Source organism: Mytilus edulis, chromosome 6 (assembly GCF_963676685.1).
Source record: "Mytilus edulis chromosome 6, xbMytEdul2.2, whole genome shotgun sequence".
In the NCBI taxonomy this organism is placed as follows: Eukaryota; Metazoa; Mollusca; class Bivalvia; order Mytilida; family Mytilidae; genus Mytilus; species Mytilus edulis.
In genome coordinates, this window is record NC_092349.1 from 66737520 (window position 1) to 66791754 (window position 54235).

The following is a 54235-nucleotide window of genomic DNA, read 5'->3' on the forward strand; positions in this document are numbered from 1 at the left end:
CCTAGGGGATTGATAGTCCACCCGCAGAAGTATCGACTCAGTGGTGTACAAAATGAAAACAACACGTTATAAAGTCCATGCATCCGAAGCGCTTTTCTGGTTTTGCCTTCATCAGGAACGATGAAAGCCGAATATTTGAAAGCCAAGGATGTAACTGTTTTCGCTTGTAACGATGCGTCTGATCGGATATATAGCATGCATGAACGAGCACGCATTTGCATTGTGTACATGTGAATAACTCAAATATGGCAAAGGGTTCATGTGAATTGCTGCTTAATTAAGATGTAAATGCATTTAAGAATGAGCCGTGCGTAGATTTACGGCGTCCATTACAGATTGACGATCTTAATGCAATTACGGTATACATAAAAATAAGAAGATGTGGTATGATTGCCAATGAGACAACTCTCCCCAAGAGACCAAATGACAAAGAAATTCACAACAATAAATTGCGGCCTTCAACAATTAGTAAAGCCCACACCGCACAGTCAGCTATAAAAGGTTCCAAAATGACAAATGTAAACAATTCAAACGAGAAAACTAAATGCCTACATTACTTATGTACAAAACAATGAACGAAAAACAAATCAAGTACGCAGCAACAAACGACAACTACTGAATTACAGGCTCCTGACGACAGGCACATACAGAATGTGGCGGATTTAAACTAGTTAGATGGCGCCAAACCCTCCTCCTAACCTTGGACAGTGGAGCAACAGCACAACACAAGAACATACTATACACAACAATAACTGGAACAAAAACATGATAAACAGCAACAAACAACCACCACCACGTGCACTCAATTACAAGCTCCTGACTTGGAACTGGCACATATAGTATGTGGGACAGTGGTGTAAAAGAGGGACGAAAGATACCAGAGGGACAGTCAAACTCATAAATCAAAAATAAACGGACAACAACATGGCTAAAAATGAAAAAGACGAACAGACAAACAATAGTACACGTGACACAACATAGAAAACTAAAGAATAAGCATCACGAATCCCGTCAAAAAATTAGGAGTGATTTCAGGTGCTCCGAAAGGGTAAGCAGATCCTGCTCTACATGTGGCACCCGCCGTTTTGCTCATGTAATAACAAAATAAATTATGTAACTGTACAACATAAGAACAAACAAACAAAAAATCAGTTGAAAAAGGTTTAACTCATCAGAAGAATACAAATAGAAATACATCTAACAAAAACACAGAGTGGACTTGGCAGGGTTCTTATACATCCCAACAACAAAAAGACATCAAGTACAGATCTGAGAGTACTCGAAGTTACTGACAGCTAGTTCTAAGCCATTTAAAATAACTAATAGAAAAAAAGCATGCACCTAAGACTAAAATATCAATCAGTAAACATAGTATATTTAAGCTAATCTTCTATACGTAGGTTAATGTATTTACGACTGTTAAGTATAATTAAGATCAATTAAACTATCATTTACCCAGTATATTCGCAATTTCTCAAAACGTCCAGAAATGGCTTTCCTATATTCACCTTCATTCAAAACACTCAAATCTTAACATTGAAATGCCAAAAATGTATGAATAAGTAGAAATATTGAGAGCTATAACAGTTTATTATGTGTTGCGTAATAGGATCATATTATCCAAAACCTATATTGGCGATTTAAGCAAAACAATTACAGGACGGTGATTTAGAAATCGTAGGCTTTCTCAATTAATAATGCAATAGAAGGACTGAAACAAAAAATAACATGAATAACAAGAAAGTATTTGCCGAATTATCCTTAAAATCAACTTCATTTCAAAATTGTTAAAGTGTTCTATCAAATGATGAATTTATTTACTTGAATAATTCTTTCCCTTTTGTTTTAAATCATTTCCTTATAATGGATTACAGAGTCTTGAAATTACAGTTAGTATAATCCTCGTTCTTACGTGACTGGTGGATAATTCTCCCTGGTAATTATACCACAACAGAAGAAAATCAATAGGTCTTTCCATCTTTCCATGGAAAGACTATTGATTTTCTCATGATTATTATTAGGTCTTTCCACCTTTCCGTGGAAAGACCTATTTATATTCTTCTGATTATGTTTTCCTTTTTTTTCCGCCTAATTATTTTCTTGCGCTTAGTTTCTTGTATATGATATCATACAATCTATACGTATTTGAAACTGACCCTATTGAACCGAACACTTTTTTTGTTGTTATGAGATCTCCTGCGCAACCATGTCAGAAAGCGACACAATTTATTTTTCCAAATTGCTCGTTATATCCTCAGAATGTTAGGTTTTTGACCGAATCTTTACAAGGACTCCATATGAGAGTTATTTCCATTTTTGTATTTGATATATATGTGAAATGTATTTGTAACTGGATAACCTTAAGTGATGAATGCCTAGGGTCTTTTGATTTGAGGTCCTTGGTCCATAAAAATGAGAATGAGGTCAAGGTCAAAGGTAAATGTCATGTTGACAATTTTCATTTTGGCTTGTAATCACTAATTTTCAGAAATCTTATACGATATCGACAAATCCTTTTACTGAAGTGTTAGTTGTGACATGTCGTAACTCGTAAATTTGAGTTGAAAGGGTACGGAGACATTAAATTGGAGTGTTCTCCCCTATTACATATAAAATTACACGTATGGGGATGTAACTCATTTATCATATATAATTAAGACCTAGGGTCTTTTGATTCGAGGCCCTTGTTTCATGACCTTGAAATTTGGGTCAATGTCAACGTTTGATTCGACGTTCTATATTTTGACCTTTACATTTAACTCATGTGTATACATGATAAAGTCATGGGACTATTTGCATTAGGTTGCAAGCCATTTGACCTTGAAAAAGCCAACCGGAAGTGACCCTTTCTAAACCAGAGGTCTGTTGTTCAACTTGTGATTAAACTAATCATATGATTAATTTAAATTAATCAGTCGTTAAAAGTTAATCGCATGATTAGTTAATGCAATGATTAAATTTTGTTGTTCAACTTATTTTAATCATTGTATTTACTAATCATGCGCTTAATTTCTAATCATTTGATACAAACTCCGAAACAGTGGTGACATCTGGCTACGCTTCTTTGTAGAGAAAGGGAAGTATGACCCGAACGATAACGCTGTATGGAGTTTGCATTTGATTAAGTTTGGGTAGTTAGCAAGTGTGTCCCACAATGCATTGTAAATCAGGGCCTATATAGTTCCTATATAACTTCCTTTTTTGCATCACATTATATATAACATTCTTCTTTTAAACAGTTTTGGGGTGCCAATAATTATTGAAAAAATATCTTATAACAAGTTCATATTTAAGTTTTGTTTCCAGTTCATAATTAAATGTTCTTAATTAAATGGAAAAATAATTTAAGTGAAAAGTAATGCCCTAACTCCTGAGAATACAAAATGTATGCCGATTTGTTTGGTCCCTGCATGTTTACCATGACATGGTTTAGGGTACATTTTGTTATAATAAAAATTTGCATTTCACTTGAATATTTTTATCATGTAACATGTTGTTGTTCTAACTCAGAAACAATGTCAGTGATTGTCTTCAATCCTCAATAAAAATGCATTATTAATGGCCATGCTTTTCATGTTTTTACTCTGGTTTTTCACATATCCAGATCATGATGATTCCTTTAAAAACCTGTAAGTTATATTGTGATCATTGTTAATTTAGTACAACCTTATTAACATGCTAAATGACGAAATAATTAGGAATAAATTCTCCATTGACGCGTAGATGAAGAGTGCTTTCTTTCACGTCCGCATTTCATCAAGTATGGCATGCCAAGTTAACATTTAAGATAATGTTTAATGGTGTAGATCGCTATATAACAGAACTGAGATCGATTGTAGTTGCTACGACATAAGGAGATACAGAGGGACAATCATAAATATTCAATTGTGTAATTGTAATGGCATAATGCACAATCCGTCAAAGTTGTAATTCCGTCAGGGTATCTAAAGTTTCAATGTTTTTTTTTAATTGATATAACGACTTGTTCGTGACATTATTTGACAATACCCTGTCAGAAAAATCCCAATAAAAATAATAATAAAGATCAAAGAAAACAATCCGACAGTAGGGTATATCTTGGGTATCTGATACTCATGTGGGATAAGGTGCATAATAATACATATAAAAACAAGGAGATGTAGTATGATTGCCAACGAGACAACTCTCTTAGTTTCAGAGACCAAACGGCGTGGTAGTTAACGAATATAAGTCACCGTACGGCTTCCAACAACGAACAAAACTCATATCGATGAATAAGCTATAAATTTATAAGACCTAGATATAAAAAATCACGGTAAAACAATTGAAACGAGAAATCTATAGGCTTTATTTATGTACAAAACTATGGACATAAAACAATGATATATAGCAACAATCGAAAACTACTGAATTACAGGCACATGCAAATAGTCGATTGTATACAAGAAGCAGATGCTTATTTGGTCCATTTTGTTTGGTCTCTTTTACCATTGGGTGAGATTGTGCAACTGCTTACCAATAAAGATGTCTACTCACTATGAATAAAATAACTATATGGATTAGGGAGAAGGTTTGGTACCATTAAAACGTTTAATCCCGCTGCAAATGTTTGCACCAGTCCTAAGTCAGGAATCTGATGTACAGTAGTTGTCGTTTGTTTATGTAATTTATACGTGTTTCTCGTTTCTGTTTTTTTTTATATAGATTAGACCGTTGGTTTTCCCGTTTGAATGGTTTTACGTTAGTAATTTTGGGGCCCTTTATAGCTTGTTGTTCGGTCTGAGCCAATGATCCGTGTTGAAGGCCGTACATTGACCTATAATGGTTTACTTTTTTAAATTGTTATTTGGATGGAGAGTTGTCTCATTGGCACTCACACCACATCTTCCTATATCTATGTTTCTATTTTTTCGGCAAAAATTGCAGCTTCTTGTTTGAAATACATTCTCTTAATTGCTGTCCGTTATATGTATGCATGAAGTGTTCGCAAGTAGACTTTCAGCAAATTCATATCTCCTCTAAAATAACAATATATTCTTTTAAACCTTAAAGAAGTTATAAACACCTCTTCTATATATTTATTTAACATGTTCAAATTTCAGCGGAAAAATACGAAAAAAAACCCAACAAATAATCATGATAATTAATATCAAACACATGAAATCACATTATGTCACTATGGAGAAATGGGGAAAATGTCAAATTGAACATAAAAACATAAAACAGCTGAAGTCCACCAATGCCGGGTCTTCAAAGCAGCGAGAATATCCAGCCCCCGGAGGCGGGATTCAGCTGACCCCTAAATAAAATTGTGTATACTAGTCCATGCATTGAAAATGGACGTCACACTCAACTCCAAAACATTTAAATGATCTAAAATTAATCTAGAAAAAGTGATGCTCACCACCCCCCCCCCCGGCCCCCCACAAACACTCCATTCTGAGGTAACTATATTATAACAAGGTAAATATGAGACTTTATTTGAGATATTATTGTGCCTCCGCAGATGAAAAAATTGTATAAGAAAAAAAAACATAAATCATAATTTCCTGTCGATATGCACATCAACATACTAGTATGTCCTTATAATCTAAAAGGTTCCATGAAATTCTGTTGTTGATGACAAACTGTTGCAGTAGTTCAAAGGGGCATAACTCCTAAAAAAATAACCTGAATCATAATTTCATGTCGATATGCACATCTTTACAGTATGTCCTTATTATTTACTATTCCACATGCGCACCTTCAGTATATGTGAAAAAAGTCAGAAAGTGAAGACTTCCTAGGATTCAAACTGCGGGAGGAGATGATATGCATCTTTTTTTTAAGCATATACTCCAATAATGACAAGTTCAATGCAACTATCTCCCAAAAGAGCAAATATTAATTAAAATCAAAACCCTGACCTCATGCACACCTTCGATATATATACAAACAGACAGCCAAGTAAAAACTTCCTAGGATTCAAACTGTATGAGGAGTTATGTGGAATAACTATATACCATAATGGTACGAACAGACGGATGGACGGAAAGATAAATGGACAGGAGTAATACAAAACCAATCCCCCAATACAAAACATTTAAGATTAACAAAGGCCAGAGGCTCCTGACTTGAGACAGGCGCAAAAATGCGTTGGGGTTAAATAAGTTTTGAGAGATCTCAACCCTTCCCTATACCTCTAGCCAATGTAAAATAAAGAACAACATAAATTACGCATAGTAAAACTCAGCTTAAAAGAAGTCCTAGTCCGATGTCAGATAAGGTAACAAATTAAACTAAGCAAAGTGACAATGATACGCTCGGGGCACCCTCTCCGTGTTCAAAATATACATGAAATATTTGTCACTGTACCTTGTCTGTTCTAGGAATTCTAACCCTGAACTTTTTATCCGCTGCATGTCATGAAATCCTCGCTAAAACTCTGATGAACCTCCTACTGAATCCATTTGTAGATAAAGATTTGATTCAATTAAATGAAATTAATTTATGACCTACATGTACGTGTCGCTAAAAACACGATCATATAACATAACAAATGGTCAATGTATAAAATTCTCCATGTAATTTTCTCTATTGGATGTTTGCATGCCCTTTATTGTTGATATTGACGCAATTTATATTTTAACATGTCTAACTCGGACTAACCGGAGAAGCATATAGTTGAGTCAAATAAATCAAACATAATATTATGTTTTGTAATGATCCAAATTATTTGAATGACCGGCACTAGTAACTGAAATTCTCCCTTTTTCCCAACGGGGGTTAGTTGCTTCTATTGAAGTATATCTGACACTCGGAGATCTTCCAGATTCTTGAAAACAGGTGCTTGATTTTGTATATTATACGTCAGTTGAGAAATATGAGACATATCATTGTCTCAGTCTTTTTTTTTTTTTTTACTAAATCAGTATTATCACTAACATAAAACACTTACGGTAGAAACATTTTCATGATAAATAATTGGAGTGGAGGTTTAGTGGCGGTTTGGGGGTCTGAACCCCTTTATATTTGACAATCAAAGCCTTTGAAAGGCGATAAATTGTTGGAACAACCCTTTTAACTTGAGCACTGTTGGAACCCCCCCCCCCCAAAAAAAAAATGGCTGGATCCGCCCATGATTTGGGTCCTCGTCAAATTCATAAGTTTTAATACTAAATGGGAACAGATATATAATGTATAAAAACATCCATGCAAAGATAAAAACCGTAAGGTCCGAGCTATCTGTGGGACGAATTGACCCATTATAATTTACCTGCGTAAACTGTTATAATATAGGTCAAGGGCGCTACTGAATGTGCTAATATTTGAACTTCGAAAAATGAGGAAATCAGCAAAGACTTGCTTCCAAAATCACCTATGGCCTGTACATTAAAGCTATGGTAACATTTATTATTTATAAAGCTGTTTTTCATAATATTTATTGAATGATTCCGCAAAATAATAATGTGGCCCGTCTTTACGTTAAGTCCTTGAAATCAACACTGTCACTGAGCGGTAAAATACAAACGAAAAACTGCCAAAATGTGCAGTTTCATTCTGTTATCAAATGACCATTGAATGAATGCGTCCGATCCTTCGCCTCATCTTCTCAAATATCTTTCTAATTTATGTTTTAACTCAACTCCTAGCAAATATATTGTGTTTTTTTCAAATATTAAATCTCTTTCATGGCTGAAATCTCTTTCCAGAAGCTAAATATCTCTTAAACATTTCATATTTAGAGGACAAGCTCATTTTTGCATTGGTACAGCAGCCATCATGGATGCTTTAATCATATGATTAAAATTAAATACACCTCAAAGAGGTGGATTAAGTTTGACGACAGTTTTAGCCTTTTGAACGCAGCGTTAAAATTAACGACAAGTTGAACAACACGCTAATCATATGATTAATTTTTATCGAATGATTAAGAAATTTTAACGACGCGTTAGCATTAACGACAAGTTGAACAACAGACCCCAGAAGTAGTTATTTTTTTGTACTTAATTAATGTTAAAGTATAGAGAACCATATATGTTTGGAATCAGTGTCAAGTGAACTATCAAACAATATCGGAAGTGACATTTTTCAAACCAATTATCTCCCTTATTTATATTTTTTGTATAGAAACCTTATATTTTTGGAATCAGTGTACAATAAGCTGTCACCTGACGCTGGAGTTGACATTCAAAATCAAATTTTAATATTTTCATATTGAAAAAGATCCTTACTGGTGGAAAGACCTTCAGTTGTTCTCTGAACAATTGGTTTTAAATTACATTTTGTTTTTATATGATGACGAAATTACACTAAGTTGTTAAATTCTTTTTTTTTATCAATATGGATGTACTCGTCAACCTTTAATTAATAATTAAAGTTTGACGAGTACATCCATATTGATAAAAAAAAAAGATATGGATATACTCGTCAAACTTTAATTAATAATTAAAGTTTGACGAGTACATCCATATTGATAAAAAAAGAGCAAATCACGCATCGTTATGAAAAGATATTTCAGCAGGGAATGTAAAATTATCTAATCGCTAGTTAAAAAAAAATATCTGGGTAATGAGTAATATGCTTAATGTTGATTGGGTTAAAATGTGTCAAAAATATAATATGATAAAAACACAAATCAATACATTTTCAAAAGTCAGGTATTTAAAAAAAAAAATAGTGTTTTATGGTATAATCGTAACAAACAAATGTTCATTTTTCGTAAATTTACAGAGGAACATAAGCTACAGGACGTACCCTGTCATCTTGACAATGAATGAGCTGTAAATTAATATATATTATTTATTTACCTTAATGATAATCAAAGTAAATAAGACTGACTGTCTAAAACAAATGTCAGATAGTCACACTATTTATCTGTTAACATTTCCTGACGATTTAAGCTTTCAACCCCACATGATTATCCAAGCAAATGGACATCTTTCGTCGATTACGAGCCTCTTAATGTGACCTCTGAAAGCTACTCCCGTGCCACATGCTATGATACTAACTAATGAGGCTCCTTTTGATGCTCCTGAATGATCTACATTGAAAAATATGTCTTTTGCTTTTCGAAAAAAAAAATTATAATTTCCTTGCACGGTCACTTTTGTTTTCAATATCTGTTTAGCTGTTGATGACTTCATGACCGGATGATTCTTGTCCACACTTGTAACTAACAGGTTTCTTCCATGTTTTCTTTATAGCGTTTGTCCTCCAGTGACACGCATCATATGCTTGTCACGGCCATATATGGGGTTATAAGATACAACAATCCAATCCCTCCAGAAGTACTTTCCAGCCAGCAGATTGTAAAGTTCAGTGGCAAATTGTTTATTCGGCTTACCATAGTTTTTTGCGGAAAATTCGTCAATATCCTTTTTGGATTTTGCCAAATATGCTTCTATACACTGATCGTCAATTTGTTTAAACTTCGTTCGAACCTCATCTGTTCTATTTATCCATTGCAACTTCATAAAATTCGCATTATGATTATATTTGTAGGAAAAAAGATAGGCCAACTCTATTTTAATAGCCTGTAAGAGAAGTTGCATAACTCCGCGTAGAAATAAATGTGTCTTTTTACGGTCACTGTCAGTATAACGCAAAACAGAAGTACCAAGATCTTCTTGAAACATGCCTTGTTTATTGACAATGGATTGGTACAATTTCGTGCCGCTATTCTGATAATCACTTTCATAAATTGAAACATAAATTTTCTTTCTATTTTTTACAGCAATAGGTGGAACAATATACAGATACCTATATTCCCGTGCCATTGCCTTTATCCTTTGTTCAATCTGACCGAAATTGACTTGCACGACGTTCCATTTAATCAACTGTTCGATACTATCGAATCGCTTATCCATTTCGTCAAAACGTGAGTCAATATATTTCATAACTTTTTTCATGTAAGCCAACTCTGCAGATTCGGTTTGTAACACTGCAGATACGAAACCTATGAAAGGACCTATTGCACTAAGATAAGGACCAACATTTGTTCCTATCTTTTTTAAAACATCAGCAAACTCCTTCTTTTCGAGAAATTCGGCTATACCTTTGCCAGCTTCAAGAGCTTTAGTCGTCGTTTCTATGTCATCCAGAGATATGCTGTTGACAGGCGGACAAACAATTAACAAATCAGTCACCATAAAGAACCATATTGATGTTAACACTAGAAAAAAATATTGATATTGGTACATAAATTAAGTAATTTTACTGAAACAATTTAAAATAAAAATGCGTTTCAATATTTTGACAGTTCCAAATGACTTGAAAATGAAAACAGATCGAGCAAAGATTGCAGTGATTCGAAAATACACGTTGGTTTATTGTAATGTAATAAAGAAAGAAAAATAATTTCTGAATTATTCATAGCAACATCTTGTCTACTAAGATAAAATTTAAAAAAAAAAATATTTTAATGGTAATTTGTGGAAAAAAAGAAACGGAAGATGGATAACTAAGGTGAAACACGATAGCTTACTTTACACAGGGTTCAAAATTCAACATATGCTTTCATCAAAAGGTACCTATCTAAGAGATTACGGTTGCATGGTTACTGTTAGACTTTCAATTGAAAATAACCTTAAAAAATTCATCGGAATTCATCTTTGTTTGTTTACAATCATTTTGGGTTGAACCTTGTTACCGAAGTAGAGTATAAAACTATTTGGTTTTAACTGTTGGTATACTTTAGCATCAATGTTATTGACAAATGCTAAAGAGGTAATTTTAAAGTGCCCTGATAAAACATCAACATTGCCAGTATAGCAATTTTGCATGCAAAATATTCCTTGTTGTTGTACTCTACAACCCCATACAATAATATATCATCCTCGTTTATTAAATTGCCATGAAAAGCTACAAGAAAGTAGAGGACTGTATCGAATAAACTTAGCATTATTTAGGTTTGACAAGGTAAAATCGTATTTTTGCAATACATATTTGAAAGCTACAGTAAATATGTCAATTTCAAACTTTAGATTTTACAAACAGTCCATTTGAAGCTTCAGATATCAAAGACCATTTAAATATAAAGAAGATTGCTAAATCAGCTGCTAAAGATGAGATTTAGCATTACCTTTTCTTGGAGGTCAATTCACACTTCATTCGAACTATCCAGCAGACACTTACTGTTATCTAGGAATTGCTTCAATAACTATAGGAGGAATTACTTTTCTATGATTTGTTTACATGGTTTTAAAAAATTTAAGAACTTCATTACAACAAGTTAATAATGTACATTCAAAGTCATCGTTTCTTTTTGAAACGGCCACACAAACAACAACAAGTAAACTCATCATAGATACCAGGATCAAAATTTCATCTATTTTAAAAGATTTTACTTGGATACATGGATGTTTGATAACAGAAGTTTTTTTTATTTTTATACTTTTAATTTTTATTTTAGTTTGCTTATCAAACGTACATCTCATAACACAACTATGATGTAGAAATAACTTTAGGAGGATCGTGTGCTACAATTCCAGTTACACTTTTCCATTGTGTCCATTGAATTATCAACCAACCATACTGTGCAAATATATTGATTATGTACATCAAGGATTAACTACACCTTTATAGGACAATCAAGAACCTTTAATTCCCAAAACCACGCATTATCATAAATAACAAAAACGATCTATAAACAAGTTTTGAATCTTATTTATAGGCAATCGAAATCAGCATCACGTCCAAAGAAATCAAACAGGATCTATTGATATCTATGGATATAATTGTGTTCAACTATTTTGTGTGTGCATTTCTAATATCTTATGGTTTTATGTTGTTATCCCGTGTTTTAATAGCATGCTTATCGTTGCCAAATGAATGTTACCTAACAATTTACGATGTTTCATCATCAAAGTCCAGTTAATATTATGTGCGGACATTAAATAATCATTTCAGAAGTGATTACAAACCAGTTCGAACCTTTAAATATTTGGATAATTATCATAGTGATACTTACACAATTATTCTACCGAAAGTGAACAATAATTCCTGCATATGTTTATTTTTGTATATATCATTATGTATTGTATATTTCATTATAAAACTTCGGTGTTGAGGCAAGTTAAATCACTTCTAAACTTCGTGTCTATTGTTTATAGCCAAGACAGTCCCAAACTACGATAAAGATTAACAGGTCCGTTTAAGAACTTACAAAACAAATAAGTCCTGATAATATGTGCAGAAAACTAATAAGCGGGGTTAAAATATAAAGTAAATCAAGGTACAGTAGTATACCGCTGTCCGTATTCATAAATCGATTGAGAAAAAATACCAAATCCAGGTCACAAACTAAAGCTGAGAGGAACACATCAAATTTAAGAAGAAAACAACGACACAACAAAAACACTAAACTGCAATAACACAGAAACGAACTATAATATAACAATGGCCATTTTCTTGACTTCGTACAGGACGTTTTGAGAAAAAATGGTGGGTTGAACGTGATTTTGTGGCTAGCCAAACCTCCCGCTTTTATGGCAATGTTAAATATAACATTAAAATGACAACATTACATGACAGGAATAAACTACATTACAAAATGGGAGAACATACAGGACAGATAAACACACAGATAATAGCTATAAAAAAATACCAGGCTTATAATTTAATACGCCAGACGCGCGTTTTGTCTACGTAAGACTCCCAAGTGACGCTTGGATAAAAAAAAAGTTCGAAATCCAAAACAAGTACAAAGTTGAAGAATATTGAGGAACAACAATTCCAAAAAATTGTGCCAAATACGGCTAAGGTTATCTGCCTGGTGTAAGATTGGTACCATAAACGTTATTTTAATCTGTTACAGTATAAGTAGATTTGAGAACTGCTTGAAAAGTACACATTACAAATAATATCTAGACATCTATTGTATTTCTCTATTTTGAAGAGGAATTTATGGAAATGTTGGAGAATCATGATTTCTTTTTATATAAAACATTTGTTCCTATGTGACGTATAAGTTTTCTCACGTCAGACACGCGAAGCAATGGATGTAATTTTAATTTTGCAGATGCTTTTGTGAGTTATTCGTTGTTTTTCTGTGGTAAACGTGTTTAAATGTTCTATTATATGATTTATTTATGTATTTCTATGTCTATGGTGTTTTTGCATTTATTTGTACTGACAGTGTGTTCCCGTCATGTCTTGGTGACATTTTAGTTGTGTATTTAACATTGGTATAAAGCGTGGAGGTTTGGCTAGCCACAAAACCAGGTTCATCCTATCCTTTTTTCTTAAATGCCCTGTATCAAGTCAGTAATATGCAAATTGTTATCTACTAGTTCGCTTCTATGAATGTTGCATTGTTGTTGTTTTTTTTTGTTTTTGTTTTTGTGTTGTTTTTTTGTTGTTGCTGTCCTTTCATCTAATTTCAAAATAAAATCATCGGTGATTTTTTTTATAAAATATTGTATAAATTTTCTTTAAATATAAAAAAAATTAATATCTAAATAAGAAGAAAACGAATTTTCCAAAACAAAAAAACTACAGCTGCTTGCAACGATTGAGGAAAACATAGCTGCATTACCCTAAGAACAACGGGAACAGATGGAAATAAAAAAAAGCAAATAAAACAACCCTGAAATATGCCAAGAAATCAATACTCGTAGATTTAGTTAACATTTTCAGACAAGAATTAAGAAATGTCTTGGGCAGTTTTTGTTGACCGAAGGATGGTGATCCGGCGGCGTCGGCGGCGTCATTAACTAACTTCTTTAAAATTTAATATTTTAGAAGATGAAAGACCTGAATGTTTCATAATTTGTATATAGATGCCTTTTGTTACGAAGTTTCCGTCTGTTACACGCCAATTGTCCTGGACCTAATTTTCATGGTTCAATGACTACTTAAAAAAAAACATTTTTCTAAATTGTGAATTTCTCTCTTATAATGACTCATATGATAACTATATTTGGTATGTGCATGCCTTGCTAGGTTCTCGTCAGACAGCTTTCACTTGACCTAGGCCTCATTTCATTGATCATTGAACAAGGTTAAGTTTTGATGGTCAAGTCTATATCTCAGATACTATAAGCAATAAGTCTAGTATATTTGCTGTATGGAATGATTGTTAGGTGTATATGTCCAACTGGCAGGTGTTATCTGACCTTGACCCCATTTTAATGGTTCAGTGGTCAAAGTTAAGCTTTTCGGTTTGTGTATTTTTTTCTTATAATATATGCAATAGGTCTACTCTATTTTATGTATGGAAACATTCTATGATTTACATGTCAGTTTTGCATGTTTTATTTTACCTTGACCTCAATTTCATTGTTCATTGATCAGTGTAAAGGTTTTCTGTTTTTGTCTGTTTTTCTGAAACTATAAGCAATAGGTCATCTATATATGTTGTATTGAAGAATTGTTAGTTGTACACGCCTGCCTGGCATTCTTCATCTGACCTTGACCTCATTTCCATGGTCCATTGGTCAATGTTTAGTTTTCTTGGTTAATGTTAAGTTTATGTGACAGTTGTAATAAAGCTTTATATTTAGGACTATCAACATAATATCAATGATTAGTAAAGAAGGCGAGACATTTCAGCGTGTGCACTCTTGTCTAGTTATGGTCTGATTTTCTTAAACTATAAGCAATAGGTTAACTATATTTGCTGCACGGAAGAATTGTAAGCTGTACACTTCTGAAGCCATGGTTCAGATCCCTGACCTTAATTTCACGGTTCATAAGTCAGTGTTTAGTTTTTTGGTTTAGTCCGTTTCTTAAGAACTATTAGCAATAGGTCAAATATACTTAGTGATTTATTGTAAGGTGTACATGTATTTCTTGTTTTGTTTATATGACCTTGATCTAATTTCTTGGACCATGTTAAGTTTATGTGATAGTTGTAGTTAAGCTTTATATTTAGGACTATCAACATAGGGGGTGGGCAAGACCTTTTTCTGGACGTCGGGATCGGGTATTTTTAAGCTCGGAATTTCGGGGTTGACCCTTTCGGGTTCCGGGATTTCTTAATTCAAATCCCGGGATGTCGGGATTTCATTTTTAAGCCCGGGATTTCGGAATAAGGACCCCTTCGACCCCCTCAACATAATATCAATGATTAGTAAAGAAGGCGAGACATTTCAGCGTATGCACTCTTGTTGCAATTTAAGAAATTCTAGATAGTTTGATTAAAACATTTATCGATATTGCCTCTTTTTTGATGCTATTAAATTTTTTGTAGTTCGTCCGCTCCCATTTTACATTCGTTATGTAAACAGAAAGTCACAACTGTTTTGTTTTTTTACAGGGATTACGAAACTTTGATCCTGTTCCATATCAGGCTGATAAATGTGGGCATCAAATCCATCTTGATCAAAATGAATTTGGCAAGTAGACCTCGGTGTAGAATATAGAGAGGGGGTGATGTTGAGGTTACAAAAAGGGGATGTTGGATAAAGGATTATAAAAATTGGGGTAATTAAAATCAAGGGGACAACAAAGGTGGGATCTGGAGAACAACAAAAAGAGGAATTTAGGAAAAGGCGCACACCGAGTCACTCCGACCTCATTCACGTGAATGAAATAAAATTCCATCTGTAATGTCGGATGAGATTTTAGTGTTGTTTACTTTTTTTGTAAGGGGGAGGGGCGGGCATTATAGGAAGATCTCCCATCTCCCAAAATATCGATAATTTTGTGTCAAGGGTTTTATAATTCTCCCTGACAGCTTCAGGCATAATAATTTTGTACTTTCTATTTTTTTTAAAAAGACAATATATAAAAAAGAAGATGTGGTATGATTGCCAATGAGACCACTTTCCACAATAGACCAAAATTACACAGACATTTACAAATATAGGTCACCGTACGGCCTTCAACAATGAGCAAAGCCCATACCACATAGTCAGCTATAAAAGGCTCCGATAAGACAATGTAAAACAATTCAAACGAGAAATCTAACGCCCTTATTTATGTAAAAATTATAACGAAAAACAAATATGTAACACATAAACAAACGAAAACCACTGAATTACAGGTTCCTACCCTTTTCTAAAATTAAGAATGGAAATGGAGAATGTGTCAAAGAGACAACAACCCGATCATAGAACAGACAACAACAGAAGGTCACCAATAGGTCTTCAATGCAGCGAGAAACTCCCGCACCCGGAGGCGTCCTTCAGCTTGCCCTTAAACAAATATATATATACTAGTTCAGTGATAATGAACGTCATACCTAACAAATTAAACACAAAAAAATAAAATAAAAAATAATACAAGACTAACAATGGCCAGAGGCTCCTGACTTAGGAGAGGCGCAAAAATGCGGTGGGGTGTAACATGTTCTTGAGATCTCAATCCTCCCCTACGCATAATCATGAGCACGGTAAAATTCAGTTCAATAGAAGTCCGAGTCCGATGTCCGAGGAAGTAACAAAAGAAAATAAACAAAATGACAATAATTCATAAATAACAACAGACTACTAGCAATTACTGACATGCCAGCTCCAGACCTCAATTAAACTGATTGAAAAATTATGTCTTCATCATAGGAATATCAGGCAACTCCCGGTAGTGGTCATTATCATACAATCATAAAATATATAAGAGAAGAACTTTACACGTGTCATGCCAACAACTGGTTTTTAAATAAATGTGTTTAATTCCGATGTAAAGACCCTATAAGTGAATCAATATTAAAACCAAAATATGTAAACTTTAATGACATGGCAACTGTATCTTTACTTTATCCCTTCTTAATACATGTAATAAGTCTGTTTAAAGGTTTTATCTTCTAATGTTGCTTGTTGTCGTGTGTTGATGTGATTCATAAGTGTTTCTCGTTCTGTATATATATATTAGACCGTTGTTTTTCCCGTTTGAATAGTTTTACACTAGTTATTTTGGGGACAATTTATAGCTTTATGTTTTGTATGAACCAAGAATCTGTTTTGAACACAGTACTTTGACCTATAATGCTTTTTATTTTAAAAAAATGTGACTTAGAAGGCGAGCTGTCTCATTGGTATTCATACCACATCTTCTTATATCCAGAGAAACGTAAACTAGCTTCACATTTGAAGTTCATTTTTAACTGAAATGCCACCTCACATTCATTCCAAATAATAAAAAATCTGTGTCAAAATGAACAAAGTAATCAGCGATATCAGTGTAAACAACGTCCAACCTATTTTAACTATATATTTACCAAGTAAACCATACTATAAAAATAAAAATAAAAAACACAGAAACAATTATACACAAACAAACGAAAACCACTGAATTACAGGCTCCTACCCTTTTCTAAAATTGAGAATGGAAATGGGGAATGTGTCAAAGAGACAACAACCGGATCATAGAACAGACAACAACAGAAGATCACCAATAGGTCTTCAATGCAGCGAGAAACTCCCGCACCCGGAGGCGTCCTTCAGCTTGCCCTTAAACAAATATATATATATACTAGTTCAGTGATAATGGACGTCATACCTAACAAATTAAACACACAAAAAAAAAAAATAATACAAGACTAACAATGACCAGAGGCTCCTGACTTGGGAGAGGCGCAAAAATGCGGTGGGGTGTTACATGTTCTTGAGATCTCAACCCTCCCCTATACCTCTGGCCAATGTAGAAAAGTAAACGCATAATCATGAGCACGGTAAAATTCAGTTCAATAGAAGTCCGAGTCCGATGTCAGAGGAAGTAACAAAAGAAAAATAAACAAAATGACAATAATTCATAAATAACAACAGACTACTAGCAGTTACTGACATGCCAGCCACAGACCTCAATTAAACTGATTGAAAGATTATGTTTTCATCATAGGAATATTAGGCAACTCCCGTTAGGGGTCATTATCATACAATCATAAAATATATAAGAGAAGAACTTTACACGTGTCATGCCAACAACTGGTTTTTAAATAAATGTGTTTAATTCCGATGTAAAGACCCTATAAGTGAATCAATATTAAAACCAAAATATGTTAACTTTAATGACATGGCAACTGTATTGTTACTTTATCCCTTCTTAATACATGTAATAAGTCTGTTTAAAGGTTTTATCTTCTAATGTTCCTTGTTGTCGTGTGTTGATGTGATTCATAAGTGTTTCTCGTTCTCTATATATATATTAGACCGTTGTTTTTCCCGTTTGAATAGTTTTACACTAGTCATTTTGGGGACAATTTATAGCTTTATGTTTTGTATGAACCAAGAATCTGTGTTGAACACAGTACTTTGACCTATAATTCTTTTTATTTAAAAAAAAATGTGACTTAGAAGGCGAGCTGTCTCATTGGTATTCATACCACATCTTCTTATATCCAGATAAACGTAAACTAGCTTCACATTTGAAGTTCATTTTTAACTGAAATGCCACCTCACATTCATTCCAAATAATAGAAAATCTGTGTCAAAATGAACAAAGTAATCAGCGATATCAATGTTAACAACGTCCAACCTATTTTTACTATACATTTACCAAATAAACCATACTATAAAAATTGAAAAAAAAACCCACAGGAACAATTATACACCTAAATTTTCAAAACTTGTCACAGTCGTATCTAATTCCACCAAGCACTGACTCAAATGTCTGCTTCATTTCTGATTAGTTTTCCCAAAATAATGTTTTTCAGTAAAAAAAAATGCTGTAAAATTAATCATCAACCTCGCGGGATCAAAATTTAACATGAGTAATCTGATTGAGATTCGGAGATAGACCACTGCTTGTTCTAGTTGTAAACAGAGACGATGGGTGCAAATATTGAAGCACTTTTGGTACCTTAATTAATAGCTAAGTAAAATAAAACCAAAAACAGTGAAAAAATTATATAATTCATTTTATCTAGTTAAGAAATGGAGCATTCAATGACTTCAAAAATAAGCCGTATTTAAAAGAAATATGGCATATTCATCAACCTTATACAGGGAGACTTGGAAAAGAACAGCTTTCCTAGGTGTTGTTTTTTTCTTTACACCTTTTGTATGTTGTCAACGAGGATATCACCAAACCCGTAGCCAGTGCATGAAAGTAAGAAATTTCCTGTTACATAATTTTTTATTTATTTTGCAATCACGAATAACTCTTTTGGCTTCGGTTAATCTATTCTGTCGTTGAGTGCTTTATATGGCATATAGTTATTGCTTTCAGCTATCATCGGCATATTACTTCAAAAGGCCACAATTGATACGTGTTTTGGAGAGCAGGCTTTATTATGCTTTGATCAAAGAGAGGAAAATTGCTCAGATGTTATATTAAATGTACATTAACTTGTTTTACAAATGTCTTGCAATGATGCAAATACTTGGGAGTAAAAATAAATATCTATATTAATGAACTCAACATACCAATATCTATTTGATTTAACAGATATATAGAGAATACTTAGTTAACCTGAATGTAAATAACAAAATATGGAAATATAAAATTCATGGTTTTAAACAAGGGAAATAACAATTGCATAGTAATCCTGCGCCACATCACACAATTTTGCTGGTGCGTTGTTGTTCTATCTTTTCGCGGTAAGGTAATAATTGTGTACATACGGGTTCACACATACACATATGTGCATTATATTTAAAGCATAAAAACAAAACTTCAAAAGTGTAAACAATGAAACGGGACATTTTTCATTTTTTCAATATTTCAAGGTAAATTGAAAAATGCTCCTCGTTGGAGCATTTTTAATTTTTTAATTTTTAAAGGCAAATTGAAAAATGCTCCACGTTGGAGCCTTTTTAATTTTTCCATTTTTTAAGGCTAATTGAAAAATGCTCCACGTTGGAGTATTTTTCATTTTTCAATTTTTTAAGGCAAATTGAAAAATGCTCCACGTTCGAGTATTTTTCCTTTTTTCAATTTTTTAAGGCAAATTGTAAAATGCTCCACGTTCAAGCATTTTTCATTTTTTCAATTTTTTAAGGCAAATTGAAAAATGCTTAAGGTTAGCAATTTCAATTTTTTGTTCTTTAGAAGGAGATTGAAATTTGTTTTTTTCTAAAACAATCAAATTCAAATGTTTTAATCTATTCAAACTGTTGATAAGATGAAATCTTTTAAAGGGGCACTAGCTGTCAAATTCATTGTAACCGATTTGACTCACATTCTCATATTTGGTTTACAACAATGTAAAACATTTATCCAAACTATCAAAAGTCTAAAATAAACAGTTTACAGAGCATGGGGTAGATAATATATAGGTTCGTTTCGTGTGTATTTTAGTCCAGACGCCATCTAATTAACTATCGATTTGACCTCAGATTACCATGTAAGCGATGTAAACAAAAATAAAGATACGAATAGATTAAACCAACACGTGCAATTGCATTTTTATAGGTCTGTTTGCTTTTATTTTATAGATTAAAAATGATGTTTCTCATTGTTTTTAACCATATAAGAATGATTTTATGTGCATCGAATTAGTAATCAAATGATTTACCGTAGTTTCACTTTCATTGTTGACATTCTTTTTCTTAAAATAACCAGTACCCGTACAATGCATGCGTTGTCAATCTCTAGCTAGGGGTTTACTTGAAGTTCATCTGAATACCGGTTAGAATGATGATGACGTTTTCACTTGCAAGTGAATCAGTCAAAAATTATGTTTAATCGCTTATTTCAACAAAATTAAAGGAAATTGATTGCTAAAAGCAAATTATTATTTCATTATTCCAATTTGATTAATGATTGATCTAAAAAAAATCATACTTTATTTTTTTATATATATCGTAGCTAGTGCCCCTTTAAAGACAAACTTATCATTACTTTTTATATTATCCTCGTGAAATCAAATAATATAATCTCATGAAAATTACAAATTTCAAATCTCATAACGAAAATGATTTTTCAGAAGTGACTTCAACAGATGTTTGTTACATTTATCAAACCAATTAATTTTAAAATTTGTAGAGAATTTTGCAAAATCTATTTTTTTCAGCCTATGTAAAATATGAAATATGTTTGGCGTAAATATACACGGTCGGTCTTTGTCGACACTGATCATGGTTGGGTCATATATGACCAAAATAATAGCCAAATCCATTTAATTCCACAGAAACATTAATCTGTTTGACTGCTGTATGCCATATAGATGATGAATTAAGGCCTTTTAAGTTGTAAAAAGTTATCAGGTACCAGGATTATAATTTTATACGCCAGACGCGCGTTTCGTCCTATTCCTCGTTTGTAACTTATTATTGGATTTTACGCCTTCAGTGATCTTTGAATTGCAGTATTTACGATTTCAATACGAGGGACATATTCGATCAATTTAATACTATATTTAAATTAGACCTGTACACGCCCTCTAAAGAAAGGCATGCGTTAAATAAGTTAGATAAATTATTGTACAGATTTTTTAAATAGAATACTGAGGTATCACAATTAGGTTTTATGACATATAATTACTGGTATTATTTGCGATAGGTTAAACATCCTGGATTTTTAAAGGTTTAAATTTGAGTGTCTTTTATGAAGGTAAATCCAGAAAAATGGTTGGAAGAACGATATTTAATATGTGTGCATATTTTCTATGTGGAAATTTTCACGCACCCATATTACTTTTACTTGTCATGAGTTTGTCTACAACGCGTGGTTTTTTAAAATATTAATCAATATCATGAATTCGAACTATAACATGTATAACATGCTATGAAAAACGTTTGTATTCGTTTGATGAGTGATAAATCAGTTAATGTAACAATATAATGGAAAAATAAAATTATTTCATCTTTTAATTCGGGTAGGGTTTGAACACACAGCGTAATCCATTCATCAATTATTAAAAACAATTTTTTTTAATCGGATATCGAATATTGAAATTTTCGTCTACAACTTTTTTTACCAACATATTGGCAAATATTTACCACGAACCAAATACTTTTGAGGTCAACATATCTGGCGTACTAAATTATAATCCTGGTACAATTGATAACTATTGACTTCTAGATGAGTAGCTGCGATAATAAAATTCGTATCCAATAAATTTATTGAGTCCGAACAAACAGGTCAAGGTTGAGTTACTTATGATAATTGTGAACTTATATATGAGACCTGTACACGCCCTAGGCCTTTCAAGAATAAGACAGATTAAAAATGACACTCCGTAAATTTTACGGACACAATCACGAACTGATTGATCCATACGATGTGTCTTTGTCAAAACTAACTAAGGACATTTTTACCACGTGTTAGATTGTGGTTTGTCGTTACGTCGTCTGGTATTTTAATTTCCGAACGTGACTTATTCCCGAGTGTGACTGAGTGGGAATTCGCATTGCTATAAGACTTGTCATGGTACTTTTCTATCCCAAATTCATATATGTAGTTCTGATGTTATATTTGTTATTGTAGTCGGATTTTGTCAAATGTCTTAACGTTTGTAGTAGTAAATCTTTTTTTTTCTGTTGTATACGTGTGTTCTGGTAAAGATTATTAATCATCCAGTTCATTTATTAGAATTCATTTTGGATCAACGAAATTTATAAGATATATCAGAAGAAACACCGACACAGCTAGATAATACAATTAATTATCTACTTACTACCACAATTTGATATTAATTAGTCTTATAATTTTCTTTCTTATTTCTTATTAATAAATCTTTTATCAGCCTTACAAATCTAATCTTGAATTCCATCCAAATTCTATCTTATTTTTGGTAATTCTTTTTTTATAAAATCAAATGTTATGTCACTTTGTGCGTTGATGGGTTTGGCTGTGTATTTTTATGTGATGGTTTAGGTTGTTTTATGTAATGTATCCGTTTTTATTCTGAGTGTGTTACCACTTTGGTTGTTATAATGTATAGCAGTTATTGCATGCAGGTATAGTAGGAGAAACTATTCACAATTAATATAACAGGTATGAATGGTGGTAAATGTATATGACTGACAATGGATGAATGGTGGTAAATTTATATCACTGACAATGGATGAATGGGAAACAATGATATGTTTGAAAGAGGCAACGGACATAGAATTTGTCATTCTTATTTCGATCGGATTTATATATACCGGAAGTTAAATAGACGTGAAAATGTACTTGTGAATGAAAACACACTGACAAATCAAGACATCTAGAGTCCACATACGTTTATAATAGTCAGATATCTTAACAGAATGTCAAGCACGGATGCGTCCAATCCCCAATAAAATGTACTTTACTATATATGATACAGGAACGGCATAATAGTAGACCAAAATTACCAGTACAAGCACAATAACAGTTTCATACAAGGTATTTTGTTAAAAATATGTGCTACCTTCCAGCATGTTCTATTTTGACCGGGCCGGGATTTATAGTTAAATCTTGCAGAGTTTAATCAAATTTTTTTCAGAAAAAATTCCGTTAAAACTGGAGCTAGACGCCGTCTTTAAATTGAATAAAAATACATTGTAAGAGTTTTTTTTGGGAACTTTGAGATGAAGAACAATAATTAAAGTAACGTTCCATTGCTTTTTTTATGTTTGCTGTGCACCTACTGATTTTGTGTCAGATCCTCTGTTTTCTATCATCATAGATACAAGGCTTAAAATTTTGTACGGCAGAAGGGCATTTTATTTACAAAATGCTCATCAGTTACCATTGCATAAAATAGAACAAATTTGAAGAGCATTGACCAAATGAAATTGAGAATCGAAATGGGGAATATGTCAAAGAGACCACACTCCGACGTTTGGGTTAGATTTATTTGTGGCGTATTTATAATACATGGTTTAGCTCTATGTTAGTGCTGTCCTGTACGAAAACGTGTCCGACTTATTGCGGGTAATGTTAATTGTCCTCTTTAGAAGGAAATACTGCGAGTGTAGCTGAGGAAATCTTATTTTTTATAAAAAAAAAAGTATACATTTTGATCATTAGTTTCTTTTGTAAAATACAATTTAAAACCAAAAGAACTCACCAATGTTGTGCATAATGTTTCTCTTCCACATAAATGCTGCCACGTCGTTCAATGTGCACGAAATGCTTCAAGATAACATCTGCTCCTTATCATGGTTGTTTAAATGTTTTTTACCTTGTCAGAGAGATGAAATTTCAAAAAAAAAAAACAAACTTGAAACATCAATACGTTATTTGTTGCATATACATTTCATTTTAAATGTCAGTACTAATCAATGTAAAATAAAAAGTGGTAAAAATATTAATATTGCATGTTGATTTTTTTGGGGAAAAAAATCGAAGCTTCATCTCCAAATTAACCACTATCCATTATTTCAAACAAAAAAAGTACACATGAATGAAAACGTAAAGGATCAATTAAAGATTCTGAATCAACTAACTTAAGGCGTAGACCAACTGGATATTTTCTTTATTTTTCTATATAGTGTATACAGTTTTTTTAAGTCCTACCCTACAATGTTCTTCGTTTGATACAACACCATTAAGAATATCATATTTACAAAGTCATCCTCACAGTTCGGAAAAATAAAGAGCCATGGCCATTTTCCCCTGGATTCCTTTCATTTGATAAGATAGTCAAATCATGTTTTAAATAGCCCAATAGATGCTGCATGAAAATACGTCACATTATCTATTTTCATACCTTGAACAGGTATTCATGCAAAAAACAAGGCCAAGACTATTGATTTTTTTATATTGATTTTGTTTACACCTTTAATGCGCATAAGGTACCATACCACGTAACTTGTCAAGAAGCCAAATAATATCGATTAAATTCAAATGGGATGTTGTTTTTCTCATTTTGAATACATGTATATCTGTATTTGTCTTGGTATTTTAAGGCTTTATTGTCAATAAGATAAGATAAGATAATATATATTTTAACCGGAGAACATCTTACATCAGTTGGTCATAGAACACATGTTATATGGCCTTTTCTGGCATTTAAACAAGTCGGCCTTTCGTTGCGATAAAGATGCAACATATTCTTGATGTTTTACCTACAATCACAATGTGTTGTGTAATTGATGTATTCTGTGGATTTGTCTTATTTTCTAATGACTTAGGTACCGGTGCAGGGACAGTGGTAAAACTTTTAGTACTAGTATCTACACAGTTAGTGAATTGGCGACAAAACTGATTACTTTTGACTGCATTTGTTACATATTATACCATGTTCATAAAAGGTTTCGAAAAATTGTTTGTGTTGTTTTGAAACTTGTATACAATGGCCTTATTTTATGTTATGTGTATATTACCCACGCATTAGTTGGGATTTATTGCTATAGAATCAATGTGTATTTATCAAAACTATTTAAAATACTCCAGAGCTCTCATAGATGACCGTCAGATGCAATGTGCATGTATTTCTCTGCCCTAAACTAATTCATTAAAAGCCTTGCCAATTGAACTATTATAAACCTAACCCGATACTTCAAACCATCTCTAGATGCATCTGTTTTAAAATAATGTTTCTGCTTTGCCTAGTGAAATTCAGGTCTCTTATCATACCAGAGTTGAAATAGTCGGATGGTTAAAACGAACTACCTTATCATCTAAACATTTATGCGATGAATCAATAGAATTGCTTTTAAAGAATTAAACAAAATTGTCAAGATTTGTTTGAAACGTGTCACTTTCAACATTCAATTTGCTGAACAAATTTTAGGAAATATAAAATCTCTACCTTTGCTGCATCTGGCATAAACAAGATAAACATCAGCAATGAGGGCAACATAATTCAACAGATTCTTACATTGATACGAGTGGATTATGAAGGAATAATCTTGAAATCTGATTGGTTAACTACCCGGGTGTAAATAATACCCCACCCTTGTTCACCCGGGGATAAAAAAAAATAATATTTAACTACGCGCTGCAGTAATAAATAATAGAGTTACATAAATTTCCGTTGAAAAACATTATAAAATGTGTTATTTATTACCTTTTCTATTCGAAAAAGTAATCACAATTGTTATTCCGAATTAATTTCAATGCACTGTTTCGCTTGCGTAAGCAGTAAAGGGGAAGTAACTATTTGTTTACGTCTGCTTCAATGGCGACGAAAAGATTTGCCTGTCATACTGAAGCGGAAATTTTGGTTAAAAGGGCAAATGTTGTGCCAAAAAACACTGCAAAATCAAACAAAAAGAGTGCAAACATGCTTAGGGCGTACCTAACAGAAAGAGAAGAAGATCCGCAGTTCGAAAATTACTCACCGAGTGAACTGAATGTTGTTTTGAGTAGTTTTTATTTGGACACCCGTACGTCTGATGGACACATGTATAAAACCTCATCTCTTGAAAATTTTAGATATGATCTAAATAGGCACCTGAAGGCTCCGCCGCACTTAAAAACTTTTGATATAATAAAGGACACAGAATTTTTGTCGTCAAATGAAATCTTTAAGACGGCAATGTCTGAGCTCAAAACACTTGGAAAGGGAGATGTACAGCACTACCCTGCGATTGAGGAGTGTGACATACACAAACTGTATTCGAGTATCCATATGTCAACTGCCACACCATGTGGTTTGCTGAACAAGGTACAAATGGACATTCGTCTGTATTTTTGCCGAAGAGGGCTTGAAAACATACCAGAAATGACAAAGGACACATTTATCGTTGATGTAAATCCAAATACAGGAGTAAAATTTGTTAAAAAATCAAGGGATGAGTTAGTTAAAAATAGAAGATACAATGAAAAGGAGAATTTTGGTGGTTTTATGACAGAAAACAAGGACTCGCCCCTGTGTCCTGTAACTTCTTTTGAAAAGCTTCTTTCCAAACTGCACCCTGATAATAATCGACTTTGGCAGCGTCCCAAAGATACTTTTTCTGACAATGACAGTGTGTGGTATACAAAACAGGGGCTCGGTAGAGACTCTATAAGTTCTTTCATGACAAAACTGAGTAAAGCTTGCAATTTATCCAAGATTTATACCAATCACTCAATAAGGGCCACCGGTACAACAGCCTTATTCAAGAACAATTTTGCAGATTCACAAATTATGGCTGTGACAGGCCACAAATCTGTCAACTCTTTAGCTGTTTATCATCGTGTGTCGGACCAAGAAAAAGAAGAAATGGGCCAAGCCATTCAAAAGTTGATACAGCCTTCAGCTACCACGACTACACCTCAACTGCAGTTACCTGCTCCGAATGCACACAAAATGTTAACTGCTCCAAAAGCACACGGAATGTTAACATTTCCTCCAATTCCCAATCAAAACTTTTCAAATGAACTAGTACCAGCTCCTACATGTAATTTGGATGAAATTAACAATTTAAATGATTTTGACATAAATCAGCTATTCTCAAATGAATGTTTCTCAGAAATTGGAGATCGTCAAGTTGAGTGCAGTCAAAATTTGACAATTACTAAAACTTCTAACAAGCCATTGGGACCAATATTCAGTAACTGTAATATCGGAAAAGTGGAAATAGTTTTCAAGCATTAAAACACGTCATCAGATGTTTATAGACAAATTATGAACCTTTCAAAATGTTATACATGACTTTTTATCATGTTAATTGTTAAGTTAAAATAAAAATAAAAATTTATATGTTTGAACATGTATGTTTATTAAAAAAAACAGTGTTGGATGCACACCTAATATCTTAAATGGTCTTGACTGCACACTTTGCATTCGTCGTCTGTAACCTGAAATGATCTTTACTGCACACTTTGCATTCGTCGTCTGTAACCTGAAATGGTCTTTACTGCACACTTTGCATTCGTCGTCTGTAACCTGAAATGATCTTAACTGCACACTTTGCATTCGTCGTCTGTAACCTAAAATTGCCTCAAGTCAAATAGTCATGGATGCACACTTTGCTTTCGTCATCTGTAGGTTAAAATGGTTAAAAGGTGCAAAATATTACTTTGCTTTCGTCTTCTATTTATTATCTTAAATGGTCTTTTAATTTTTGCGGCACACTTTGCTTACATCGTCTATAAACAAAAATGATGTGAGACACACTTTGCTTTTGTCGTGTAAAATTTTCATCAGAATTTTACAACTTAGTATGAAAATAAGGAAAGGAATATTTCAAAAGAAATAAATTCGTTATCTTGGTGTAATCAGGGGTGTACGGAATTTTACACCGTTGTTGAAAATTCATACACCCATTCGGCTTCGCCTCAGGGTGAATGAATTTTCAACAACGGTGTAAAATTCTGTACACCCCTGATTACACCAAGATAACTAATATAATCCACGAGTATCTATGTAAGAATCTGTTTCTCTAATGATTAAAAAATTTCTTTTTTTGTTAACCGAAAAAACCCTTTGAGTGCCTTTCACATTGCACGAAGTTGTCAATTTCATTAGCACCTGTTATAGCATTTTTTTTATTCATCCAGTTAGCTAAAAAGGTCATGACCCTCAAAATCATCCAATGATCTTCTGAGATCACCGCTAACCTCACGTTGATTCAATTTTTTTTATACAATGGGTCCGGAAAGGGATACATTTCCATAGAATTAGAGAAATGAATATCCACAACCTTCATATATAATAATCAAGACTTTTTTGTCAGATTTTCCTCGCTTACACTATTTTTTACAATACAATGAAAGAGAGTCTTTTCTGACCTAACAACACTGTTTCCAATCTACTTTAGATTGAGAACGATAGTAGGGTCCTTTTTATAAATAGCTTTAACCTCTCTATCTTGAACGATAATGAGATCCCCGTAGGCACATGGTTATAGGGATCCTATCTAAAATTGGACACTTCACAGTTTCAAGTTAGAGGGGTATTTTTTTCTATCTTGACGTCTGATGTAAAGCTGAATGAAGGGTAGTTTATTATTGGTTAAATGGATCTAGGGATTCTGGAGCCGCCAAAGTTCTAAGTAATTTTGTATATAACGTTACCTTGCTACTTTGTTCAAATGACAAAGACAAAACAATTGGCTTATCAAGCGATCGATAATGATGCTTTCCTGAGGATCATGAATTCAATATATCCTAGTGATTCAGACGGTTATTTGGTCTGTCGACTGCTCTTCATTTAGCACCCTTTTTACAAAGAAGTATCTCCTTTAGACGACAATATTGCTAGATAAGAACTGTAATACCCAATCTTACACTTGGCTATATAAAAACACCATGCGGAAGCTTATAATCTAAACCTGCTCGGTCGTTAAATCAATATGAAAAGTCATAAATAAAAGTTCTTATGTTTAAGGTCATGTTGAAATGCCATAATGATATTGCCGAAACCAGATACCTGTTTTTGATGCACTTGGTTATCTATTGAATGATACAAACGATAAGGATAAGTTACTTCTTGTTTCAGAATTTTTTACATTATAATAAGCTTAAATTAACTGTTAACAAAACTTTGAACTTTTTAAATACTAAGGCTTTTCTACCTCTGGAATAGATTACCTTAGCTGTATTTGGCAAAATTTTTAGGGGTTTTTGGTCCGCAATGCTCTTCAACTTCTTACTTTAGTTGGCCTTTTAAACATTTTTTTATTCGAGCGTCACTGATGAGTCTTTTGTAGACGAAACGCGCGTCTGGCGTAAGTATAAAATTTATTCCTGGTATCTATGATGTGCTTATTTAATCTCGTTCCATATTCGAAGGAAGAGTTTCAAAATTCGAAATGATACTGTTTTGGACATTAGCTTTTACAGCACAAATGCAGGTAATATGGTATGTTAGGAATTATTTTCATTATATATGATTGATAATTAGTGTATCTATGAAAGTTTAATAATTTTGTATCGACTTCACAAGTAATACATGGTGGCCTTAATTATAGATTGTAGGTACTGACACTGTTTATAATCTTAATAACGTGTAATGTGTACTTTTATTTGTATTTGTAACTTTTTAACCTTTACTGTTTAGTTCATTTTTGGCGTGGCATGGAACTTAAGCATTCCGCCAATTTGTTTTTGTGCTCTGGTCATGCTAGTCTCTTTGTTTTTAATGTGATTAAGATAATAAAACAATGGTGACAACTGAGCCAATCTTTTTGACGTATTTGTCTTTTTATGTCCGTTTGTTTTTGTACACACATTGTTCTCAATTTAATGGAATTTTGTGCGACTGTCATACAAGTGGGAACAGTCAAATGTCAGAGGGCATTTAACTATTCCTCTAAAATAAGGTTTTGAAAAATGTAAACTAAAATTGTCTATTTTAAGATTTGTGTAATCACTTAAAGTAAAAATGAGTTTATTTTGAAAAGCACTTTATCGGGCTACATATAACACATCAAGTCGTGCAGTACACTATAACAAATAAAAACGGCATGCCTGTAGATGCATGCTATCTAATCAATATATGATTTGATTGGATATTGTTGCGTTACCGCTGTCTCTCATTGGAGTACTGTTTTCCTTGCTGATTGGTGGTGCTGTCATCCAATGATATCAATATTCGATATTATTTTGATTTGAATCAGGAATCTCTGACGTATTACGGTTATAACATTCTATCTAACGTAATTATTTTGACATTTTGCATTAGGTCATTGTTCGTTCATCCGTCGGGTTTCGTCTGTGTAGCGGTCTTTCAAATGTCATTTGAGTAGCGCTGTTCGCATGATTGCCAGTGTTCGTACGTACAAACGTTCGGTTGTTATCAGTGCATTATCCATCCAGCGTAGTTACATACATTTCATTTGTCGTATTGTATCTTTAGTTGTTAAACGTTTTGCAATATAGTAAGTACAAACCTTTTCTTCTTAAACAATATGTAATGATAAGACACCTGATAATATTTTGATACAATAAAATTTGAAGAAAGTATATTAGGGCAAAAATCTATGTAATATAGGGTTATTGCATGAATATTGGGGAATATTGTCCCGAGTAGAATTTTATATTGCACGAGCTTGCGAGTGCAATATATGTTCTACGAGGGACAATATTCCCCAATATTCATGCAATAACCCTTTTATTGTATAGCAATATAATATTTAAAAGTAAAAATTGGTTTAAACTAAGATTTGTCGTTGATGACGTCATGAATTTTGAAGATTTATTGCACTAGTGCAATATTAGAATTTATTGCACGCTAACTTTTGGTTACTTTCTGTGGAAAATATTATATTGCTATACAATAATATTATTTATTACAGTGAAAAGAAAATCCAGAACAAATGTTTCGGATTTACAAAAATTGTAAAATGTTATTTTTATATAATTTCAAAATAAATATTGAACATTATTCATGTTATTGTAACCATTATATTTCACAAATAGCCAGTACACAAAACCTTCAAAATATGCATTGTATAATATAACAGTACTATGATGAATTTGATCGTCCACCATCAAATTACATAGAGTTGTGTTATCATCAAGATAATTTATAAAGTATAGCACATTTATTATATAAGGGGTCATAATATAAAGGGTACAGCAATTTATCGACAAGTTCTAAGGGAATTGCACCCATTCTATAAGGAGAGAGATCGGTTATCTAGACATATTAATCTTCTCCCGCTGTGCATATATCACCTGCCATGCGAATGCAGCCTAGATCAAAAGATGACAATCGGGAATATAACACAATAGGCAAAATAGTAGATCAGGTGACTTGAATGGTATCTAAAGATTTTGAACGGCGAAAACATGTTGATATGGGTTTGATACGCCGATACATCGTATCGTTCAACCAATTCTTGATGATGACTTAAAATTAATTAGGTCGAATTATTCGTTCTTTCTCATAACTATGTTGTAGCAGTTTTTGTGTAGTTTATCGCGATATAATCGTGTGGAAATAACTTTCCAGTAACATGAAAAATCACTTCCAGTAACATTAAAAATGAGAATAGTTTTACAATTCGAAAACCTAGAAATGAGTTGTTATGTTTTATATAAAATACCAGTCACTTTGGGAAAGGAGAGACGAAAGATACCGAAGTGACCTTCAAACTCATCAGTCAAAATCAAACTGGCATGGCTAACAAAAGAAAAAGACCAACAGGTCAAACAAAACACAACACAAAAATTTAAGGAATGAACACAAATACACAAAATCTTCACTGTCCCTCTATTTTAGACGAAACGCGTCGATGCCACTGCTGGTGGAGATTACTTTCCCCGAGGGTATCACCAGCCCAGTAGTCAGCCCTTTTGTGCTGACATGAATTATCATTGATATGGTTATATTTTTAAATTAACTGTTTACAAAATTTTTAATTTTTGAAATACTAAGGTTTTTCTACCTCAGGCATAGATTACCTCAGCTGTATTTGGCAAAACGTTTTTGAATTTTGGACCTCAATGCTCTTTAACTTCGTACTTTGTTTTTGGTCTTTTAAACTTTTTTAAATTCGAGCGTCACTGATGAGTCTTTTGTAGACGAAACGCGCGTCTGACGTATATACAAAATCTATTCCTGAATTTATTTGCAAATGACAATAATAGTTTATAGGATAGTGTTCACATAAAGGTGAACAAGCAAGAAATGGCATTACGACAGCATAAAATCGTAATATACAAGTTTTACGATAAATGACCATCCTTATGTCGTAGTACTATTTCCTATACGATGTAAACCAACAGGCCTTATGTATCTGCATTTTTAATTATCACTATATATAAGTGTGATGAAATGGCGCTGTACGTAGACATCCCGTAAGTATGATATTGTAAAACATATGTCTACGGTTGTGTTTCATTTTGCTATGTACTTTGTCTATTTGCCTTTTTATGTTTCTTTGATACACACAAGGTGGCTATGTACTTCTGTATAGCGTAATTGTGTTATTGTACTATGGTAAATTTTTGTATTTTTGTCTTTAATTCATGCTAACATGATTGGTCTATATGCCATTGTGTGCTTCTTTGTTACTTATTTGTTTGTGATTAAGGTTATAACTCAATGATGACTGCTGTACCCTTATATTTGACATTTTTACCTACTATTTCTGATTGCCTTATTTACAGTAGTTATCCATTCGTTTGAATTGTTTTATCTTTTGATTTTGCCATTTGATTAAGGACTTTCCGTTTTCAATTTTCCTCAGACATGTCAGAGTTCAGTATTTTTGTGATTTTACTTTTTGCTTGTTTTTAAAAATATTATGAAACGTTGTCACTGTTCATTTTATCTCACTTTATGTCCCTTTGTAGTAGGATGAATCAACAAAACTGCACATAATGTGTGCAAATGTTGAACTAAGCGATAAAAACGTTTATTGATACATGAAGGAAGTAATTGTTTTCAATTAAAAACTTTATCGAACAACTGGTTCAGTACAAAACTATAATTGACCGCACCACTTGATAAATTGATGTAAAAGCAATTGAAAAATGTTTTATCAAATCGTAGTTAGAATTTTAAGTATGGAAAATAACGACTTTTTACTTTTTACATTAAATCACCTTTAATCAAAACTTCCTTTCATCCGGGTGGTTCCTTTTTGAAGTAAAACCTATCAGTCTGTATGTCGCTGACCCATGCCAGGAGCCTTTAATCTAGAAGTTGTGGTTTTTGCTGTATTTCATATTTGTTTTTCTTTAATGGTTTTTGTATATAGATCAGGCCTTAGTTTTCTCGTTTAAATTGTTACATATAAATCATATTGGTGCCTTTTATTGCTAACTAAGCGATATTGGTTTCGCAACTGTTGAAGGCTGTACGGTGACCTTAAGATGTTAACTTTTGCGTCATTTGGTTTCTGGTTGAGAGTTGTCTCGTTAAAAATCATACCACATCTTCTTATTTTTCTATCATTTAAGGGGGAAATAACTCTATATAACTTTATAAACACTTGTAACCAATTATAATTTGACATGTACAAATTTTAATCCGGGTTTCTATGATGAGTTTATTTATAACCACTGGGTCGATGCCACTGCTGGTGGAGTTTTAATTCACCGAGGGTATCACCAGCCAGTAGTCAGCACTTCTGTGCTGACATGAATTATCATTGATATAATCGTATTTATAAATTAACTGTTTACAAAACTTTTAAACTTTTGAAATACTAAGGCTTTTCTACCTCAGAAATAGATAAGCTGTATTTTGCAAAACATTTCGGAATTTTGGTCCTCAATGCCTTCAACTTCGTACCTAATTTGGCCTTTTCGAGCGTCACTGATGAGTCTTTTGTAGAAGAAACGCGTGTTTGGCGTAAATACAAAATTTAATCCTGGTATCTATGATGAGTTTATTTATTGTAGCTAATTGTTCTGCCACTTTATATATTAATAGTGTTGTTGAATACAAGATAAAATATGTTATAACCAATTTTGTAAAGGAAGCAGGATGCAGAGATTCGTTTGATATTGGGGAATAGCCGTAAGTTCATGCAAATTGCTCAATAACAACAGAGAAAAACGCAAAACAAAATGATTCATAGTTTATTCCTGGTAGATATTCATTTGCCTTTAAACTCAAAACCGAGTTGCAGTATAGATTAAAATAAAAGTAGCTGCAAACGCTGACTTTCAAATGGAAATTTATTTAAAAATGATAATTTATCGAGGCAAGCTAAAAGCTTTTTAACCAAAAATTGTGTATACAATAATTTAGAAAAAAATCTATTCTAATTTAGAAATTATTGTCAGTTCAAAAACATATTTTGACTTCCAATTCACGAAAAAAGATGCTCGATGCAGATGTTATACTAGTAAAACAAATTAAGCTTGGATATTGTCACAAAAATTAAATGTGTAAAATAAGTGATACGTATACACATTTACATGCGTATCATCATAGTTGATGTTTTGATATCGTCATATGTTCCCTTCCAGTGATACCACGAAATCCCTCGAGTCCCTGTTCCTTTATATTGACCATTTAGGTTAGAATAATAACAGCCACCGTACCACCAACTCCCCCTACATGCAACTGCACAATTTCCTCTATTGTCATCCTTTGTACTAAATGTCCTACCGCTATGATAAGTTAAACTGTCACCTTGATAGGACAAATAATAAACTTAAAATTGTGAACAAATACAAACAAATACATCAATGTCATAAGCTCATTTTTATATGGAAAATCAAGCAAATTTGAGAGTTACTTAAATGTGTCAAGTGAAGATTTATAAATATGTAAAAAAAAAATTTCCTCAATTTCTCTGTCCCTATCAACAGATCAAACATGGATTCCATAGTTAGTTTTGAAGCAAAGATATTTTCCGATGTGTAGTTTGATATTCCGGAAACTGTTTTCATGTATTCTAATAGATATAGGAAGATGTGGTGTTGGTGCCAATGAGACAACTCTCCATCCAAATAACAATTTATAAAAGTAAACCATTAAAGGTCAATGTACGGCCTTCAACATGGAGCCTTAGCTTACACCGAACAAAAAGCTGTAAAGGGCCCCAAAATTACTGTGTAAAACCGTTCAAACGGCGGGAAGACCAACGGTCTAATCTATATAAAAAACGAGAAACGAGAAACACGTATAAATTACATAAACAAACGACAACTACTGAACATCAGATTCCTGACTTAGGACAGGTGCAAACATTTGCTGCGGGATTAAACGTTTTAATGGTATCAAACCTTCTCCCTTTTTCTGAAACAATAGCATAACATTACAACATAGAAAACCATACGATAAAATCAATTGGAAGGCTTAAATCAATCAATCAAACCAATCAAAAAACGTAATTTAACACACTATGAAGTTTGTTTTTGTTTTTATTTTATTTTGTGGGGTGAGGTGTAGCTCACAAAGGTCTATCTGCATCTCCAAAAAAAAAAAATAAAGGACTCTTTCCATCATTGTAGGCTAGAAGTCTTCGATGACATGATTTACGTATTGTAAGTTTATTTTTTACTAGTTTTACTCTTTTGTCGTTTTGTAATGTCTATTGTGTTGTGTAAGTTGTTTTTTGCTCAGTTCCGATCTATTTTATTAAGCTAAATGCAACTGATTTTAACTGTGGTGTTTTTCTGTTGTTACACCACTGGACCAGGTTTAAGGTAGGATTTAGTGCTCACACCAACATATTTGATCCCGATTAATAATTAATGCGTTTGTCCCAAATCACAAAACCGTTATTCAGTGGTTGTTATTGGTTAATTTCAGTCGTTTCTTATTCTTGAAAGCCGTACGGTTGTCTATAACTGTTGTTGTCAGTTCATTTGAACTCTGATAGTGTTTCTAATTTGAAATAATACCAAATCTCCTTATGTTTTTCCAAAAATTCACATTCAGCTCAATCACTCCTATTAAGAGTATACTAAAATTTAGATAAAAAAATTACTTATATGTAGATCTTGTCTTGTTGACTATAACTGCTATTTAAACTGTCTAATTTTTTAATCGTTACGATATAAAAGGTGAAAACCCTAAATGGGTAAACATCGTCATTAAAGAGCAAGTACTTTAATCAGTAGTCGGTTGACAATTTCAGTCATGTCGATTTAATTGTAGATCTTTATTTTGGTTATTTAAGTTTCTTGTATCTATCATATTATAATTTATTGGTCAAAAACACAAAACATAAGATTTTTTTATAAACGGGCAATAACTCTAAGAAAAAAGTTTTATAAAGGGATCGGTGGACGATTTTAGCAAATTTGTGTATTTGTCGATCTTTTCTAGTTGATCAGGTTTTGAAATTTAAAGTTTCTATCTATCTGTTATAGTTTTAAAGGGGGGGGGGGGGCCTTTAAAGATAATAGTTAAACAAACCAAATTTAAAAAAAAAGATTTTTCTTTTAATGCGAATACCGAATGTAATAATTCATCTTACAATATCAATGTAAAAAGACAAAAGGCTCTTTCATAGTCTTGTCTTACTACCAACAGCAAGCTATAAAGGGCCCCAAAATGACTTATTGTCTCTTTTACAAATTTTCAAAACTAAATCTGATACACGCAATTGAAAATGAAAAAAGTCTAGCATCTGCAGAATCTTTAATTAAAAATGTGCCACAACAACAGTCTGATACCTTACAAATTAAACGGGAAGCCGTATGTTGAACAACCTTAATATAGCTTCTTACCTGCACTTCCACTATAACCGCTGACTGTCAATTTGTATTTACTTGAAGCGTCACCAAGGACAAAGTGTGCGTATTTAGCATATGCATGTTTTCCGCTGAAGTCTTCTAAATTTATACGTAGTCGATATTTTCCACTATGGGTCAGCTGATTTATTTTTTCATTACCTGAATAAAGCAAGAAGAACATTTATGAAAATGGAAATTTATAAATAAAAAAAAAAAATAAAAAGTTTAATTCTAACTATTACATGTATTATCGCACATATTTGTTGTACTAACACAGACGTTGGCTTCATCGGTTGAAATGCATTTTCGTGCATTTCAAGTGAAATAAAAACCGATAACTTCACATTTTTTAATGTTATATTTAACTTTGCCATAAAAACCGGAGGTTTGGCATGCCACAAAACCAGGTTCAACCCACCATTTGTTTTTTTTATTAAAATGTCCTGTACCAAGTCAGGAAAATGGCCATTGTTATATTATAGTTCGTTTCTGTTTGTGTTACATTTTAATGTTGTGGTGTAGTTCTGCTCTTATATTTTATGTGTTTCCCTCAGTTTTAGTTTGTAACCCGGATTTGTTTTTTTTTTTCTCAATCGATTTATGAATTTCGAACAGCGGTATACTTCTGTTGCCTTTATTTATTTCACTCCTCTCACGTCTTAGAACAACAGGTGTTGTCAAGATATTGTCGATGACGTCACATCAAAGTAAATTCTGAATACGAAGAAAAAGATATAGTTTCTTACATTTTCTCCCATTACGAAGTCAATTTTCAATGTTTTAAAAGAATAACTAATCAAGGAATTCAAATATTGAAAAATATTCAACTCGTGACCGAACAACACTGATAAGTGTCTCATGTACTATGCACATTCGTGAATTAATGTGTTTTTCGGTCACTCGTTGAATATTGTTCTATAGTTGAATTCTTAAATTAGTTATTCTATTATTATCAATATTTTGTGTATTTTACTTTGATAATTTTTGGGATAATTTTTCATATATCATGCTTTCTCGCTTGAGATAGAAAACATCGTCACAAACTAAGGGCGCATGTGGCGTTGTAAGTGTAAGCCTCAATGACATCATATGCAAAATAGCGATCAGCAGAATGTCAAAGGTATATCAAACTCCAGGTTGACTCTTCGCTACATCGCATATCAAGGCTGTCGCCCTTTGATAAGACTGTAGCAGGGAAACAATCGCTAGTTTGACAGACCATAGATAATCTTTTTAATATTACACATTATTTATCTATTATATATTATTATGTTATATATAGAACAGATTCAAGATATATGTAGATATTGTACTGATGTTAAAACAGGTTTTTGCAATACAAAATGAGATTTCGTGAAGCTAACAAAATAGAATTATATCAACCCAAAATGTACCAAATAGTAAATGAATTTCAAGACCATTAACACCTATAAGATTAAAAGAAAGGCTATAATTTTGAAATGGAAATAACACGAACTACATCTTACAAAACGCTAATAACAACACCATTTTTTTAACTGCCTTACTATTGAAAAATATCATGATACGCATGACCAGTTACAATCTATTGATAAGTCATATTCAGTAGAGACATCTTAAGAAAAAAAAAGATGCGATTGTTGATACAAATGATACATATATTTGGTCATCTGTGATTCAGGTAGTCCATAAAGATAAACAAAATCATACTTCCTTCCATAGAACTCTCGGTAAAATCACTTTATTTTTTTTGTAATCATTTGTTTACAGTAACAATGTCTCTTGAATACAAACAAAAAATTAACAAATAACCTCTGCGATACCTTCTTTCTAACAGATGCATTCTGTCTGCTGGAGTGTTGTTTTAATAAAGGAAAATAACAAAGAAACCTAACTCCAAGATAAGATAAAACGAAAATTCCTTATTAAATGGCATAATCAAAAGCTCAAATATATCAAAGGAATAGAAAACAAATGTCATATCCCTGCCTTTGAACACACATTGCCTTATGTATTAAATGGGAATTAAATCTGTGTTAATAGCTAGCTAAACCTTTCATTTGCATGGCAGTAGCATAGAAATTTATTTTATTGACAGCAATGTTTGTGAAAAACAGACATAATAGGTAAATATGTTAAAGGTTTCAACTCCCTCAGGCAAAGTTGGCTTTATATTTATTTGGCTATTTATTTTAAGTATTTTTGACATTTAGCTCTTCAACGGTTTCGGTACTTATACATCTTCGGATTTCAAATGTTTGGCTTTGAGCGTTCCCGATGAAGGTAAATGCACAAAATCAGAGTGTACAACACAAAGTTGTCAAAAATAAAATAATATAAAAAGTAAAAGAAGAAGACAAAAATGTGTGTATTATACAATATTGAATAATATATCATTTTTTTTAACATGTGTTAGATGTTTAAGTACATTATAGTCACCTGACATGCTCAAGCCATGTGACTTGATACTTGGGTCATGTAACCTCAGGGATATTTGTTATTATTTATGAAGTTTAAGGTTTTTATAATCAATTTACTTTTTTCTTTTAAATACATTATTGACTTCGACAACGTATTTTATTTCTGCCTTGAATATTTTAAAGATATCTTTTTTTGTTCTTTTTGAGTCAGAGATATAATATGATTTGTAGATAGAATAAAAATATTACAATCAAAAGGAAGTTAATTTCATAGTAAGCTTCGTCGTTTATTCTATATCCTACCATAAGATTGTCCATATTAAAAATGCTTTCATTGAAACCTATAAAGTTAAGCACGTTCAATATGTCTTATATAAAATCACTGTTGTTACTGCAAGAAAAATAAAAACGTGTTGTTTTCAATATTTAAAAGATTAATAAACAGCAACCAAAATTGTATTATAATCTTAATCATTAGAAAAACTAACAATTATATCAGCAAAGAAAAACGAAATATCATACAGACACCCTAAAGACAAAGCACATAAGCTTTAAAGTAAAGACACGAATTAAAAAAAAAACACAGTATAATAACACAATAGTTTGACGTATAAATACAAAGTCGCGCTAAAGGTTATGCTACTCAATGGCAGAGCAGTCTTTTTATCGTATAATATCATGTACGTGTACCACATACTTTCCTTTATTGATATATTTAAAACAATAAGTGATATGTTAGATTTCATTGATTTTGATGGATGTCTCATGTAAAGCCTCCCGTACATTTCAGGTGAGTTTTGTTTAAATCAATTTGCACAACATTATTGTATTTCAACAATACTTTAATTAATAAAAGAAAAAGCAAATCATTGTGCAAGATGTCTGTTTGTTGTGGAAAAAGTAGAAATTTTGTATTCAATATATTTGATGCTAGAGTTACTGCGAATATTCTAACAAAAACAAAAAAAAAGTACATGTATTCTGCTTTATTTAAGAATGAAAAAAAGAACAAAAAAGTAAATACCGAGTGATAGTGATTGCTTCAACGTACAGAAAGTCAGTTGCTATGGGTAAGGCATTGGAAACTATAAGTTATATTAACATTTTCCAAAAATAGGAAAGTTTAAAAATGTTATGATTACCTAACCAATATTCCGCGTTCAGGTGACCAAAACCATTTTCATATTCCTTCCAACCACGATAGAAACCAGTTTTTCCATTCAGTCTACGCTGAATAACCTGCAAGCAATATGTCGAATAAGTTATGGTGTAAATTATATTGTCTTTTTATCCGAAAATATTCAATATTTTACAAATGGAAAAACTGATGCAAACAAATGTATCACATAAATTCATGACTGATATTATTGAAAGGATATATTCATTTTGCTTTTTTTTTTATATTTGTTTGTAGCCATTCGAACGAATATTACTATAATTTGCATCATTAAAACATCTTCGATATCTTGTCGTATTATTACAGCACACATTTATATCAATATTTCTTCCTATACTTCTAATGAAAACATATTTAACTCTTACATGCTTTCCAACTATCTTTTTTGGGGTTTTATATGCCAAATCATGAAGTTTGACATTGCTTTATTTGTAGGTACCATTTTTATCTTCTTTTTTTTATCGCTTTATTATAATTATTGAAACACTTTCTCAATAATGTCCTTGCATCTGCTCTATCATTTTCGAATTATTTATAGACGAATTTGTCTTTGCTTTGCAATTATTGGGTGCTGTAATGCTGTGCTCAATGAATGATTGTTTATTTCATATGTTTTATTCACACGTTAATTCTGAAAGAACTAAAAATAAAAACACAAGAAATGATTTAGCAAATTAAAAAAGATCTGGGTTTTATGTTTTTTCGTTCAAAACTCATTGCTTTGAGAAAAAATGACTCCAAGATCGAATATCCAACAAGTGTATCGACAACATTTTTCCGTATATTTATAAGTTCTAAATATACTTACAGTCCAATATCCGCCATCAGTGTCCATGTCACAATACACTTTAAAGCTAGAACCACTGTCCGGGAAGATTGTATAAACTCCACTTGTATGTACCTTCTTGTCTAATCCCGAGCAGTCCTTTGGTTTTAATTCTAAAATTTTAAAAATGAATTAATGTTATATTTTTGAATTTTAATTAACAATTGGATATATTTGTATTTGTTACATTCTTATCTAAATATGTAATGCCAATATGTTACATTATAATTCTTGTTATCTGTGATATGGGCTTATCATCAACAAAAATTTAAAAGGTCATTTTATTAAATCTTCGCAGTTGCTAAATAAAACCATCCCATCACACGTAAAACAAATCATACTCCTAAAAAAAAAACATTTTGAAAGTCAATTTATCTGTTGTTATGTTTTTGGTTTTTAGAGCATATATAAGATTAGGCTAAACATGTTTGAAGGCTCTAATCCTCTCCCTAATATGTAATGGCACGAAAGAACACGAACACCAAATATGAGACACAGCAATAAACCGTCGAAACAACAACCTAACAATAATAGGCTCATGACTTAGGAAGGTATTTTGAAATTATGATTAAGTTAAAGATTTTTTTCTGGCACACCTGACCTGTGCAGTGATGTAACAGGACTACATAAAAAGAAACATACAAATCAGTTGCAAATTGCTTAACTTGTCGAGACGATACAAAATAGAAAACGACTTACAAAACGCAGACAGGACAGGCAGGAATTTTATACATACCCACTATAAATAACGTAAAATAACAAAAATATCGAACTCCATGCAAAATATTCTTACAAAAATTCTTTACCAATGGTAAAATCAAACGATCATACAACAAAACGAATAGGGAAACAACTGTAATATGTATGATTTGGTATTGGCATTCCGTTATGTAACAATTGGGAATTAAACCTGGTGAGTTTATGACATTATGACCAAATCTGAATTGTTAGGAAAAGAAGTGTCTTGAGAAGAGAATACTAGGCAAGTTCACAACAACAAGTACTATTAGTAAATTTGAAACTTTCAATCCAGAAACTTGATTCAAAAATTTAGAAATTTTGTTGTGTAAAGGAGTTGTAAACAAGGATGTGCTCTTATCAAAACCTGCTTTAACAACGTAAAAGGTGGTACGGTTGAAATCGACATGACATAAGATTCACGATCTCCTTCATAAATTGGTTGACCTATACGATGTGTCTGTGTTTGAACTTAACAGCCACATGTTTTCACGGTCTAATATATATACATACAAGTTTAGTCGTATGATTGATGATTTGACGGAGTGTTAGTTTGCATGGAAGCTTATGAATAGAAAGCCAGTGTCACCTACCATGTCGACACACCCTGTCTCGTGTATTTTGGATTTAATTCGATTCCCACAAAAATCTTTTGTTTGTTACCTTGATTTATCTCTTCTTTTCAAGATTTGAGCATCGATCAACTATTTTCGCTTTTATATATCAAAATGTTAAAGGCCGTACGGTGACCTATAGTTGTTAATATCTGTGTCATGTTGGTCTCTTGTGGAGAGTTGTCCCATTGGCAATTGTACCACATCTTTTTTATATGATGTAAAATCAAAAATCAAAAATCAATTATGGAGCTCTTCATTTTGCATTATTTACAAAAACAGTTATTGTTCTGTGTAAAACATAATACATACCTTGACAACGCCTTCCTTGATATTTTGATTTACATGAACAAGCACCATTAATAGGTTGACATATGCCAGAGATTGATCTTTGGTGGTCACATTTACAAGGTTGGCATTTAATTCCCATGAAACATTTTGAACTGTCTTTACACTCAAATGTACCATTACAACATCGCTTGAAACATATTCTGGTTTCCACCTTTTCACCTTGACATTTCTTTCCACTTCCCTTTTGTGGTAATATTATGTGTCTAGAGCGTTCCTGTCGCCCTCCAACTCCACATACTTTGCTACAAGCAGACCATGATGTCCAACCACTCAATTTACAGTCTTGCTTTTCTTCCATATCGCAATTCCTTCCAAGAAAATCCTCTTTACATTGACACTGTCCAGTTTCTGAATTACATATAGGTGATACTGATCCCGTAGTGTTACAATTGCAGGGTACACAATCAGATGTTATGTTTTTGCATCTGATATAGCGAGTGCCTTTGCGAGCATACCCTTTCATGCACCTATTTTCAATGTACATATTATTTACTAGATGGAATTGATCACAATGAACATTTGCAGAATGGGCTATTTCTGCACTACAAGTGGAATCCGTTGAAAACTGTATTTGCTCTTTTATGCGCTTTTCAAATAAGCTAAGAACCGTAGAAGAATATGTGTCTAAAACATGGCGAACTTGCAATAATACAGAAAATCCATTTGCCTGCGCAAAATGAAATTGTTTCAAGAGGTTATCTATCTTTGTTTTGAAATCTGATGTGCAAGCTTCATTTTTATTGCGTTTAATGACTTTAGCAAGCATCGATTCTGGCTGGAATGTATCTTCATCACGTCGGTAATTGAGGTATGAGTCTATTTTGTACAATGCTTTTTGCAAATGAAACGCAATTCGCGATAACTTACCCTTCTTGTATTCGTGTGTTACTATTTTATCACATTTCATTATCATTCTCGCATTTGTAATCAGGAAGGTCATACTAAGATATGTATTATAAAACGATCCGAGATCAGAAGTCCTTAAAACATGTTTCTGTATAGCTTCAGTGTTTACTGTTTGAATAGTTTCATAAGCAAACGAAATACACTTCATGGATGCAATTAACAAATTGGTTGCTAATTTAAGATCAATGATATCCCCTGCCTTAGGGACTTGATTCAAGGTCGACATCACTGCTACTGTGTCCATTGCTAAGATAACCTGATTATGAATTTGACAGCTTATTCCATCATAGTACTGTGGACAACAACACATATCACGGTTTTCCATTGAAAGGTGAACACATTTACCATTTTGGCATTTAGCTTTACAAACTTTCTTTGAGGAACATTCTTGCACAACTCTAAGTAATGCGCTTCTGAATCCATACATGTCATGAGTCCAACTACGTATCTGTGATATGGAAATAGTGTTCGTTTTAGCTAGCTTACCATACACAACCATGATTTGTTCAGCTTTAAATAGTTTCAAAAGTAAGTTCGTACCAAACTTCAGAATTGTCTTTTCATTGCAACCTGATGTTTCCTTCACTTGCTGAAGTAACGACATCTTTGAAAACCTGGTTCCATTCAAAGTTGTATGGAAGATGTGCCTATAGTAATCTACGATGTCAAAATCGTTCTTAAACAACTTGATAGTCCACTGCAAGCCTGCCTCACATTCATCTTGGCTTGTACATTTTAATTCTTCCAGTTTCTCCAGGAATCGATTAAGGATTAAAAAGCTAAATTCAATGTTTCTGAGTTCGAAGTAAATTTCTCTTAAATCTCTCCCAAACCCCCTGTCGGTTGTTAACTCAAGTTTTCTGTTGATATCAGTGAATGTCTTTTTCAATTCTTTATAGGCTTTTTGTTCTGTTTTAGGGTTGTACTCCTGGATGAAAGCAGCAAGACTATCAACAGTACCAATAAAATTTGTCAACAAGTTGATTTGGTTTAAAACTTTTGACCTCGGTTTGGTGCTAAATATATCAACAAGATGCTTCCCATCAGCTAACCCAAGTTTGATTTGACTCTTCCATTTCTCTCGTAAAGATATTTCTTCTCCAAAGATAAAGCATCCTATCAGACTCCACAAACAACTGATGACAATGAATAGTTGCATCTTGCTGGAATACAATGTATATTTTCAAAATAAGTATCATAAGTTTACACATGAACACATTCCTATTCATTGTAATGATATTGTACACGAGATCACATTATCATGAATTTTTGTTATCTAAAAGATAGCGCTTCTGATGTTGTTCTTCGTCTCGAAAGTAGTATAAGGATCTTAAAATCGGTTACCTCATTGGCCGAACATATTTATATTTCTGTGTATATGTTGCAATAGTCAAGCACTACCTGCATATGGGACAATTAATAATACAGGATACCTTTGATGTGACGCCACGAAACTTAGATATGATCATTTGAATTCGCCTAAAATCTATTAAACCATTTGGCTAACAAAGTTTCGTTACTTTTTTGATGAACATAAAAACAAAATTCGGGCAGTGCTGCAATCTCACCAGGCTAGTTTATAGTGATCATTGCTAAGTTCAATCTCTTTTCTCAGTCCATTAACATTGTACTTAATAGTATCAGTGTCTATACTAAAACTGTTAATGCATTCACTATGAGTAGATTTATAAAAGATCAAAAGTGTTTTATGTTTTTCATGTGTCCTTCTGTCCCGTAGACAATTATCCAATATCAACCTTTTGATCAGCAAACCGTAAACCATCATTGCCTAAGTAAACGATGAAGTCTGAACAAAAAATGTTAGTCAGGGAATACTACTAAAGTAAACCATTCTCTGAACATACACTTAGAAACAAAGGACGAATTTGTTGCAGTTTAATTAAGCTTTAAAATTTGCAAACAAACCGATAACACGGGCATGTGCACATGAACATAGATTTGACACACAAGATATATTTGTATCGTCTGTGACGCAATATCTATAGGATAGGACATTAATCTGATACAAAGACAGGGGTTTGAGTATGACTCATATTATATATGCAAGCACTGACATCTGTTTTTATTATGACTTCCTTGATTGAAGATTACTACATGTACTTGTAATGACGCATTTAAATGACGAGTTTCAAGTGTTTAAGCAAATCTAGCCCCTCAAAAGTTTTAAGGACGCTATGATGTCTGTGTTGATATTTGATACGTTTCCCTCAGTTTAAGTTTGTAACCCGGGATTCTTTTTCTCTATCGATGTATGAATTTTGAACAGCGGTATACTACTGTTTCCTTTATTGATCGTAATTGAATATCTGTGTCAAAGGATGTGTTAAATTTTTCTCAATTTTTATATGATCGAAATAACTAATCACTGTGTAGCAGGAACTGTGTCCTATGCAAGAGGACATTAGTCACATCCATTTTCTCTTATCAAATTGTTTAACATTTTGACATCCTCGCCCTTTCGAGCCTTTTCGACAACTAGAACAGTCATATTGATCGTACCATATAGAGATTTTAAAAGTATTAAAAATAGAGTGCAACAGAGTGTTTAAATTGCCTCGACCATACGTGCACGGTCGGACCATACGCGTATGGTCCAAATACTCATATGGTTATGAACATATACTTATAGTTGACTTTGTAACATGTATAAAAAGAGATCCCAAAAAGATTCCTAGAGTTTTTTATCTGCAAGATCGCCGAGCAATAGCTATTTTCGGTTTGACCATTGAAAATGACGCAGTATATTAAACATATTAATATGGGGTGTGGCTAGGGTTGAAATGACGTAGAATATGGGGTCTGGCTAGGCTTGAAATGACGCAGTATCATAAACATATTAATATGGGGTATGGTTAGGCTTGAAATAACGTAGTATATCAAACATATTAATATGGGGTCTGCTAGGTTTGCGATGACTCAGTATGTTAAATATATGGATATGGGGTATGGCTAGGCTTCATTTGACGAAGTATCTTAAACATATTAATATGGGGTATAGCTAGGCTTGACATGACGTAGTATATTAAACATTAATATGTCAATGCAAAAACATTTAACCCTATTTACAAAAAGTAATTCATCATGAGAAGATATTTTTGAAACTATTGGATTTGAAATAAAGACGTGTCCCATAAATACATAAATTCAGCTTTAAAAAAGTTCGTACGCGTTATTACCTGAGATTTTTTTCTCCAATGACCTGCATTTTCAATTTCATAGGTTGACAGGTATGAAATCTCACTATGGTATCATCACTATGACCGTTCTAGTTGTCACGTCATTATAAAAAGACTACACTATATAAGTCATATTATTATAATATTATAATAAAAAGATTTAACTAAATTAAAATAAGCAGTTTCAGACAGTTAATTTTATCATTAGTCAAAACTATAATAAACACATTTTATATCGATGGTCATTACAGATTTGATATGACGAGTGACTGGCAATATATCGACTTGGAAAGAGAACTTCCGAAGATTTGTTAATGACAAGAAATGCTATTGCATGCTATTGCATGTACCGTGTGGAATTTCAATATTTTATTTATGAGTAGCCTTTGATCATGAATTATAGAATAAATACATTTTCATGTAACCATCATTGGTTTTTTTTTTAGATAAAGTGTATTGTATTATTGAAACGTTTGTAATGTATATTGAAAAAAATACCTACAATAAAATAGTCCAAATACGCAAATGGTCCGGCCCGTTTATAACCAAACGAGTATATCATAAAAGATTAAATCATTGGTAGGTAATGTTGCTTATATATACATATATATGTGCGTGTATTAATTTTTATCTTATGCCATACCAATTAAAATAATGTTAGTGTTAGTGTTAGTGACCTAATACCATATGTATGGGGTCAGTAAATTCCATATGACACTTTTAAAACTTTATGGGGTAATTTAAGATAAACTGTTCGGAAAACTTTTTTTCTCAATACCATTTAAAATTTTAAGGATCAAAACAAAACCGCCAGGACTGGTCATACGTTTAACATTTATTGCATGTACAAAGTCTGAAATATGACGATCGCTTTCTTTTAGTTCCGAAGGTTGATAAGGGTCACATTTGCCCATGTCAATAGTTATATATTGACTCTCCCCTTTCTCAAATTTTCCTCGGTAATATCGTTACAATTTTGATTTTGAAGTCCTGCAACTTAAGTGTTATTATTTTTATCTTTTCAAACAGCTGTAATTTCTTTACAGCAACGTATGCCGTACATGTACTTCAAAGCATGCTAATGATATCCTCAATTGTGTTCCTAATTTTAGAGAATACTACGGGTGTAGTGGTTTGAATTGCTGATATATCATAAACTATATTTGTTTGTCTAGTAGAAAATGTACGATACTCACCAATTTTTGTTGTTTGTCTTTTTTCAAAAATTAGCTATTCTCTGAATATTGCCACGTAATGTTTCGTGATAATAGTAGCTACTAATTAGTATTTATTTCACCTTTTCCAGGGAGATGAAATTTCAAAAACATAAATATCAATACGTGAGTTTGTAAGTGAAACATTATACTTGTTAGTATGAGGTAAAATACAAAGAGATTTGTTTTTGATTATTTAAAAAATAATAAAAGGTTCTTCAATGTCCAAATTATAAAATCAGGCACATTAATATGAAACAAATTGATGGATAACTGAATATAAATATTGACCCCATGTTTGTAGCAGTCCCGAATATAGAATTGTCTAGTATATTTCTTATGCTGACTTTCCAATTTTCTCTCTGTGTTTTAACTTGAGTTATTTATCCCAGTTCTGTAATGTGTCGCAATTTAACACTTCAAAGTAATTCATCTCATCAGCCTAATATTTGGTGATGTAAACGAACATTTATATTTTACAGTTGTTTTTATAAAAATTATTATACTTAATTATTGAAAATCATGACAAACTTTAAAACATGACTGGATGTCGATTCCATGACTTCACGAGTATGGATAAATACTGAGGAAAGTTTTACGTGTTGATGAAATTCCATACCTGGATAAACCTTTTAATGCATTTCATATAAATTATAATAACTCTATGTCTATGGCATTTATTGAAATGTAAAATTAACCTTCCATTTCAAGCTTGGTATACAAACATTTGTTTTTTTGGGGGAGTCGTCCGAATATTCTCATCAATTTACCTCCACAATAATATGATAAATATGAAATGCTACCATCTAAGATTGATCACAACTCGTTCCTCATAGTTATACTACTGAATTAGACCAAACAAACAGCTCTAGTCATAACAATGTTATATAATTATGTATGAGCCCTAAACTACAAATGAACTCTGTCCGACATGTTTTGTCGTATTACCTGGTCAGCAGTGTTCAATTCTATTCTTCCGATAAGCCAAAGCAAATTAAAGTTAGTCCACTTAGTAAAATTACTAATATTTTGTAATCTTTTTACTGCTTCAGCAATTTATAAAATTTGTATAAATTCTTTTTCTATATTATTCACTCTTGAATAGTAGCTTTACCAATTCATATCTAGGAACAACTTGTACATTTATTGTTCAAGTGTCAAACAAGGAACATTAAATCGAGTCGGGCTTCAAGATCGTTAGCATCTTTCCAATAATTTCAGATCTCGTGTTTAGCCTTGTCAGCAATGTATATTATCTATTCTTAACTAAAATATAGTACTCTTTGAACCCGTATCAAGCAGCTAATAACGATCTCTACTTTCCACAGATGATGAAATTCATTAATTTTCAAAATTGGATGCAGTTGATGTCAGATGTATCGCCCAATGATTTAATTTTGGATGTAACGCGTCTTCTGATTGGCTGACGTTGTTATGTTTATCAGCTCATAGACATCATTTTGTCATGTGACCGTGACTTCATCAACGTTTTTTCATGATTTACGCCGGTTTAAATGGAATTAAGAATTAAATTACGAGAACAAAAACCCACCTTAAAAACGATCAGTATGATTTGACAATTAAGAAATGACTGTAATATTGTTTCTGTCAATTCAAAATAACATAAAAATGTGGTGCACACTTATAAATAACCCGCGTATTCAGTGTGCACTACATTTTTATGTTATTTCTTCCTAGACAGAAAAAAATATTACAGTCATTCCTTATTTGTCAAATCATACTGATCGTTTTTAAGGAGGGTTTTTGTTCTCGTTCATGATTTCAGATCGAACCGTTTTCTTTTTATCGCTAAAAAAAATAAGAAAATATTAAGAACAAAGGTAAGAGGAGAACAAATATATTCAAATCTATAAATATTTTTTCTGTATGTACTTTTTCTCGATGAAAGCAAACTCACAATTAATTGTCATTAAATATAATCTCTTAAAATAGATGAGAAAATGTGACAATCGTTGTATTCTCTATGACATTAAAACCACTGATAAAGATTTTTTTTTTCAAACATTCAAATATTCGTCAGATATCAAATGCTTTCTTTCAGTTTCTGGAAATACTGTGGATTCATTATTATATTAACTTGATCTGTATTTTTGTCTTTTATTGTATGTGCAGTTCTGTTGCTTCGATAACATATGCGTGCCACTTGATTTCGACAGGAAGGTTTGTTGTCATATCGACAAGATGGATAGCCTGTTTTCGTATAGTACGGACACTCTGTCCTGTTATTGTCTGCTAAGACATGGACAATGAATCTCTTCGGTTGCAGTTAGAAATAAATAATTGGATGCAGTGTGTTAGTTGCCCTCATAGTGCTTATTTTCTTTTTGTCAATTTTAACATAAGATTTCCGGATGCAAACAATTTTGTTTTGTTTCCCCTAAAAATTAACTTTTATGTACATCACCCCTATTTTCGTTTTGTCTTTTTCAGACAGTCTATTACAATCAGTTGTGTGTTACCCTAATGTTACATTCTCAAACATAAACCATTCCGAAGGTTTCTCTCAACAGGAACGCCGATATCGATTCTATAGTATCTATATAGTCCTTGTTTGTCACAATATCTATATATGGATCACAATCAACAAGGTATGCCACTGTCATTCATTTTCTTTTTCTTCAAAAAAAAAATTTGTATTTCAACCTCACTTCAGATTTTCAAACAATACCCATTCTGTAGTTTTTCCTAATAGATGCGCAGATGTCTATTCACATCACCTAAAAATTCGTTGCCCTAGACGATCTCTATGAATTGGTATACTATCCTATCATATGTCCGCTTTCGTTTTTTCAGCCCAACCATTTTTTTTATTTTTTTTTTTGACATATAAACGTTTTATTCCTAAATATTCCCTGTGTACAATTACCTTAGTCGTCCAGGATCAGGCTAAGTGTTCCTGTTTACAAAGTGAAACCATCTATCCAGGGGAAATAGAAGGCAATAAAAAAAAATAGTCCACTTTTAACCTTGGATTTACATTTAGTGTAAAAAATATAACCATATAATGTTAGAAGCATCTAACAGTTCTATACTTTAATACAAAATAGTAAGTAAATAAGTATAAGATACCCACATAAAAGATTTGCATTTACTACAATAAACATGATAAGCTAATACTTTTTTATCACTTTTTTTTATGTTTATATAAATTGATACAATCGATATTCTAATACTATAAACCATAAAAAATGTACTTTGAATCAAGCTATATAATACTATATTAAATGTCTAAATTTTCTTTATTACAGACTCCAATTTTGTCTTATCTATGATATCAACGCCTTTCAAAAGAAGAACACATTTAAGATTAATTTTCAAGTTTTGTTATAAATATCTTGTGGTGTTTTAGGCGTTTTGTTAAATTTTATTGAATTCCTAATTTTCCATAGTGTCCATTTAAAATATAAGATAATTATGTTTAAAAAATTATCATATTTTAGTTCTCCCGTGTTTTTACCCAATAAAACGTCCTTTTCACCAAACGGATTGTTTATTCCTATGTTTGACTTGATCAGTATTTCTTGGAGGTTTTTTAAAATTAACTGTGATGTACAACAACTGAAAAATAAGTGTTGCAGGGTTTCTATATTATTGTCATTTTGACAAATATGGCATTTTCCATTTGATATCTTCATTTTTTTTAATCTTTCTTCAGTATATAAAATATTGTGCAAGGATCTCCATTGGAACTCTTTTACTTTACTTTCAATTTTCAAATATTTCAATCCCGACCACATATTTTCCCAAGGTATATTTGTTCCAAATATTTCCTCCCACTTAATTTGACATTTTGGAGATACATCTTTATTTAAAACCATACGAATATAATTGAGTTTTAACTTTGATGGTTTGATTTTATGGTTGTTTAAGTTAATGATCTCAAGGTCATTTGATATCTTTAATTTACTTTCAATGCAAATTTTGGTTTCTGCAAGATTTCAAAATTTGCACGAAATCTTTAGGAATTGCCTGTTTTATTTTTGAAAATTCGAAAATACAATTTCGCCGATCAATCAGCTTCCTATAAATTTCATTACAGCTAATGAAATCTGTAGTTTCTGAATTCCAAGTGTCCTGGGTAGTTGTGATACCGCTTTTTAAAAAAGAAGAGTAAAACAATGGTTTATTTTTGAATGAATCCTGACCACGTATCTATAATTTTCTGATAAAATTGTGGTAGTTGGTTCATATCTAAACCATTTAAACTTGAACATTTACATACAAAAAAGGCATCATTATATTTTTCGTCAAATTTCCGAAGCCAATACTTACCGATCGCATTCCAGCTTTCCAATGGCTCCTGAATTAAACGATATACAAGTTTTGTTTGTTTACTTTTTATAAACGTATCTATACTTACCATTCCCATCCCCCCTTTTATTTCATCCAAACAGCAGACATTTCTATCTACCTGGTTCACTTTCCGTCCCATATAAAGTTCCAAATCACATTATTCAGCTCTTTAGTGTATTTATCCGGAATTCCTCGTATTTCGATCTCGTAAGAACAAAGAGAAAGTATCATATTTTTTACTATAAGTGTTTTACCTTTAAATGTAAGCTTCCTACTTTTCCATACATGTATACAATTTTAACTTTTTCTATAATTTTTCTCCAGATATCATCGTCATCTATTTCATAACCATGGCACACGCCTAATGTTTTAACATTGCCTGTGATCCATTTGATTTTATCAAATTTGAATCGTTTTCTTTTAGAAGCCCCTAATAGTAAGCCTTTTGTTTTGTCATAGTTTATTTTAGAACCCGAAGCTTTTTCGTATAAGGACAAAATTTTAAAAATATTTTCTACAGATTTTTCACTTTTATTAAATACCTGGGTGTCATCTGCAAACATGCATACTCTGGTTTCTATAAAGTTCCCTCCCCCTCCTGGTAATTTTAATCCTTCTATTTTAATGTCACCCCTAATCCCACATGCCATGGGTTCAGCTTGTATGATATACAAGAGAGGCGCTATTGGACACCCTTGCCTAGCGGAGCGAGTAATAGAAAAGTATCTTGATACAAACCCATTAGTTTTGATACACGTAGTAGCATTGTATAATAGCATCTTTATTCATGCTCTAAATTCCCTACCAAATTCAAATTTCTCCAATACAAAATCTATCCATTCCCATTCAACCCTATCAAACGCTTTTTGTTGATCCAAAAATAATATAATTCCTTCTTCATCTTCGTTGTCAATATATTCTATAATGTCCTGAATCATTCGGTTAGCCTCGCTTATATTCCTACCTTTATCAAACCCCTTCTGATCGGTATGAATAATTTTAGGCAATACTATTTTAAGTCTTTCAGATAAAATCTTTGCAATAATTTTATAATCACAATTAAGTAAAGTTAGTGGTCTCCAATTTTTGATATTTTCCCTTTCCCCTCCTTTATGTAATAAGGTTAAGACCCCCTTATGTTGAGAGTTACTCAATATAGTATCATTAAATATTTCTTGTAGTAAACTAAAGAAATCGTCTTTAATTATATCCCAGTATAAAACATAAAATTCTGATATTATACCATCTTCGCCAGGTGATTTGTTTTGTTTAAGTAATTTTAGAATCTTTTCTACTTCAGAGATATTTATATCTCTATCTGACATTTCTTGATCTTCCTTACTTACCTTGTCTACCATAAATTGACAAAGTTGTTCGCCCGCTGTTTTGTCCCACCCTTCCGTGGTAAAAAGTTTAGTATAAAATTTTACTTGTTCATTTAAGATAGAATCAATGTCACATTTATACTCATCGTTTTCTGTTTTTACACGTTGCCATAGTTTATTCTGCCCATTTTTCTTTTCTAAATTAAACTAGAGGCTCTAAAGAGCCTGTGTCACTCACCTTGGTCTTGTGTATTGTAAACAATGGACATGGATAAATTCATGACATAATTGTGTTTTGGTGATAGTGATGTGTTTGTAGATCTTACTTTACTGAACATTCTTGTTGCTACAGTTATCTCTATCTATTATGAACTTAGCCCAGTAATTACAGTGGAAAATATTT

At 32.3% G+C, this 54235-nt stretch overlaps 2 protein-coding genes across 3 annotated transcripts; both read right to left on the bottom strand.

The window, feature by feature from the left end:
- Positions 1–8836: 8836 nt before the first annotated feature.
- On the bottom strand, positions 8837–23861 carry LOC139528202 (uncharacterized). Its single transcript, XM_071324078.1, has 2 exons — positions 23819–23861; positions 8837–10132 (listed from the first exon to the last, which is right to left on the bottom strand). Exons 1-2 carry the CDS (start codon positions 23847–23849, stop codon positions 9159–9161), a joined length of 1005 nt encoding a protein of 334 aa, XP_071180179.1. The 5' UTR covers positions 23850–23861; the 3' UTR covers positions 8837–9158.
- A 10285-nt stretch (positions 23862–34146) lies between these two features.
- LOC139528200 (uncharacterized) lies at positions 34147–48241 on the bottom strand. Of its 2 annotated transcripts, none has more exons than XM_071324077.1 (6): positions 48176–48241; positions 42838–44945; positions 41156–41286; positions 40313–40409; positions 36766–36930; positions 34147–34717 (listed from the first exon to the last, which is right to left on the bottom strand). In XM_071324077.1, exons 2-6 carry the CDS (start codon positions 44939–44941, stop codon positions 34497–34499), a joined length of 2718 nt encoding a protein of 905 aa, XP_071180178.1. In that variant the 5' UTR covers positions 44942–44945; positions 48176–48241; the 3' UTR covers positions 34147–34496. The 2 variants fall into 2 exon arrangements, with proteins under 2 accessions (XP_071180178.1, XP_071180177.1); XM_071324076.1 differs by lacking the exon at positions 48176–48241 and adding an exon at positions 46980–47103 and having other exon boundaries at positions 34367–34717.
- Between the last annotated feature and the right edge of the window lie 5994 nt (positions 48242–54235).

Bases quoted from the DNA above. Each gene is read 5' to 3' on its own strand.
- LOC139528202 (XM_071324078.1), bottom strand. From the start codon at position 23,849: ATGTGGAAGAGAAACATTATGCACAACATTG. The intron at 10,133-23,818 runs GTGAGTTCTTTT...ATTTTTTTCTAG, and splicing joins AAACATTATGCACAACATTG to TGTTAACATCAATATGGTTC.
- LOC139528200 (XM_071324076.1), bottom strand. From the start codon at position 47,020: ATGAAATTGAAAATGCAGGTCATTGGAGAAAAAAATCTCAG. The intron at 44,946-46,979 runs GTAATAACGCGT...ATTGTATTCCAG, and splicing joins ATTGGAGAAAAAAATCTCAG to CAAGATGCAACTATTCATTG. The intron at 34,718-36,765 runs GTAAGAAGCTAT...TGTCCTATCAAG, and splicing joins CGGTTATAGTGGAAGTGCAG to GTGACAGTTTAACTTATCAT.